Genomic DNA, 72089 nt, shown 5'->3' with positions numbered 1-72089 from the left:
GTTTTCGTTCAGAATAACTTGCTGATTTATATAAATAAAGAGAGTAAAAGAATTGGTTAGAATATTATACCAGTGTCTCCTTTATGACTGTTCTATTCCAAAATTTTTGCACTGATATCCTCCTACCCTCCCCCCTTCTTTTGGATCTGATAAAATATAGCACTCAATAATTTCCTGTAGAATTCTGCCGTTACTTAGAATCAGCGCCCAACAAACATGAGTGGTCGCATTTTTTGGTCAAGAGATGTATGGGGGTGGAATATAGTTTTCAGATTTGACATTGACTAACATTGACATTGCAATATAATGGCAATTAAGTATAATTCTGAAAAATAGAGAGAATAATGATCTACTGAAACAAATTCCTCCTACCCTTGTCAATTAATTCCAGTCTAACAAGTTTCTCCCTTGCTACAAAGTTATATCCACCCACAGTAATCTTCACATAGTCATAGACTTTTCAGTATTTGAAAGTTTAAAAATCCATGTGAACTAGCTTTCTTCAATCATATTGGGATTTACTTATCCTTTCTAGTAAGATGCAGTCATCATAACATTTTTAAAAGTTATCTTTATTCTTTTCTGACTAGGACATGATACTGTTATGAGAATCTGATTGGGTTAAAATTATTATGACATATGTTAATTTTATGACTCTCAACTGAAAATGATGCAGAAATTTAAATCAACAATTTTTTAAAAATACAGACTTGATATGAGATGAAAGAAAACTTGTTAAAATTTACATCAAAATAACTGCAAAAAAGAAACTATGAACACATTTAATATAGGACATTGTAACAATTAGTGTTTACTCCTGCCAACAGGTTATTTTCTCCATTTATGATTTTAGGTTTTACAGTGTAATCATCAGGCCAGTCATAGCTAATCAGGGCATAAAATAAAGTTAAAATGTTTTACCAGCCTTATAAACATTTGTGCTGCTAGATTTTTCACTAGTTGAAAGCAACAAGACAGCCTGTTGGGTAGCTGAATATAGAGTATATTGGAATTGCGCCATATGCTGTTTCAAAGAAACATCTGACTTAGCTAAGAACATGCTTTTGATTTATTAGTTGACTTCTGTGCAGACATATGTGATTTCTTGATTCTTTTATTCGTGTCACACTTTTGATGTAATCAACCATCATGTTCTCTTCTCCTTTTCTTCAATTCCTGGGAGAAAATACAATCAATCACTGAGGAAATGTGGTAGGGTAACAGCCCTTTTTCTAATACAATTTTCCTTTTTTATCCTGCTGTTTTAAAAAATACATCTTTGAGAGAGAAAATAAATGAGGTGATTTAGTGGTAATCTTCCTCTCTGCACATTTTCAAATTTGGCCTGCCTTGATTTGTCAATTTTGATATTGGAAATGGATAGAAAATGATAAAATTCCTCTTACTCTTATACTAATTTGTTCCTAAAAAAAAAAAAGTTATAGTTTTTCATATCTTCCCATAACTAGAATTCTAAAATAAAAATGGGATTTGAAAGACTAGACAGGTAATTGGTATATGCTTCAGATGCCAAGTGGCAAGCCCAATATTAAAGGTAAAGGAAATATATTTTATTATAACTTAGCACTTATCAAAAACATACTACATGCTAAGGATTATGCCCTTTGACATAATGCCCTTTACCTGGATTATCACAGGTATTGTTCCAACAATTCATAATTCAAATATTGGCCTTAGCCCCATTTTGCCCTTAAAGTAACTGAGTCTCAGGACTTGGGTCACTGTCCAAGGTCACACAGCTAGTAAGTTACAAAGCAGTGATTCAAACAGAGGCCACTAGACTTCATGGCTTACAATACTAAGTCGTTCCCTCTCTTATCAACTTTAAAACATGGTAAACCACCTAGACTCTCTTAGCTTCTTTTCTTATTCTATTCTCTAAAGCATGAATAATATCATCTACCCCTACAGACATTTGGGAAGATTAAGTCGATTAAAAAAAAATGTGTGAAGAGTTGAGAGCAGTAAGGCACAAACTTTTATGGATCTAAGGAAACCATAAAGGCTCTCTCTTTTAAGAGATTAAATTTTCGTAAGTAATCTGTCCAGATACTCTTACAACCAAGAACCTTCACTGAATCACACAAATATTTTAGAATCAAGGCTAGAACTAAGCTGCTGCCCAGCCAACTATATTCTTTATCCAACTAGCTTGAAACTAAACCTGATCATTTCTGTACTTTGAATACTCTTCTGAGCAGCCATTTGATAGAACGGGAAAACAAACCCTTCAAATTGAAAGGATAAGACAAACTGTTACCATTACTAAAACTACTTCGGGCTAGCCTTCATGGCAAGTGGTGAGGTGAAATACAGGGATGGTTTCAGGGATTCTACAAACAGACCAGACCAATGGGTGAGATGCGGGCAAAGTACTAAAATATGTATAATTATTCCCATTCTCCCATTTTCTGAGAGGAAAGATTCTCTGGCTACTGGTTTGGTTTATCCCAATTGAAGGGGTTGGCAGAAATGCAGAATTGAAGAAAGTCAGAGGAAGGGAGAGATTTCTTTACATAATGCAGACACAAGACATAGATTTTGTTCCCTCTTGAATCCATTGTCATTAGGGTCCAACCTTATCACTCCACCAAAACTGCTTTAGTCCAGGTCACCAGTGACCTGTGTGGCTCAAGCAAGTGGTCAATTTTCAGTCTATATCTGTCTTGACTTTTCAACAACATTGAGCACAATTGCTAGTTTCCACCTGGCATCCCTTTTCTTGCTTTTTCTCCTCCCTCCTTGGTTTCTCCTTCTCATTCTCCTCAGCAGGATCCTCCTCTTCTCCCTGATACTTAAATGTTGGAGTATCCCAGGGCTGGTCTTTGCTCCTCTTTTCTATGTGTTGTCACAGAAATGAAAACAACAACAAAAGCATGAATGAGTTTCTAGCAAAGAGAGGTAAGGCAAATAGGCAAAAATGAGAAGCTGACTGAGATAACAGGCCTGTTTATAGAAATTTTGAAAATGCATGAGAGCAAAAATAAAGATACGGAACCCAGCAATTGTCTGAATGTCCAATGAACAGGATTGTCTGCAACATGGTATTTCTAACATACACAAAATGATCTAGTAACGATACTGCAAGTTGGAGGTGAAGGCTAAAAGCAGCCTGAGAACTAGAAAATGAAAACTGAGCAAGCAGGATGAGGGTCCACATGGGATTGTGTGAGCAAATGCCCTATAGCAGAATGAATAAAATCTTTCAGTTGGTCAAAATGCCTCAGAGAAAGACATCTAAAGAAGTGCCTCTCCCTAGAAGAATGTACACTTAAGTTACCAGCAACTGAGTCTATAGAAAGAGACATGTCTCAAAAGAATCATGGGTGTGACTATTGGCAAATTGAGCTAACCAGAATTAAAGATGCAAAGTTATGTTTTTGTGAAAGTTGTGCTGTCACCAGCCTGGATTAAAAGATGATTGTGACCATTTGTTACTATATCCGTTGGTCTCCTACCATTCAGAAGCGGGAAGCAGAGGCTGAGAAAATCACTCAAACCCCAGAGAAGGAATGCCTTCTGCAGGTGTAGTCAAGGAGAATTATTCAGATGGAAGATGACAGAACTAACGATCATGGAAAATAGTAGAAAACTGGAAACTAATCAAAGAACATTTCTGCACACCTAGGGTAGAGGGCTATGTAAGTCTAGGTCTTCTGGATGCCAAGACAGGATTAAACATTAAACAATTTTATTAGGGAAAAATCCTATGTAAAAAGAGAAAGAGCCAGCCAGATTCAGCTGAGAGAGCCATCAGACCATGATACAAGTCTGTTCATGACTGAAGGAGAGAAAGGGAGAACGCTGGGAAGCATTCTAGACTGCTATGCAGTTTAAGCAAAGTCTAACAAAGCCATGAGGGAGTTGGCATTACGTGGTCAACCCACCCATAATTCAAGCTTGGCCTTTTTCTTCCTCCTTCCATATATGAATATTGTCATTTTCCCCATATGAACTGTTTCTGATCCCCTTTTATCACTGGAATGAAAAATAATGCATTTTATAAGTCAATGGCCACATCCTTGTACCTAAGGCCTTACTTGAACTATTTTAGCAGCAACACCATATCTGGCAACAGCAGCTTCAGTTGGGGTTACTACTTGGTTAGACCTACAGTAGTTGATAGCCATTTTCCTGGATTCATCTGGTCTCTGCAGGGGCCAGACTGGGCAAATAACTTGACATATAATAGAGACCACCACTACTGCATCATCTAGGTCTTTAATAGTGACACTAATCTCCACCATCCCCACTGGGATAAAATACTGTTTTGATTTTCTATCTTGGCTGGGGTTAGAGGGGATTAGTTTTAGAGGTTTCCATTTGGCCTTCCCCATTATAATATCACTTACTCTACAGACCAGGGACCCAATGTGGCAGTTAATCCCATTCCAAGTATATATCGATTCTGATTATGCATTCAGGACTGGGGAAATGACCACCGGGTGGGTCCATGGAACAAGTGGATGCACTGTGAGCTGGATTTTAGTCAGGACTTTATTTACTACCTGGTCCCCATAGCCCCACTCCAACAGGAGATCAGGAGGACATGTTGGTCTCTGGTTACCAATGTCAACTCAGACCCTGTGTCTAGTAGTCCTCATAACTCTTTTTATTCCCCTTTCCCCAGTGTACTCTTACCCAGATAAATGACTGTTTAAGTCTCTTTGGGGAAGGATAGGAGAAGTGTGATGGTATATACTTTACATGGGGTTGAAGAGCTCTTCCTCTTAGGGACCTAGACACTTCTTTAGTCGGTGGGTTCCAGACCTGAAAATTGACTATCTCTGAGAACTGAGCAAGGGATCTTAGTTTCTTATTGTGCAGGACTATTCACAGCCTCTTGCTCTTCTATAATTTTCTCTTTTCTCTCTCTCTTCCCCTCTCACTTTTCCTTTCTCCCTCTCTTTCTCTCTTTCTTACTTATTGATCCTAGGCAGCACTATTATTTGCCCTTGGGGACACACACTTTATTTACCATCTCTGCAACTCCTGGTGACCTTGCCAGATTCTAAAATAATTGTAGCCTGCTGGCTTCTGATGGTTAAGCACCACCACCTGGCTTCTACTACTGATGGGCCCCATAGGACATCAATTTATGAAATGAGCACAGCTCTGTGACTACCTAGCATCATTACTGACCTATATCTTTCTCACCAGCACATTCCTGATGACTTTGGTGAATGGTCTGTCCTCTCAACCTTCTCAAGGGACATAATCTCATCGTGGATTTTCTGGCCTTGCATAATATATCCACTCCAACATGCCCACTTCTCTAAAGCATTCCTGCCCCTTTCTCTACCATCTGCTGGGCCAACTCAGCCATTCCTAACTTACTGAGAGTCAGCCATTATTTTTCTTGGGTTCTAGGAGCCACCATAGTAGCACATTGTCCCATGCCTAGGGTCTTTGCTATGGTGGTCATCCTTATTTCCTAAGAAAGTGCCCCCAAGTTAACATACTCTTGTTTATTCAAACTTACATTCTGGCTCCTTGACCATGCACCTTTAAAAAATCCTATCCCTACTTACTAGGAGAGGTGATGAGGGTAAATCTGAACAGGGCACAAGAAGAGGTTTCTGAGGCATCTTCCAGCAGAGCTGAAGTGCTAGCCCTTTCTATGGAAGGGAAGGGTGGTCACCTCCACACATCTAGAGGGTCCAGGGGGACTGTAGAGTCAGCATTCTTGGGGACATCCACAGATCTCTGTACCACTTCTCAGTATCCCCAAGTTTTCCCTACTAGGCCTCTAAGCTTCCCCTAACAGATCTGCCTTGGCCGAGTGTTCAACATCTCTGAAACTCTGCAACTCTCACAATTAGTTCTTCTCCCTGCCATTTGACTGTACCTACCTTTAAATATGCGAAAATCACCCAAGCTCCCTAGTTTTCATATTTAGTCATTAACCATTAAGAATTAGCAGGCAAACTTCCATTATCCTTATTCTCCACAGCCTCATTTCGATATGGCAGTAGCCAGTCAACTCCACTGTCTTTTTTAAAGATTTATTTATGTGTGTGTGTACAATGGGGGGAGGGGAAGAGTGAGAGAATCTTCAAGCAGACTCCCCACTGAGCAGGGAGCCTACTGCAGGGCTCAATCTCATGACCCATGAGATCATGATCTGAACTGAAACCAAGAGTCAGACGCTCAACTGACTGAGCACCCAGGTGCCCCTCCACTGTCTCTGTGGGCTTGGCTACCCTGTTTTGGTCACCTGTGGCCATACCTAACCCTTCTGTGCCAGTGACTTGTATCTTTAGTATAATGTTTGGGATGTTTGTGGCTGATTGGAAGAATGATTTCAGTACGGCTTCCATCTCATCTAATGGCCCAAAGCAAAGCCTGCTTCACAGGCATGTGACCTGTGCAGGGCCTTGCACTCAGAAGAGCTCTTCTATTTTCATCATGAAATTCTCAATAATTTCATATTTGAACTTGTTTTGTAAGTAAAGTCCAGTGGGACAATGGAGCATACATGTGGGCAGAGGAGATAAAGCAAAATGCATGTCAGCCTGTTTTGTTTCTTACCCCCAATTTTTATGTGTGCTCATGAGGTCCATGAGCAGGATTCCAGGGTACCCATAATAAGCTGAAGTTTGGAGAGACTCAAATCAAGTGCACAGTAACTGTGTTATGTCTACAGATGAGTAAGCAAGGACACCAGTAGTCCCAAGAGGCTATGCTTTCTGTTCCAACCAGAATTGCTTCAAACAGAGAGAAAACAATGTGTTTTAAGAAATATGAACAATCAAGAAAATTTATCATATTCTTTCTAACTCACATTAGCTCCCTGTATTAGTGAACTACTTTATATTAAAAATGATGACACGGAAGCAAAGGAAAAACAGGGCAACCCACATATCCTTCTTTCAGTCCTTCCTTATTCATCAGTAAGTCAGAGGTAGAAAGTATTAGTAAAATGTATGTCAAGAAGTGACATAAAAACAGTTGAGTTAGTTTTGTGCAGTTTCCACTGTTCTGATAAGGAGAAAAGATATTCAGATATAAGCTAACAAAAAAATAGAATTTTGGTGATTCCACATACAGGTTTTAAATTTGCATTTAAAAGACATTGCACAATACAAAGACGAATGGCAAAATTAATGCTAATAATTTAAACTTTTAATTTCCCTTTACTTAGAACAACATTAAATGGCAAATTAAAAATACCATGACAAGAGAGATTATGAAGGAAAGGAAAAGGCTTTATATTTTAGTACCTTTAATGATACTTTTTCCCCCTACTTTTTGAACAAGAGGCCCCATATTTTCATTTTGAACTGAGCTCTGCAAATTAGGTAGCCAGCCCTGGTCACCAGCTAGTTATTTGGCTTCTTCCCACCTCACTCATTTATTATTGAGCGATTAAGTGAAAAGCAGGTTTTGGCTGCAGGTGCTCAAGTCCCAGAACATAGCTCCCAGCCTCAAAATAAGGGAAGCTGATGTTCAGGTTGATTTGTTGGGAGGAAGCATGTCATAGTAATTAAGAACACACATGCCAGAGTCCGAGAAACTAGTGCAAATTCTGACCTGTTGCCTTCATGATCAGGGGCAATTTACTTATTCTCTGTGCCTCATTTTCTTCATCTGTAAAATGGGATTGTGATTATAACAATGTCTACTACACAAAGTTGTGAATATTAAGTGAGCTAATATATGTAAAACACTTTGAATAGTGTTGGTACTATATAAATATTAGTCATTAATATTATTTCACAAAATAGAGTGAAATAGCCTAACCTTAAGCAGAAATATGAGCCACCTATACTTTATTATAAATTAGTATTATGTTATAGGTTAGCATTATTTTTTTTAATTATACCTTAGAAATATTTTCCTTCACTAATACTACTTAAACACACTCGGATATGGTATAAGATTTTGATAGGTGAGCAGAAATCCATCATGATTACCACAAAATGAGCAGTTTCTGGTCATCTTAAGCTTATGAGTAGTGCTCAGGCACCACTTTGGGCAGCTGGCCTGTAGAGATGCAGACTACATTATTGCTGCATTGTGTTTGAGCTACAATTACTCAGGAAGGAGAGAAATTTACAAAATTTTATTTTCTAAGTTAAATGTGTAGTTGGTAATTCACTAACCACATAGAAAAAAAAAAAAAAACTCACAGCAAAGCTAGCTGAAACAAACTGGCCTTCATGTATCCTAGAGACTCACCAATGCTTGGATGTTCCAGAACACACAGATCATACATTATATGGATGTAACACAACTTGGAAGGTTCAGTACTACAGAGAATAGAGCCTGAACTTGGCTACAACTGGAAGTAATGTTTGTAATTAGAGAGGCCTAAGTTCCCATTTCTCTGAACAGCTACGGAACTCTTCCATGTTCCAAATCCCTTTGGAAGTACGTGAATGTAAGGAGGAAACAAGTACCCAGCCTCAGTAATTAAAAATACCACTGCAACATTTATCTTTAAAGAGAGTTTGCATGTTGGGGAAAGAAAGATTTCAACCTGATTCTAAGTAAAATAATCTTTAACAAAGTCCTCACAAAAATTATTTTATTAAAAAACCAAGGCACGCATTTTCCCTTTTAGGTTAATTCCATTCTCCTACAAAATGTCCTAGGTGTTTTGATTTTTATTGTTGTTTCTTTTCATTTCTTTGTGCTTTTCTCCTCTCCTAGTAGACAAGCACTTGCACGTAAGTGTTTATATCCTTCCAAAGTGATTAATATAGTGTCAGACAAGCAGTAAAAATCTTGTTTCATTGATTGTCATTAGTGAAACTTAGTAGGATTTTCTAACAAAGATAATTTTAAAATGATAGAATTTGAAAGGAATAAATATAGAAATCAGAGATTTTATACTATCTTTCTATAAAAATGGCTAAAAAGAACACTGTGACGTTATTAAATCTCTGTAAGTTGAATACTATGAAACAAAACACTTAGAGATGGTATAGCAATAGCAGGCCTAACTTGCTTGACAATTCTCTGTGCTACTTTTCTCCTCAGAAGTTTCTGGAATCAAAGTGGACTAAAGCTGTGCTTCTACAACTCTGGATAATGTCAAAGCCTAGCTAAGCACGCTACCCTTTGGCATTCACTCACCTTGGTATCTGGGTCTAATCCGAAGTATCTATAGGCAAGCGGCACCTTATCCTTAGAATGGTATAAATTTAGAACTGGAAAGGTTCTCAAAACTTATCCAGCCATACTCTTCACTTTCACATGCAGTATTAGGGCCCTCAGGAGTTCTAACATTTTCCCAAGGGCACTCAGCTCAACAGAGAAGGTGAACACAAGCGATCAAGTCTCCTTAACTCCAGGCCCCTTCTTTTAACCTGACAGCATTGCTTTATCCAACTTTCAGGGGATTCTCCGACCCAGAGATAATCAGAAGCAATATTTAGTTATTAGATCCTTCTAAAATGAGTTACAGGAGAAACAATGCATTAATTCAGAAACTCAAGAGAATCAGGACTTCTGGATGCTTCCCAGACTGTTTAGAAATCATGTGAAATCCCCATGCACCTATATAAATCTTTATTCTACTTCCTACATTTTGGAGGCACACAAGAATATTGACTGCAGACTGGTTCTAAACCTCTGATGTAATGAGTCAATAGCTCTTGTTTGAAACACCTTATGGTTTCCAAGGCTTCTTTTTGAAGAAATTTTCCCTGCCTCTCAGAGTCACTGCAATCCTCCAGGGTTGGGAGTTGGGCTGGGGATGAAGCAATGCATTGGATGCTGAGGTTGCAAAGTTTAATGGTGTCAGGTTGAATAATTGCCATCTTTTTTTTTTTTTTCTTCTCCTCTCTAACTTCCTCTGTTATAGCAGTAAGATATACAGTACAAATACTTAAATACATGCAAAAAAGGGAGAGATTTTATAAGGAAATGACTTCAGGCTTATTCCTCTAGGGCTGGTACAGAATTTGTCTGCCTGAGAGGTGGAGGGAGTATCCTCTCCTAAACTATGAGATCAAAAATAAAAAGAAGAGGAGCCAAATTGGGGCTAGGCTAAGAATTTAGGACTTAGCCTCTCTTATGGATGTAATTATGTTATTGTGGAAAACTTGCAGACATAGAAAAGATAGCTTCAAAAAATACATGGAGACAGCATAGAGGCCCACATGTTTAATTGTAGAATTGGCTTGAAACTGCAGTCTTACAGAATTGTCCTTTAGATTCCTAATCCATTAAAACAAAAAAGAAATCTTAGAGGACATGTCAAACAGATGAGAGATTAAGAAACTGAGGCTCATGACAGTTAAGAGACTATCCAAAGGTCACACAACTGTCAGACACAAATCAAAGTCAAGCCTTTCTATGTATTTCATATTTGCAATCACCTGCTTAATACTGTTGTGAAACAGAAATTCAGCCCCAAAATTTAAGAATTAAAATGTAATCTGCCTGACTCTATGGACTGGAGAGTTGTGAGACATGTCAAGGTCACAGAGAAAGTATGAGAAAAGAGAATGCATATTTTCCTTTTGTCATTATTTAATGAGCAGTCCGTTCCTCCATGGCCACTGCTTTTGGCTAGGTATGAGCTATGGAAACATTTTTCCTGGATTCATCTATTCCCTGGAAAGGAAACTCAATCTGGCTTAAGAGAAAAAGTTTCTCTCCAAGTAATGATAAATTGTCTAAATTGAAAGCTCACACCATAAACAAATTTGAACAGTACAGACATCTCACAAAATTAAATTTCCATCTAGTGAATTTGAATGATGTTTTGAGAAAAAGAGAGGATAATGTTTTCAGCCCTGCTTTATAGGATTTTCTTCCATAGTAGTGTTTTCAAGGCCTACTCCCAGGTAATTGAGAACACAGTCATAATGACTTTTTATTTCTACATGCCCTATTTTTAGTGAAATACTTAATGTGCTTTGAATGTAACCACAAATAGTACTATTTTTACAAGGAAATAAAGTCTTGCAAATTTTGATATTCATGCCATTTTACTTTAACTAAACACAAACTGAATACATCTAAGAAATCTAATCACACAAAATGCTCCATGTACATCCCTATTTTTCTTTTGCATTTCACTGTAACTAAATTTCTTATTTTCATACAATCCATATAATCGGTTTCTCCATATTTCAAACTCACTAGTATATTATCTCTATAATAGTTCTATTGTATAGTTTAAACTAAAATGTAGTTGATTTAAATTACTTGTCAAAAAAATTCCAGGATCAATTTTTTAATAAAAATTACTCATAATCTTTTACATAACTGTAACCAGGCTCCAAATTACCTTTCTAATTTTAATCTCCCACTATTCCTCATCCTGCCCCAGCTCTAGACACAGTGAGATGTTGTTTTCTCATCTGTCTCATGCCTTTCCACCTCTTTTGCTCATCTAATATATTCCTTCCTCTAACAGCCACAAGCCTAAATCCTACCCAGCCGTCAGGAGTCAGATCAGAGGGCTCCCTAGCACTCTAGCATTTCCTAATACTCTGATCAGGATTAACCTCACTGCTGGTAAACTCTTAGAGCCCTTCCCTTTCTTCCTATTACACCCATACCCTTTTGCCTTATAACACAGATCTTGAAGGAACAATTTACAAACAGTCCCTGACTTACAATAGTCCAACTTACAATTTTTTGACTTTATGATGATGCAAAAGCAGTAAACATTCAGTAGAAACCGTACTTCAAATTTTGAATTTGGATCTTTTCCTGGGCTAGCAATATAAAGTACAATCCGCTCTCATGATGTGGGCAGTGGCAGCAAGCCACAGCTCCCAGTCAGCCAGGTAATCACGAGGGTAAACAGTCAACACGTTTGTGACCATTCTATGACCATCCAGCCAGTCTGTTATTCACTTTCAGTATTCAATAAATTATATGAGATATCCACGCTTCATTATAAAACAGGCTTTGTGTTGGATGATTTTGCCCAACTGTGACCTAATAAAAATGTTCTGAGCACATTTAAGGCAGGCTAGGAGAAGCTATGATGTTTGGTAGGTTAAGTGTATTAAATGCATCTTTGACTTAGGATAATTTCAATTTACAATGGTTTTATCAGGACAGAACTCTAAATAAGTAAGCCGAGGAAGATCTATATTATAGCAGTTAAGAGTGAAAACTCTAGAGTGATACAACCTGGGTTCACATCCTACCAATATGTTGACTGACTGGGGATCTTGGGAATGTCCTTTAACCTCTCCATGCTCCAATCTCATTATTTATAAAATGAGATAATTATAGTACCTATTGCATAGAGTTGATGTAATAACCTAAGATGATATACATAAAATTATTTGAAAGGTGCCTAACATCTAGTAAGTACTCAAGAAGTGTAAGCTACTATCAATTCTAATTTTATTGCTATCATCATCATTATTTCACTAACAACTGGGAGACCCGCAAAGTTGCCTTATCATGTCGGTTCTTTTTTCCTCATCTGTACTAAAACAGTATTAATATCCTTAGTTATCTATTGATGCATAAAAAATTACCCCAACACTTAATGGCTTAAAAAATATTTCTTATCTCGGGGCACCTGGGTGGCTCAGTCGTTAAGCAGCTGCCTTCGGCTCAGGTCATGATCCCAGCGTCCTGGGATTGAGCCCCGCATCGGGCTCCCTGCTCGGCGGGAAGCCTGCTTCTCCCTCCTACTCCCCCTGTTTGTGTTCCCTCTCTACCTCTCTCTCTGTCAAATAAATAAAATCTTTAAATATATATATATATATTTCTTATCTCATAAGTTCTATAGGTCAGGAATCTGGGGCGTGGATTAGCAGTGTTCTCTGCCTCTGGATCTCTCACAAAGCTGCAAACAAGGTGTTCACTGGGGCTGCTGTAATCTCAAGGCTCTATTAGAGAAGGTCCACTTCTAATTTCATGCTCTGGTTGTTGGTAGGATTCAGTTACCCACAAGCTATTGGACTGAGGGGCTTGGTTACTTCCTGGCTATTGGCTGGAGCTCACCCTCAGTTTCTCGACATGTTGGCCCCTCTATATGGCAACATACCACATTGTAGCTTGATTCATCAAAACAAGCTAGTAAAAGGGAAACAGAGATAGTATAAGCAAGAGGGGTCATTCTCTTCTGTAACCTAATCCCAGAAATAATATCCTATTGCTATTGTCCTGCTCCATTTTATTGGGATAGTCAACAGGTCCAGTGCACACTCAAAGGGACAAGATTATACAAGGTCATACAATACTAGTGGTGGGATCACTGAGGGTCATCTTTAGGCTGCCTACCACATGTTATAAAGTTATTGTGGAAATTAAATAGGACTGATATATCTGAAATTCATTGTAGAGTGCTTAGCCCCTAACAGATATTCAACTATATGAGTTTATTCTCCACTCCTTAATAAAAGTCCTTAAAAACAGACATTGATCAGTGAGCCCTGCAGTACCTTAACACTATGCTAGGCAGATACCACTCACCAACCACCAGAGGAATACATAATAAATGATACTGATACAATTGTTCACATTTTAGTTAATATTGTTTCCATTTTCAGAAAGCACAACCTATGTACCTTTTAGCGGTAATTCATTTTATAGTGCAAGTGTATGGTAGGCAGAATAATGGTCCCCTAAAAATGCCCTTACCTGAACACCCCCAGGACCCATGAATAAATTACATGGCAAATAGGGCTTTGCAGATGCAATTAAGTCAAGGACTTCGAGATGGGACATTGCCCTAGGTTACCCATGTGGACCTAATTCTTATCACAGGAATCCTTAAAAACAGACAGCCTTCCCAGAGAGCCTTAAAACCCAGAGAGGTATGACTACAGATTGGTCAGAGATACAACATTGCTGGCTTTGAAGGAGAAAAGGGACCACTAGTCAAGGAATGTGGACACCTCCTAGAAGCTGGAAAAGACAAGAAAATGGAGTCTACCCAAGAGTTTGAAGAGAGGAATGCAACTCTGCTGACAACTTGATCTTAGCCTGGTGAGATTAGTGTTGGACTTCTGATCCACAGAACCATAAGATAATAAATGTATGTTATTTTAAGCCATAAGTTTGTAGTAATTTGTTACACTATGGTGGATCACAGAAAAATAATACAAAGAGAAAATATGTAACTTACTCATGAGAGGAATCATACACAGTACTCTCTAAATGCCCAGTGACAATACATGGTCATTGTATAATGTAAAATATTAAAAATCATGGAAAGTTAAAAATCTCTAAACATCACAATCACAAAACTCTGGGCTATTTTTTTAACCACTGTATTATAAAGACATTCGCTATCATCAAAAGCAATGAGAATATAAACTATTGTGTTTTCACTTAGCAAACACTTCTAGAGTATTTACTATGTGGTAGACACTATTATAGACACTTTAGAAACATTAACTCATTTGATCTGTTAACCCTAAGAGATGGTTACTACTGTCATCCCTGTCTTACAGACAAAGAAGATACAGGCTTCATTAGCTCGCCCAAGAGTGCATTTGCAGTAAGTGGCAGAGTCAGAATTCAAAGCTAGGTACTCTGGCTCCAGTTATGCTTCTTCTAAAATCATAACCTTATATATTCCCGGTAAGTTGCTTTATATACTTTTTTAGGCTTAAGCAGAATTTTTTCAATTGTATGTTTTCTGAGTTATTTTTCCTTTTCATCCATTCAACAATTACTAAGCACCTCCTCTGTCTTGGGCATAGAGGTAAAAAGAAATGAATAAAGCAATGAGCCTCCCCTTCAAGAACTCACAGCTTAAGTGACAAGAGACAGACATGTAAATAGATAATGACAAAATAATATAATAAATTCATTCAAGCAAAACCATCTCTTTTTTTAGGAGTATGGGGCGGGGGGCAGAGGGGAGGGAGACAAGCAGACTCTGCACTGAGTGTGGAGCCCCACATGGGGCTCAATTCCAGGACCCTGAGATCATGACCTGAGCTGATACCAAGAGTCATATGCCCAACCTATTGAGACACTCAGGCTCCCCCAAAACCATCTCTTATTCCCTATCAATGAGTTCATGATTTAGAAGGAAAGACTAGTGCTTAAAAAAAAATTGTGATACCTTAAATGCTACAGTAGAAGCACCTAACTAGTGTTAAGAGACATAGAAAAAGGAATGTTTGTAGGAACTGGGGTGTGGGGGAGACACTGAAGGGTTTGAAGAAAGAGAGTAACAGAATAACATGAGTTTAGTACTTTAGAAAGATCACTCTGGTGAGGAGGGAAGAGATTAAACCTGAAGGGAGGAAGGCTGGAGGCCACAGATTTGCCAGGAAATGATTTAAAGTGCAGAGATGATGAGAGCTTGAAATAAGGCAATGGCAGCAGAGATTATTAGAAGAGAGGGTGGGATTTGGAGTGGTATTAGAAGGCAATGTGGCCAGGGACCCAGGATATGCCATGGGCCTCCCTCAAGGAATAAAGCAAAAGAGAACACTGAGAAGTTAGCAATGATGGCTGTGTAAACACTAGGCTGATGGATGGTGAGGGGGCGTATTTGGATTTTGTATCCTGCTACCCTTCTAATTCATCTGGACATTAACCTGGGCAAGTAGAGTCTGGACGAAGTGCTTAAGGTGTACAATCAGATAACACTAGACACTAACAGTGCTAGAAAGATGGAAGTTATACTGGAGTGGGGAGAAATCAGTGTCTGAGAAAGGAGATAGCATTGTGGTATATTAAAAGAAAAATTTTAATTAAAAATTTATTTTTAATTTTAATTATATTTAAAAAAATCTTCCTTTATGAAGAGACCGAAATCACCTAAAGGAAACATTTTCTTTACAATTAACTACTGTTTTTAAATGTTGAATTGTCAATAATTATAGCTAGTAATAGCTTACTTTGTGAAGACACTGTTCTAAGTATTGTACATATAGGGCCTCATTTAATCCTCAAGTGTTATTATTAATTCAGTTTATTGTTAAGTGAGACCCACAGAGGTTTAGTAACTTGCCCAGGGTCATCCAGTAACTGGTAAAGGTAGAATTTGAATCCAGACATTGTGATGCCGAATCCCAAACTCATCACTATATCACTAACCATGTTTAGTAAATCCAGACATTCAGAAATAATTTTTACTGTGTTGTGGCTCAGAGCAGGCAGAGGCTCTGGAACCAGACTGTGTAGGTTCAAATCCTCACCCACCACTTAATAGCAGTGAGAAGTTAGGCAACAGACTTTCCCACTCTGCAATTGTTTTCCTATCTATAAATGGGGATAATAATAGTGCTTTTCTCCTAGGGCATTTCCGAGGATTAAATGAATAAATGCAGAAAAAGAGTTTAGAATAGTGCCTAGAACATATTACACATCCAGTAAAATTTACCTGTTATTATTAACATTATTCTATCCTAAAGTACTGAGAGTACTGGTAAGAAATGCCGTATATACCACATGGCCCCAATTAAGATCTGCAGTAGACAGAATAACGGCCTCTAAAAATGCCCACGCCCTTGGCCCTGGAACCTGTAAATATGCTACCTTACCATGGCACAAGGGACATGGCAGATGTGGTTAAGGTTATGGACTGTGAGATGGAGAGATTATCCAGGATTACCTAGGTAGGCCCAATCTAATTAGATTCTTACAAGACTGCAATTAGAAAACAACTGAAGAAAAGGTAAGAGAAATCATGAAAGGCTCTCAACCCAGCAGTGTTGGCCTTGAAGAAGAAGAGAGAGGGCCACAACCAAGGAATATGGATGGCTTGCAGAAGTTGGGGACATGCCCTCAGCTGATAAGCTGACCTGGAACCAATACTACCACAGCAAGGAATTGAATTCCGTCAACCTGAATAAACAAAAAAACAAATTCTTCTCTACACCCTGTAGAAAGAAACACAGACCTATGGACACCTTGATTTTGGCCCAGTGAGATCAAAGTTGGACTTCTGACTATGGAACCGTGTGACAATACACTGGTGGTGTTTTGAGCTGCTAACTTTGTGGTAATTTGTTACAGCAACAGTAGTAAACTAACATAAGATCTGTTTAACTTTTTCCTAAAAGACTCCAATATATTGATCTAAGAACTATGTAATATGCTAAAATGGATTTAACTTTTTAAAGTCAGCAATTTTAAACTATGTTAGGGGCATAAATCAATGTCTCCTGTACATTTCTATTATTAAATTCCTTAGAACCTAAAAGTTGCTGAAAGGCTAGAAGAAAGTATCATAAATAAGATGCTATTATAATTCTTTTCATCTTTTCTTTATAAAGAAATACTCTATTTTTTTCTTAAGTTCTCATAATTAATGGATGAATTAATTATACTTTGATTTTTTACTAATATATTTTAAGCCCATAGCCAAGTCCTAGTAAGACTCTTAATTAATATGTTGAGCAGGAACTTATAAATTCTAGGTTTAAACAATTAACATGTTGCATTTACAGAGGTAAAACACTCAAAAGGCAAATACAGCATGCTGTGGTTATCTACTTTTTCACTGTCTCTGAATTGGTACTCATTAGCTCCAAGACAGTAAGGACCATGTCTGGGTATCACCTTTGCAACACTGCTTAGCAATACTCCTGGCCCCCAGCAAGCTTCTGGTAAATAAAGGAATAAAAAACAAATGTATTTTTAAATTAAGTATAGAAAATTGGAAGCAAAGCTTCCCTGAAATTTCAGCTTACTAGCTCACTGGAAAAATAAAGAGGTATACTCTATCAAGAGGTTAAATGATAAAAGTTGGAGCTTATTTTAAATATTTTCAACCAAAATCTTAAATGCTCTACATGTTTTACATTCTTAATCAGATTCATTATACATAAGTCAAATATCTTGCTAGCTTGGTCCATTTATTATTATCAACAGCTATTGTGATGTTCATGTGACATACATAAGGTTCCATGAATTAGAGCTTGCCTTCTGAAAATGTCCTCTGTATTACTCTTTTTGGGGTGCTTTTTTCCCACTTCCATAAAAATTAAATGAAGCAAGTATATCTGCTGGCCTACCTGAAAAGTACAACATGGCTGCCTTCCTTCACAATTACTAAATGAAAGCCTTGGTCTTCTTCAAAAAAGATTTTCTTACCCTCCAGAACAACACCATTCAACATAAGTGTAACAGGAGCCACATACGTAATTTTAAATTTTCAAAAACATTCTCATTTCAACATGTCATCAATATAAAATGTACTAGGGCGCCTGGGTGGCTCAGTCGGTTAAGCGACTGCCTTCGGCTCAGGTCATGATCCTGGAGTCCTGGGATCGAGTCCCGCATCGGGCTCCCTGCTCGGCGGGGAGTCTGCTTCTCCCTCTGACCCTCCCCCCTCTCATGTGCTCTCTCTCTCTCTCATTCTCTCTGTCTCAAATAAATAAATAAAATCTTTAAAAAATATATATATGTATAAAATGAACTAGTTTACGTTCTTTTTTTTCCATTCTATATCCGTAGAAATCCAGTGTGCGTTTTACTTAGGCCTGTTTGGCCTACCCACACATCAGGTGGCTAGCAGCTACTGTATCAGCCAACTGCAGCTCTAGAAAAATCTCCCCTCCTGTGCCAAGTGAACTACACACCCTCTTAACTTGTAGCTACTACTCTGTCTCATCTGTACTGTTGGTTCATGTGCTGGGAAGGACTTTTAACTAATTCGGGAAACCATCAACATCATCCTTCTTGAGACTGCTTTTTCCAAGATCTCCTTAACGCATGGGAGACGACAAAACTGCAGGTATGTTAAATTGTACACCTTTGATGTAAAGATGAATTTGAGCAGTATTAAAATTCATTAATAAATGTTCTATTATCCATAATGTTTCATATTCTGTGGAACAGAATATGAATTCTGTTCCAAAGAAAATTATTTTTTAAAAAAGTAAAAGCTGTCTTGTGATACTGCTTCTACAGAATACGCTCTGGAACATGTTAACGGTACAGCTGTTGTAGGACTGTGTGCTCTTGGGGAGAAGAGGGTGTGAGGCAACAAAACGTTCCTAAGACCTACTATGTGCAGGAAGGTTTACCTACCTCTCTTCAAAGCTTAGAGCAAACCCTCTGGCCAAGACACTGGGGTCCATACTACAGAATCAGTAGGCAGTGACAATTCACGCTGCTACACGATTGCTGGTGAACTCTCAAAAAACACCTTCCCTCAGGCCCCAGTCCTAGAAATTCAGACTCAGTTACCCAGGGCTGGACGACCAGGCTGTCCGGGTTCTAACTGTTCCTGGGTGATTCAGACCGACCCTGCTGCGCTCGGGTGCTCACTCCCCCACGGTGCGAGCGCGTCGAGGCGACCCGCAGGGCCTCCCGGGCCGAAGCCGTGCAAGGCTGACGGCTAACTGGACGGGGCTACCCGCCTTCTAAGCCTGCAGAAGTCAACAAGCTACCCACCCTCGGCACGCACGTGCAGCAAAACCGCCCCTGCCCCGAAGCTGCCCACCCCTCCCCCAAGGGCTTCCCTCCCCAAGAGGCCATTCCGCTGTGAGCCCTCCACCCAGGGCGAGCCAGGAGCCCGGGAGCTGCGGAGGCACCCCGCTGCCACTCGGCGGCGCTGGTCTGGCCGCACGCCGCGTTGTCCAAGGGCAGGGAAAATCCTGCCCTCAGAGAGCCCCAGCTTCCCCGCGGCCTCTTGACACGGAGGCCTCTTCACGCACGGTCCCGACCCGGGGCTGACGGGTTCGCGACTATCCTGCCAATCAGATACGTTTTCCTCAGAGTGGCCAGCCGACCAATCACCGCGCGCGGGTGTCTTCTTCGGCTCTTCGGCCCTTCGGCCCTTCGGCCCTTCGGTTCTTCGGCGCTCGCTTCTGCTGGGCTGTCCGGGGCCTTCCGCCACGCTCGGAAGCTTAGTTCTCCTTGGTTTAATTTCCCCTTTTTTTCTCAGACACTTCCGGGTCCTGCGTCGCTCCGGAAGCCCGCGAGTTCCGGAAGCCTGGGTAATCCAGGTTTTGCTGGGAGAAACCAAGCTTCCCAGAGAATGTCTCAGAGAAAGTTACGTGGAACGGGGGCGTTTCGCACACTCCTAAGGTCAGTGTTTGCCCGAGAGAGCCGGAGTGCAAACCTGAGGTCTTGCTTACAGCCGGGAGGGCATGGAGTTTCACGACGTTGTCGCTGCCGCCCTTAGCTTGAGTTTCCCTGTTTATTGGCTTCCTGTTTTCCTGGAAGAAGCAAATCAGAGTCTGATTTGGGAAAGGCGATGAAGTAGGCCTGAGCTCCTAAAAATAGTCTTAGAATCGCACCGTTAAAAGAAAAAAGACAAACACAGCTAGACTTGAGTTCCTTTGCCTTCCACGAGAGGTGACTTTCTAAAACACTTCAAAATCTTTTCCGCGCACTTTTCGGTGGTGAGATTTACTTTTTAAGAATGCCTTAAAAATTACGCAGTGTCCAAACTACTTACTATCGCATGGCTCGTGTAAAGTGTTATATTTGGTACAAAAATAGAGGATGCTTAAGTTTCTAACATTTTTGAAAGCCTGTGAACTTAGACGCAGTTTTAATTTTCTTCGGGAGGAAGAGCTGTTGAGAACGTTCGTACGTTATTGCTTGCGATGAGTTTGTTATATTTAACATTGATTTCTGATAACTGAGAGTGTGAGAATAATTGACATTTTTCTTCTGGTGCTTTAAATTAAAAGTCATTGTTTCTTATTTCTTTAGGTTCCATTTTCCAAAAATACCACATTTAGTGAAAGGGCTTTTCCGGAGACCAAGTTGTTGAACGTCCACATCTAACGTGTTCTGGTATTCTGTGATGCCCCTTGCGAATTTTTTACCTTAACAATTACAGGCAATTGCAGGGAGTTTGAGATTTTATCCACACCACAATTTGCAGTCTAAACATCTTCCCCTAATGTGTTATCTTTAGTTAAACCTGAACAAAATAAACTTGGGATGGCTGACTTTTTTTTTTACTTTATCTTCCCTCTGATCTGCCCGTATTATCAATTACTTCCATCCAGAAACATTAGAGTTGAATGATTTGAGTCAGAAGGGGACTGGGAAAAAGAGAGATAGTGGAATTATTTAAAAAGTAAAAAAAAAAAAAAAAAAAAAGGACATATATGTATTTGTTATTATTTATTATACAGTTATTTTTTTTCCTTTAAAAAAAAAAAAGGAAGAAAATGGAAGTAACAGGACATAGTAAGGAGAATACTAGTCTAAGTCAAGAGAATTGAGTGTTAGTCCTGACTCTGGTTTCCTTTGACCAGCCCTACCTCGTGGCCTTATTCTCTTCATTTTTAGAAATTAGGGGTAGCATTCAATCTGTGGTTTTAAATATGTTCTGAAGAAGAATTCCTATAGAAATTTCCTGGAGCCACATAGGGGAGAGACAAAGCAAGCAGACACTCAACCTATTTTACAAGAGCAGCTATTGTATGTGTTCTGTTTGAAAAAAAGTGTTTCTGTTAAGAAATTTAAATTCATGTCTTAGACTAGATCTGTGTTTTATCTAGCATTATGATTCTGTTTCAGGTTACTCATTTGTATCCAGTGTGCATTCATTTGATTAGTAGTTTTTTTAATAGTAAAAGATACATTTGTAATTAATTCATTACTAAAAGCTACAAACAGGTCTATATTGTCTCATTTGTTTAATAAATACAAACTTCAAATTTAATTCTTTGTGATCAGAATCATAATTCTTTTTTTTTTCTCTCTTCCTTCTACCCTGGTATTTTAACCATAAAATTTTTGCTTATTTTTGAAGCTCATAATAATCTTTGCAATAGGAAGAGCAGGTATTTTCCATTTTACATATTCTGTAACTGGATCTTAAAGACATTAACAGTCTTTCCCAACATCACATTACTAGTAAATTTGCATTTTAAGTCTTAGCCCCATGTTTTCCTCACAGCATCAGGTAATTTTAAATTTTCCTTCTCTCTTGCACTTCACTGTGCTCAGGTTCCTATAGCACAAGGGAATTGTATGCCACATGCACAATCTTTCTTTCTGGACAAAAGTTCTGCTCTGAATCACTTGCTCCTTTTTTTCCTCCCTTGATTATTTTGGGCAACCTCGAAGCAAATTGGATGTCCCCTTTACCTCCTTCCTGTGAAATGACAGCAGTTTCTAAACATTCCGTGTTCCTCTTCAGTTCCTTTGGAATGTGGAAGAAACCTCTGGAGAAAAGCTCTGTACTGCTCCATTTGCCCCATGTAATCCTGGCACTGCAAATGCCAGCACTGTGATTTCTCTCCATGGAAGTGGAAACAGGGAAGAGGATGTCTAGCACCCTCTGTCCTTCCTATTGTGCAGTGTTAATCCACTTCTTTTCAATCTTTTACCATCTATACAATCAAAATGCCCTTTTCTATATTGCTTGTTACTCTATTTAATATGTTTTCTTTTTTTTTTTTTTTTCAGGCCTCTCCCTCCTTAACTGCCTGTCAATAAGGTGAGATAAAATTTCATCCCAGTTGTCTTCTTACTATTAAGACAAAAAAAAAAAAAAGCTGTAGAATAATTCTGTTTTGATTCTGCATAACTGTTCCCTTCTAATGTTAGATGAATTAGCATTGCTTCTGTCTTGCATATAGTATGTGTTCATAACAGTTAAATGAATATTCATGCCTCATCTTTTCACCCACATATTCCCTTTGTTCAAATTGGACATTCAGTCTCTTTGAATGGTTTTCTGACCACATGTATATAGTCAGGGAGAGAGAATGTACACAAGATGCATCCCAGGCAACATGGGCAACTTTACCACATTCCTTTACTTTCTTTCCCCATTTACAGTCTTGGGAGCTTGACTGGCAGTCTGGTCTTGTGAATGATCTTGAGGGAAAAAATTTTGTTTTGAGCTCTGCGGGATTGAATTTGTTCCAGGTTTACCACATATCCATACTAATTATTAACTTCCTTTGTGTGTTCAACAATTTCTCTACTGTTTACCAGAAATTTACTGATTGTTGTCTGACCTTAAACAGGTTGTTAATCTTCTCAAGCCTAACTTTTGTCTTCTAAAATGGACATGATAGTTTTTACTATGTTATGAGGATTAAGTGAGATAAAGAGTGTGAAGAAAACATAATGCCTCACAGATAATAATAATGTGTCACATGGTATTTCTTTCCCATTGGTAATACCTCTGTTCCTTTGTGGATATTTCCATGTTGTTTCTTTTTTTTTTTTTTTTTTTTAAGATTTATTTATTTGTCAGAGAGAGAGAGAGCGCGCGCACTCAAGCAGGGGGAGCAGCAGAGGCAGAGGGAGAAGCAGGCTCCCCACTGAGCAAGGAACCCGATGCGGGACTCGGGTCTCAGGGTCCTGGGATCATGACCTGAGCTGAAGGCAGAGGCTTAACCAACTGAGCTACCTAGGTGTCCTTCCATGTTGTCTTGAATGCCATAAAATATGCAATTAAACATGTGTGCCAATAATTTGCAAGTCATTTAAAATTCTCTTCTTAGGTTCTAGAGCCCTTTTCTAAATTTATAGAGCACTTAAAAGATCTAGTTGCTTCATGTGTTTCATGTGGCTCTTGTTTGTTCATCCTTGGATTGTAATTTTTGCTGTAAGTTCATGCCTATACTCTTAATCTCTTAGTGTTTAGCCTTTTAAAATAGCCCCATTTGCATGTCCTGTGGTATCCTCCTAAAGTGTTTATGTTCATCTTTTAGGCCCATCACCACCTTGTCAGTCCAGGACACTAGTTTGGAGCATGGCTCTGCCACTCGGCAGCACATAAACTAAAATAGTTGTGTGATTTTACACAAGTCAGCTAATCTCTCCGTGCTTCAGTTTCCTTGTTTTAAAACAAATGATAAAAGAACCTCTTTCATAATATTGGTAAGGATTAAATGATTTAATATTTAATTTTGCAAAGGATACTTAGCTGTGATAGTCCCTTGTTAGCACTTGATAACTGGTAAGTGGTATATATTTACTACAGTTGTAAACTCATAAGCTGGTGGGTATTGTCTTCCGGATGCTTTGCTATTTTTTTTTCTATGATTGTGTCTCCATCTCACATATTCTCTTCTGATTTCTCCACTTTTCTCTAGCCTTTTTGGCACTCAACATTATCATTTCTGCATTTGGAAATGGCAGTTCTTTTATTTTTTTTCCTCCTCTTCCAAGGATTCCTAAAATAGTTCTTATAAGGATTCTAAATAGGTAGACTTTTTACAGTTGATTTTTTGAAATTTATTTTTATATATTTTAACTGCTAGAGAGTATAGTGTGATAAAATGACTTGTCCAGAGTCACACAGCCTGTTGGTGAACCTAGTCTAAGATACAGAACTAATCAGTACCAGTTTAACTCTCTTTCCCTATATTCACTCAAACATCTGCTCTTTATTTTCACAACATGCTTTCTCTCTTAAAGACTCAGAAGTATCAACTTTCTGAAAGAAAAGATTGTGAGTAGCATGCTTCCCTCTTAAAAATGTATTTGTAAAGCTAGACCAAGGTATTGGAGATTCTGTTTTAAGGTTTAAAAAACCAGAGGGAAATGTTGGTTGGTGTTAGTTTTAGATACTTGAATAAGTATCTTAAATAAGTAAATGAAATAGGAAATACTCCATTTTATAAGACTAATTATAATCTTGATGATTGTAGTATTTGATTTCAGTTCCCTTTTCTCTCCAAATTAAAAAAATGTTATCTATATATCTGCTAGGGCAAGTTACTTATTGTTGCTCATCTTTTTGAGCAATTTATGCGATTTTAAAGTTTATCCTAGAAACATTTTGTTGTGTACTCACTGCCAGTCCCAAAAAGAAAAATCCTGTTTGGATTTTGATGAGGATTACATTTAAGTTAAGAGTAATTTAGAAGTCTAGCATCCACAACAGAAGTTTAAAATTACACATGTCTTGTCTGTATCCAAAAGAGTACAATTAGGATTTATAACATTAGATATCTATAAACTATTGAAACTTGGTTTATATTTGATGAAAGAGTAGAACAAAAGAGTAGTGACAAGTCATTTAGCAAGCCTGTGGCAGAAGTGGGATTTGAACTTCTAGTTGTTGATTTCTAGGCCTATTCACAGTGCCAGAGGTCACAGTGTCTTAATGAGTCTCAGTCATAGCTTTTTCTCTTTTGCTCATGTTTGAAATGTGTTCTGGGAATCGGTGTCCTGTTAAATCCCTCTTTGATGCATGTCCCATTTATTAGTATTGATTTCAATACAATGGACAGTAAATCTATCTGACTACACAAAGGAAATAAAATAGTAGGGTATAGGTTCAAAGCTTAAGATCTCCAGTTATAGAACTTGATTCACATAACCTGATAATATGAAACATTAGTTTAAATGTTTTTCAAACCTAAAAGGAAAAAATTAATATATTGTCTCATCCATTTGATTACTTGAACCCTCAGGATAGTGTGGCAGCAACATTGTCATACTAAAAATTAGTTGATTATTGTGGATCTAAGAAAGGATAGCCTGCCAGTGGGTGCATACATGGGTTTGATACCTTAGAGAATACTTGGGAATCACACGTTTCTGCTGACAAAGTTTACAGGACTGTAAATTTAAATGTAGAGTTTTTGTAGGCAGCATGCATTGACAAATATGCCTAATGGTAATACATCTAGTACTGAGAGTCTCGGAACAGGTCAATAATAATGTGTATATTGATAGCAGCAATGTAGGAGATGTTACTTGGTATTATAGCTAAAAATCCATGTTATCCCCTTAATCATAATTACATTAATATTGACAGGCCCTTGACAATACTCACATTATTATTGATAGATTTCTGTCAATAACATGTTTTAAATAAAATATATTCATTCATAATTTGTACTATACTCAGTAAAAGCCCTGAAATACATTCTGAAAATTCTTCCTTCTTTAGTGAGATACAGTCGTTTGTTTTGGTTTTGGAATGTGATATAGATGACAAAGTTTTATTTGGGGGAATGGAAAGCATAAAAAGAAAGGATGAGTTATTTTTTTTTTTTTTAAGATTTTATTTATTTATTTGACAGAGAGAGAGACAGCAAGAGGGAACACAAGCAGGGAGAGTGGGAGAGGGAGAAGCAGGCTTCCCGCTGAGCAGGGAGCCCGATGCGGGGCTCGATCCCAGGACCCTGGGATCATGACCTGAGCCGAAGGCAGATGCTTAACAACTGAGCCACCCAGGTGCCCCGAAAGGATGAGTTATTTAAGGATAGGTTTATATATCGCTGCTCTTAGTAAACGAATTTCAGTTGTCTTTTTTTTTTTTTTCTGTGAAAGAAAAGCAGTATGAGTTGTCTAGTGATAAAATGTCAGCAGGAGACCTTTTTAATAGTTTTTAGTTCTCGATCATTTTGTCTTAAACATATTTATGTGACAGGTTAATCACACTAACCCTATAGATGTGATAATTTGCCTTGAGCATCTTTTTCCCATATCCTTAACGTAGTAGTATCCTTCACTAAACACATATTGTGTAGTGCCAGTTACACTTTTAATTAATTATTTTTATGAGTCTCTTTGCATGGGACCATAAATGTTTCCCCCTGCATTGGCCCTTTAGAATCTTAAATTAGTACAGTTTGGGAAATGGGGATCGGGAAGGGAAAGGGTTATAGAATTGTGTATTAAAAGAATGAGATTTCATGGCAGAATAGGAAAAGGTATTGCCTGTTTTTGACATTCTGGAAAAATCAATTTGAATTAAATCTGATGGTGTTCGTTTCAATTCTGAACAATCCCAGCTTTAAAGAAAAAGATTAGTTTGTATTTTTTTTTTAACTATTCAAGTTGGAGCCTACTTTTGTGAAACTAGATACTAATCTACAAGAACCAATAATATGGGGATCGCTAAACCTTACTTAAACTAAATTCCTGAAGGTAAGTAGAAATAGACTGGCTAATAGTTGGGTGTGGATGGCAATCACTGTAACAGCATCAGGAAAGGAGGGTTTACAAAAAAAGCATTGGGGATTGTCGATTAAAAAATGTCAAGATGCCATAATCTTTTTTATTTTGATTAGTTCTTAATGAGGCAGGTCATTACTTTAACTTTTTCAGAAAGTTATTAGCACCTTCATTAAGGGCCTTGCATTGTTGCAGGAATCCTCTAACTGGTCTCTGGGAGCTGCAGCCTTCGTTTTCTTATTGAGCTTATGGAACTCTGCTATCAGATCCATCTTTTAAAAATATATCTCATTATGTCTCTTCTCTTCAGTGATTATTCATGCCTATGAAATCATTCTGGTTTCCCTACAGTGGGCTTTTGGCAGTGGGTTAACTCTTCAGCAGCCTCTCCTGCCGGCCTGTTTTGGTCAGTCATGGCAGATGACTTGGATCTTTGCTTCCAGGTAACAGGCACAGCCACAGTGAATGAGAATTAAATCACCAAGGAGGCAGCTTCTTTTGGAACCCATCCCAGTATCTCCCAGATAAACCATGGCCAGGTTTCATGGCTTCCACGTATATGGGGTTTGCACAACCTGTTCTTGTGTCTTGAATGCCATTTTTTTCTTTTCTGCCTGGGAAGTTTTGTGATCCTTCATGGTGTCTTCATATTTCAAGATTCATTCTTTGCCTCAGAGATCAATGGCTAGTCCTGATTACAGTAACATCCTATTTCTTTAAAAATGCTTGAATAAAAGGAAGTGAACTGAGAGTTAAATTTTTGGCTTGAATCCCTGGTACCTAGGAGATTGCCTGGCATTTGATAAGCGCTCAAAAAATATTAAATTGAGCCATTTGTCAGAGAATTAGGATTCACTAAAACACACTCCTTACATTATATTGAAAATAACTTTGTGACTTAAAGGCATTTATGATATTTTTCTGTGCTTTAGACCTATTATGGGCAAGTATTGTTGTACAGCAGTGGAGGGAAAAGGATTCCATGATCACGTTGATTGAACTTCTAGTTATTTCTATTTTATCAGTTTCTTCTACTCCTGGGCCCTCCCATCTCTAAAGCCAATATTCTAGAATAAATGTATCTGCCTGAAAGAGGAGAAAGGAAAGGAAGAGGAATGGAGTGTCCCATGTTAGTGATGAATCAAAATTGGATGCCTGTCTGGACTGCTTGTACCATGCCCCGTTCAGCAAAGCACCCTAGAGTCAGATATTATCAGTGTGCATTCCTGAAGTTTCTTTGCTTCCAGATAATAGGCATTACCATATCGATGAGGGTTAAATAACCAAGAGAGCAGGTCATGCTGGAACCCATCCCCATGCTCTCAGAATTCCCCCTCCATAATCTCATTTTAGATAAGATACAGGAGTGTGATGTGTTCCACTGAACCGTGTCTCTGCCCCTTCCACCTAGTCCCCCTACATGCTCACACATAAATGTTGTTCACTATTTAACTGCCACAATTATATTTTAATTTTGTAGTTAGTATTTCCTGGGAAAAAAGTTCTTTCACAGCAGATTGATTGAGGCATTAATATAAGTAATAATGAAAATTTCAGTCTTTTGAAATAAATTTGCCAAAACCAACTTGGAGTCTTTTTCTTCTTACGCCCATCCCTAGCCAAAGCAGCAATAATATAGTAATAATAATACTTTCCAGCTTCCAGACCACTTTCATAACATTATCTGGTTTAATCTCAACAACTTTGTTTGTGTGGTAGCTGTTCTTTCCAACTTTTTGAAGAATCTGAGGGAAGGGGTGCCTGCGTGGCGCAGTTGGTTAAGTATCAGACTCTTGGTTTCGGCTCAGGTCATGATCTCAAGGTCGTGAGATCAAGCCCCACCATCAGGACCCATGTTGGGCTCCACACTCAGCATGGAGTCTGCTTGAGATTCTCTCTCCCTCTGCCCCTCGTGTTCTCTCTCTCTCCCCCCCACCCCCCTCCCTAAAATTAAAAAGCAAAAAAGAATGAGGGTAATGACTTTTTCTAAGATCACATAGCAAGTAAGTGACAAAGCTGGAACTTGAGCTCAGGTCTGATTGATTTTAAATATGCTTTTTTTCTACTCTGTCACAGTTGCCTAAATAGGAATGTAAAGCAAAGGAGGAATATTCCACTTTAACTGTGGTGTGTAATGGACAGTGTCTGTTCTATGTTTACAACTAAAAGAAGTTACAAAAATGACTAAAATGTTGGAAAATAAAACCTGAAACAAAAAATAGAGAAATCATTCATCTGGAAAGGCAAAGGCTAAAGAACAGTTTAATGATGGTCTTTTGGTCCATTAAAGAGTCTTACCGTGGCGGGGGGTGGGGGGAAGATCAAGCCCAGCTGTTCTTAATCTACACTGAGGCCAGGCCTGGGGAGAAAAAGAGGAAAGAAAAAAATGTTAAACTGTAACAGAAGGGATAAAGAATTTTTCGATAATAAGGATTGTTAAATATTGGATTGGTTAGAGTGTGTTAAGTCTCCTTTTCTGGCAGCCATTAAAAATTCCTATCTTTGCTAAATGTTAAGTATGATTCCTCCAGAAATGAAGTATTTGAAATGGCTGATTCTTCTGAGAAAACACTCCCTCAGACCAGTTTTTCACTAAATACAAGTAAGGAACCTGAGGAGGAGAAGGCTTCACTCACCATCCAGTTCATCTAGATGCTCTCATATAGTATTCAGTCAGTATACCAATTAACTACCAAACTACCCATTCTATTGCACATAGATTCAACAAACATTTACTGAGCAACTACTATGAGCCCATCTTTGTAGTATAGTCTATAATTAATAACATGTCCATCAGCCACAATGCAGAACTGATTATGACTCTAGTATTTAAAGATACATGAATTGGTGGGGCACCTGGGTGGCTCAGTTGTTAAGTGTCTGCCTTCGACTCAGGTCATGATCCCGGGGTCCTGGGATCGAGCCCCGCATCGGGCTCCCTGCTCAGCGGGAAGCCTGCGTCTCCCTCTCCCACTCCCCCTGCTTGTGTTCCCTCTCTCGCTGTGTCTCTCTCTGTCAAATAAATAAATAAAATCTTTAAAAAAATAAAGATACATGAATTGGCGTAACTGGTCCTCTAACACAAGCCATGTATTTTATCTGATACTCAATTGAAAAGAAACAGCTATCCAGTCCAATTTTGGGGATGTGAGAGAGGTAAGAGGAGGGAACTGGTAGTGTTAGACTTCTATCCGTGTCCAATATGGTCAGAGCCTTTCAAGGGTAATTTGACAATAAGAGATCTTCCCTTATCTTGCTGACCACAGAATATGAAATCTGGGGAAGATAGAGAGTTGTAGACACTATGGTAGTAGAGGGGTCACATGTTAATATTTCCACATACCATGAATGATTGTAGAATTTTGCATGAGGAAAACTGAGCTAGAAATCAGTCTCTTTTTAGGTGGCAGGTGCTTTGAGAAATAAGTATAAGATAAGGCACTTTCCCTTAACTAGTTTACAGATAAACTATGGAAAGAAGATGTACTGACATGACTGAAATCACAGGACAGTTGGGTGAGGGATCAAGTGAGTGACACAGTGAGTGGCACAGACAGTTGCTGTCAGAGTTAAAGGTAGTGATAATAGGAGTTGGAGATAGTTATGAAGGTTTCACAGAGAATGTTGAAATAGAGTTGGAATGTGAAGGGCAGAGAGTTGTGGCAGTGGGAAGAGTTGGCAGGAAAGGTGAGTATTTTAGGTACGTGAGAAGAGGCACAGAGTCAGGACTGAGGCATGGAATTAAGGACTCCACTAGAGAGTAGTGGCTTGTTTGCTTGCAGAGATAGAGACAGAATTGGGCTAGGTTGCATCTGAGAAGTTTGTACTTTATCCCAGAGGTAATAATGAGGTAAGAAAGAGATGATTTGGTAAATGTAGGCAAATAATTTTGTGGATTTTAATTTGCTTCTGGGGTTTAAAAAAAAAATGTTCTGTTTGTTTCCTTCAATTACATAATGCATATAAGTTAGAGAAAATGTGTAAACTGCAGAAAAAGTGAGAAAAATGGATTTTGGGATTCTTTTTCTCTTGAGATAGTTTCAAAATGTTACATACTGCCTTTGAGAACCTGCGATACCGTATACCTCTGTTACTACCCTAGTTGTCCATTTACTTCCCTGCTTCCCTTACTAGACCTTGGTTAGGGTCCTTAAGTGAGAACCAGAATGTTTTGTTTATCTCTGCATCCCAAGCACCCAGCGGGGCTAGGATGTATTGATGTCCATAGAGTTTATGGAATTCATGAGTAGTCTCTAATCTCACAAGGTCCACTTAACCGAAGAAAGGGAGAGCCAGAGTCAGTGCAAGATTTGTAACAGCCACTGTGGGTACAGGGATGAGAACTAAATAGAAATGAGTGGGAGGGCTGGCAGACAGCATGGAGCTATATGGATGGTAGATATGCCAGAAGAATTACGAAGTTCGCTTTGAAGTGGACTAGCCCATTCATTCTCAGCATCACTGGGAAGCTTGTTAGAAATGCAAATTCTTGGCTCCCATTCCAGGCTTACTGATTCAGAAACTCTGGAACTGAAATACTGCAATGTAAGAAATCCAGGTGATCATGATAAATGCTCAAGTTTGAAAACCACTAGCTGAGAAGAACAGTGAGACAGCAGGACTGATGGTGAAGATTGCAGCATAGAAAGATTGAAAGCCCAAAGATGTACGTGATGCCAGTGAACAAAACCAATGAACAACCATGCTAGCTGGAACAGGAAAACTATGAGAATAAGATTATATTATTACAAAGAAAGCTGAGCATGGTTTTTTTTTTTTAAAGATTTATTTATTTATTTATATTTATTTGAGAGAGCGAGAATGAGAGAGAGAGAGCACATGAGAGGGGGGAGGGTCAGAGGGAGAAGCAGGCTCCCCGCTGAGCAGGGAGCCCGATGCGGGACTCGATCCCAGGACTCCAGGATCATGACCTGAGCCAAAGGCGGTCGCCCAACCAACTGAGCCACCCAGGCGCCCCGAAAGCTGAGCATGTTTTAAGTGGGCAGGATCTACTGCTCTTGCTTAATTAGTTCACTGCCTTCCTGATCTTAGTGTTTAAGTAAATCAAGTAGATTTAAAGTAGATTAGTCCTACGAGAGGGACCCCTCACTCAAAATCTCCACCCAGATTTTTTCTCCTATCTCCATACAACTGCCTACTGAGCTCTAGCTGTCTCATAGGAGCCTCAGATCTCTAACACTACTGTAATTATTACCTCTCCTTCAAACCTGTATCACTGCATGTGTTTCCTATTTCAGAGAATTGGACTACCATCCACTCAATTACTCAAGTCAGTTATTCTTGGCTTATTTCTCATTAAATCGTGTCACTTCTAACTTCTCATAGCTTTAGAGATACCTATTTTTCTCCATCCCTACTGATACCCTTATAGTTTAGACCATCGGGACTTTCTCATTGATCACTTTAATAATCATGTAACAGTCATCTTAACTTGTCTCTCTGCCTCGAGTCTTTTCAGCTTCAAATCCATTCTGAATGTGGCCAGAACAAGCTGTCTAAAATGCAGATTTGATTAGTTCTTTTCTTAAACTATCCAGTGGCTCCCCATTAACATCTTGATAAAATACAGCCTCCTCAATTTGGCCTTTACTATTGGTCTCCTGCCTTCCTTTCCAGCCCTTTGTCCTTGCACCTTCAGTCCTTGTCGCCTGCTCTCCCTCTGCTTGGAATAGCTTTCCTTTACCTTCCTTTACCAGGCTGACACTACTAATCTTTCAGGTAGCTGCCTAGATATTAGCTCTCTGTGAAGCCTTCTCTGAACTTCTGAGGTCTAGTGTCAGAAATAATGCCCTGGGGGCGCCTGGGTGGCTCAGTCGTTAAGCGTCTGCCTACGGCTCAGGTCATGATCACAGGGTCCTGGGATCGAGCCCCACATCGGGCTCCCTGCTCGGCAGGAAGCCTGCTTCTCCCTCTCCCACTCCCCCTGCTTGTGTCTCTCTCTCTGTGTCTCTCGCTGTCAAATAAATAAATAAAATCTTTAAAAAAAAAAAAAAAAAAGAAATAATGCCCTGGATTTCCCCTTGCATATCACTCCTAACACCTTATTGTAATTGCCTGTTTATTATTTTATACAGCACATTCTTACCCACCCCTCACCTCACTACATTGTAGTCTCCACAAGGGGTTGAGACTGTGTCAGTTTACTATTGTATCAGTAACTGGTAAACAGCCAGTGTACAACAAATGTGTTGAAATAGGTAGTAATCAATGGTCCAGATATGATAATATGAAATAGTTTTAAAGGCTACTGGGTAGGAATTTGTATTTTCTATCCTTCAGCTACCCCTGACTTTATCCTATTCATCTAGTCTGTGTAGTATACATTACATGTACTGGGTGCTATGCTGGTTGCTAAGATTCAACTGTAACAAGACTCAGTCTTTGCAACAGGGTTTATCCTCTAGTGGAGGAAATAGATGATTTAAAAAGTAGCCTGTGTACAGTACATAAGGGCCAAGAAGTTGGAAGAATGGAGTGCTAAGGGAACAACTAGAAGAGGCAGCCAACCCAAGTTTGGAGAGTCAGGAGGAAGTGATACCTAAACCACTATTAAAAATTTAGGACTTAAAAACTGAAAACTGAGTTTTTCAAGTAAAGAACAGGAACATACTGTTCCAGATGGAGGGAACAGACCATAAATGTTCACTAGGGAACAAGAGAAGGGGGCACCTTATGACTTAGAGGTCAACTGATAAGGAAAGAAAGCAAGCTGGGGTAGTTTGGGAGGCTTGTGTGTTTGAACAACTGCAGTGTGGGAAATGCACTGAAAAAGGCAAAAGGTGGGATAGACCAATTAGATGTAATCCAGCAGAGAGATGAGAGCTGCTGAATTTAGGAAGAGGCCTGCAGGGGATAGAGTAGTGAATGGATTAGAAAAATATTTGGGGCAAAGAGCAGAACCTTGGGGATTGATGAGATTTGTAGAGAGAAGAAAGGGAACTTGGTTCTAACCCCCTTCCTCTTTTCCTGTAGCTCCTGGCTAGTATGAGGCAAGGATTTCACAGAACTTGCAGCAAATATCTCCCCTGCTATAGCTCTAAGCTGTGAAATTTTGAGGGAGCTGTAGGAAGGGGAAAAAAGTGAGATCATCCCAGAAGGCAGATAACGTTTATGGGAGAGAAACATTCCTGTCAAATATCTAGATTGAGAGGAAAGCAGTAGTATACACCTATTATTCAGTAGGCACTTTTGTTTCCTATACTTGAACTTGTTAAGCATGTAGTCTTCTGCCACTGAGTCATCTAGGATCCATGTGTAATTTAAAAACATCCCTCTGCAAAACCTCTTTAACTGTCAGAAAACAAAAACCTCTTTAATTGTCAAGGACATTCCCAGTTTCAAGAGGTACAACTTTATTTTAGGGTATACCTTTCAGTCCTTTAACTTCTAACAAATTACATATAATATCTTTTTAGTAAAAATCATAAATAGAATTTGAAAGGACCCTAGAGGTCATTTTATCTTTGGCCTTCAGTTTTGTAAGTGAAAAAAATAAAGCAGAACTAGGTGAAGTGACTTGTCCAAGATCACAACTGCCACGCTGTCAGTGACAGTGAACTTCAGTGGGACACCTGCCTCCCTCTGTAACTTAGTGTTCTATTAGTGCACTAGGCCTTTTGAAGGTCTGGAAATCATGCATGATCAAGATCAAGCTCTATGTGTTCAGGGCCCATTTTAGAAACTCAATTTAAACAGATTTCTTGTCATAGTTTGGATTTACCAGTTTTTTAATAATAAGTAAAATATCTAAACTGGTTTGTACACTCCTTGATGATAGCAGCCAGAGTGTTTTAATCACTGTGGCTTGTACATAATAGGCATTTAATAAGTGTGTTTTGAATGAGTCAGATATAACTAGCTAACAACTAATCAGCTTTTTCTATTTCATTTAAAAGATTTTTGTCTCCTTAGCACCTCTGTGATTCCTTATTTTTTTTTATGAAATGGTCTTAGTATATATTTTTACATTATAGTTTTCTTAGAAAACTGTATGATGTGTATCTTCTTAATGTCTGAATAACAGCATTTCTGCATTCATGTTGTTTTGTGCTAGTATTTATCTTCTGCCATAGTGTGATAGCATAATAAACACTGTTCATTTAATTTTTTCTCCTAACTTTATGGATATAAAACATATTTCAGAAAGATTAAATGACTTGTTAAAAAATATATACCTTTGGAGTCAGTAGAAGTGCTGGCAATTAACCTGAGGTCTTGACTTATATCCGTTGGAATGTTCCATAGAGTTCACTGTATTTACTAAGTTCATGTATTTCTCCATTAGTCATGTTGTTATTTAGCTTCATCACTGTTAGTATCAGGATTTTATGATCTCCCTGCTAATTGACCGAGGAGGATTACTTGGATGTAATTTGTGGAAAAAGGATGCAACTTGCTACAACCTGTTATTCTTTTGATGAGGAGGGTCCAAAAAAAAAAAAAGAAAAAAAAAAAAAAAGAAAAAGAATAGCAAAGAAAAGAAGGGAGGGAGGAGGGAAGGGAGAAAGAGAAGGTTCCATGTAAGAGGTGATTGACTGTTCACTGCTGTTTGACACCTACCGCCAGCTCCATTTTCAGTGGGCCCTGGTCATTTGTGCATCACAATTTTAGATGTGTAAGTTAAGGAGATGGTACAAGCTTACAAATGTTTGATGTTCCCTAATTGTACTTTACCCCTAGAGACCTTCAAAGAAGACATGGCTTCCAGAGAAGAGAACACGAAAAGGACAAACAGAGTGCTAAGAATAAGTCAGTTGGATGCACTTGAACTGAACAAGGCCCTGGAGCAGCTGGTTTGGTCCCAGTTTTCTCAGTGCTTTCATGGATTTAAGCCAGGGCTATTAGCCCACTTTGAACCAGAGGTGAAAGCGTTCTTGTGGCTTTTCTTGTGGCGATTCACCGTCTACTCTAAAAATGCCACCGTGGGACAATCCGTTTTGAATATTCAGTACAAAAATGATTTTTCCCCAAAGCTGAGGTACCAGCCACCGAGTAAGAATCAGAAGCTGTGGTATGCTGTGTGTACGATTGGCGGCACGTGGCTGGAAGAGCGCTGCTATGACCTGTTTCGAAACCGTCATTTGGCATCATTTGGGAAAGCCAGGCAGTGTGTGAATGTCATAGTTGGACTTTTGAAATTAGGTGGGCTGATTAATTTCCTGATTTTCCTTCAGAGGGGCAAGTTTGCAACTTTGACAGAACGTCTCCTGGGCATTCGTTCTGTGTTTTGCAAGCCCCAAAACATACGTGAAGTTGGCTTTGAGTATATGAATAGGGAACTTCTCTGGCATGGTTTTGCTGAGTTCCTGATTTTTCTCTTACCACTTATTGATATCCAGAAGTTGAAAGCTAAGTTGTCTTCATGGTGTATTCCTCTTACTGGTGCTCCTAATAGTGACAGTACATTAGCCACCAGCGGCAAACAGTGTTCTCTGTGTGGAGAGTGGCCCACCATGCCTCACACCATAGGATGTGAGCATATCTTCTGTTACTACTGTGTGAAGAGTAGTTTCTTATTTGACACGTACTTTACCTGTCCTAAGTGTGGCGCAGAGGTACACGGTGTGCAGCCACTGAAATCAGGAATCGAGGTGTCAGAAGTCAGTGCTCTTTAAAAACTAAGATTGTTTCCTTTGAGGAAGACTGTTACTTGTTCAAATCCTTAGTATTAGTCATCCTGAGCATAGTGTTTAGGTGTCTTTTATGAGGGGATGTGCTTCTCCAGCCACTGTCTTCTGTTCCTTTCCAAGCATGATGAAATTCTAATCACTAGAAACCACATGATTCTGAACATATTAGGTAAACAATAATGTGTTACTTTAAATCATTGCATTCAATTTTTAATGTTGAGAATAATGGACAGTTTTTGTCAGACTACTAAAAATGCTCTTTCGTTTTGCTACTTCCTAAAAAGAGGTTACATTCTAAAATGATTTCAGAGACTCTGGGATAAGTGTGTATTTATTTTCAGAGATGGCGTTATAACATCATAATCTGACAATGATAAGACCCTATTGTTTTGAGCCTTAAGATCTAGTGCCCCAGGGGCGCCTGGGTGGCTCAGATGGTTAAGCGTCTGCCTTCGGCTCAGGTCATGATCCCAGGGTCCTGGGATCAAGTCCCGCATCGGGCTCTCTGCTCCTTGGGAGCCTGCTTCTCCCTCTGCCTCTCTCTCTGTCTCTCATGAATAAGTAAATAAATAAAATCTTTAAAAAAAAAAAAAAAAAAAAAAGATCTAGTGCCCCAGTTGTAATTTTAAGCTTTTCTCTAAAACCTGTTTTTGAGGGGTTCTGTTGGCTTCATTCTCGGGCAGAATGATGGCCACCAGGAGCTCCAGACTGATGTTCTGCCAGCTTTCTGATCCCCTGGGAATGAGAGCTTCTTGCGTAATAGTTCCGGCTAAGTCCAAGACCTCATTGTCTTTGGTCTGCCTGGGATTACACATTTGTGAACCAGGACAGAAAAGTACTACTCTTGATTACTAGATGTGTACCTCGTGGACCCATAGGAGGAGAGTAGGCAGTTCACCACAGGAAACTCAGGTGCCATTATAAGAATAGTGGATGGTGGGCAGCTAAAAAAAACAGATCCCTGCTAGAGTCCACATTTGCCTTAATATCAAAAGTCTGTATGCATTCTTTAATTTTACCATTGATCTGAGTTGATGACATAAGTAACTGAATGGTTGACTTAGATTGCAGATTTAAAAGGATTAAATAAATAAATATTTTGTTATACAAATGATTTTGTTGTAGTGTTATTTTGATAAAGTGCATTCTGAGTAAATACCCATTTTGTTACCATTTTAACATGAAAATAGTACTTTACCTATATGTTAACTAATAGAGTTGTCAATATTATAGGGGTTTTATGTTTTTCCAGACACTAATGGCACTTAGTACAATATGTTTTTTAATTTTTAATTTTTATTTAGCATCTACCCCCTCACTAAGTGATTACCCACAGGAGGTCAGGGAGTATGAGTGTTCTGCTCGTCACTGGATAGCCAGTGTACCAATAGAGACATTTTGTTAGCTGGACAACTAAACCTACTATCTGAGATTGGGTTCTGCAGAAGTACATGTTGCAAGGGACTTGAGGTACTTGGGCCTGGATTGGGTCAAAGTGGTCAGGCCTTTTTACCTACACCTCTCAGTCACTGGCTATGTGCCCTGGGAAGGGTGTGACCTGGAGCGTGCCGGCTCTCTGCAGCTGCGGCAGACCCTAAAGGAGCTGACTACCGCAGGCAGCCTACTGACCCCACTCCCCCAGCTGGGCAACACATCCATCCCTGGAGGAGCTGGGTGACCAGCCTAGTGTTAACCACATCTAATACTGTCTCTCCATTGTTTTTCTTTATGGTTTTCCATTTCTGTTGTTCTTGCTTGTAAGCATACAGACAACACATTAGTGGCAGGAAGTGTTCCACTTAAAATCATTCGGTTTATGACTGAGTTGTGTACTCAACTGCTGCCTCAGGGAACTCCAACTCACTGCAGAGACCTAGGCCTGCTGGCTAAGTTGCTCTGACACCTGGTCCCTGTCTCCCAGTGCACTGTCAGAAGACTTGCTCTGACACTGGTGCTTCTGTTCCTACTCCCCAGTGGTCTCAGGGCTCAAGGTTCAGTATAACTGGGTCATGTTTAGCTACATGATACATTTCTGCTTTAGCCTCAAGAACCTAACCATCACCTATGAGTATCTCCCCTTGGGAAAATAAAAACTTTTACACATTGTTTTTTCTCTCCCATGTAATTTGTTCTCCAATCAGATTTGCTACTTGTGTACATAATGTATCCAGTTGCTTCAGTGAATCATATCTAAAATACATACCAGTCAAAGCTAACTCAAGGCATATCATGCTCCCTTGCTCCCAACACCCCCTGCCTCAGAACTCAGTGGGTTTTGGGTAAGTTTATTTAACTCCTCTAAGATTCAATTTGACCAACCTATGAAATGGACATTCAGTAATATCTACCTCTTAGGACTGTAATGGGAATTAAATAACATCATTCTATCAAAAATTACTTAAGCCCCTACAGGCATTCTTCTGCAGGCAGAGATGTACTCAAAAACCCCTACTTGCATAGAGTTTATATTTGTGGTGGAATAATAGACAATAAACACATGTAAAAAATAATTTCAGTTGTTGGAAGTACTCTGAAGAAAAAAAAACAGCCTGAGGGAAGGGAGAGTGACAAGGGGCGCTGTTGAAGTTTGAAAAGAGATCTGAATGAAGGGGGAAAAGCCAAGCAGAGAGGTGCCAGGATAAGGAAATGGCAGGTACCCAAGACTCTTGAGACGAGATTCCATTCCTGGTTGAGGAACAGTAAGAAATAGGGTGACGAGAGAGGTGACGTGAGTGAGGTGAGGGGGCCCAGGGTCAGGCCAGGTAGGCCATGGTGAAAAAAATATCTGGATTTATTCCAAGTATGAGGAAGCAGAGAAGTTACAAGTTCCTATTTTTAAAGGATCCCTGTGATTAATGTATGAAGAAGTATAAATAAAAGCCAGAAAACCTAGTCAAAGGCAATTTGGTATGCCCGATGATTGTTAATCGTATCTATTAGGTTTGTGGTATATTAACAGTGTCACTATCTGAAATGGTCAGGAACCTGGAATTAAGCAAAGCTATAGGAAACCAAAATATATTTTCAAAGATTCCATACACCAAAGATCTACTCGAGGTATTTCCTTGAGTCCCCATTTAGAAGCTGGTTTATTTTGAATAGAATTCTAATGAACTTTCAACAACAGAATGAAAATACAGGTAAGAGGAGGGAGAAAACTGATGAAAGCAAGCATGTTTAAGTTATAAATAATAATTTAAAAAAAGAACCTGGTATCAATGAAAAAAAAAAAAACCCTATAAACTAGTGACAGAGCAGGGACATACAGGCTCTAAGGACCAAATGAATAAGTATAATGGTTTTAAAAATGACCTGGGATCATCAATAAAGGGTACCTTATATTCTGTATAATTGGGTTAAGAAGGCAGGAACATTAGTATTGTTATATTTGAGGAAGGCTTCAAAATATGTTGGCACTTACAGGCAAACACTTGATTCACTTAGAACATTTGCTTTTAACAAAGAGCTAGTTTTCCTAATAGTACTTAATAGGTGAAGTGTTAACTGAATTAAGAAACAGTTTTTTTCAGCAACAGAACAATTCCAAAGACACTTTTTAGCCAAAACAGTCAGCCATATTATCTATAGAACTGATGCTCCATGGTTCTTTCCAGCTAAAGCTACTATGTAGAATACGTTTATATTCATCACAAGTAAGTTGACGAGTATTTCGCTTGTATGTCTGGGGTTTTTTATTCCTTCAAAGAGTATGTAAATCATGAAACAAGACAGACTGTGCCTTTCTGTTCCCAAGTCGTCACTTACTATCTCTTGATATTTTCAAGACAAAGCTTATGGTTTTAAAATGTCATTTTTCTTAAAAGTAAACATCATTATCATGGTGTCCAAAGGGCTTCATTGAACACTACCTTGAGTTGTTTTCTGCCAATAAGAACAATTCAAACAAGACTAATCCAAGTCATTCCTGCGGCCAGAAAATCCAAAAGTATGGTATTCAATAGGTAGTTCACTTTCCTTCTGTTTAGCAGTGGAGTAACTTGTTCTCACAGATTCATCCTGTGCTGAAATCCAAGAGCCAATAAAGCTAAGTTAAGTGAAGCTGATTTTAAAATCAGATGGATGTGGGCATGTTTATATCCAATAACCTTGAGAATTTATCTCAAGGAAACTATAAGAATTTGAAAATAGATTTATTGAAATGATTTTCACTATAGCACTATTCATAAGATGTGAAATGACACAAATGCTCAATAATGGGGAAATAAAATAACTAATTGACTCAATGCCATATAAATACCATGAAAAAAATTGTGCAAAAATATATATAAATAATTTCAATTACATGGGAAAGTGCTCACAATATAATATGAAAGAAGTTGGATATTAAATACAATATGATCACAGAAGATGCATATGTATCTTGAAATGAGACAAACAGACACTTATCATGAGATGAGCAGGCACATACATATATTACAATAACTGTCTCTGGGTTATTCAGCTATTCAACTTTAATCTTCTTTACATTTTTTTATATTTCCCAAACTTTCTACATTGAGCATGTAAACTTTTTTATTACACCAAAACCAGTTATATATGTCTTTAAAATCTCATAGCCAATTTTGTTTCTGTTCATTTCTTTTTTTTTTTTTTTAAGATTTTATTTATTTATTTGATAGAGACACAGCGAGAGAGGGAACACAAGCAGGGGGAGTGGGAGAGGGAGAAGCAGGCTTCCCGCAGAGCAGGACCCTGGGATCATGACCTGAGCCAAAGGCAGACGCTTAAGGCTGAGCCACCCAGGTGCCCCTGTTTCAGTTCATTTCAAAGGTAAAATATCTGCATAGCTAGTAAACAAGTTAAAAATGTAAATTTAAGAGAAATAAGTTCCTAAAATATCCTAGAGTATCCATTTTTTGCATGACAATAAAATCCTGCCTTTCTGGCCAACCACAACTGTTAAAAGAGTCTGAATTATTTCAGACATTTTAAATTAAATATTAAATTTGATTCATATAATATATACATTTTTAACCACTTAGAAGTATGTAGACAACAAAAAGGTAAACAGTGCCGACTCCCTTTTCCAAAAGTATTTGATGTTTATAAATAAGTGTATGGTATTTTTAAGTAAGTGTAGTTTACTTATTTTAAAATATCTAGAACTCATATACCAGATCAAAACAATTGACATGAATATTTTATATTATCAGTTCACCTAAGCCTGTAAGATGCCTATATTTCCTCAACTAAGAATCAAGACCCAGGATCTGACCCAGGATTCTGTATTCCTTCCAGATGTAGACACAAAAATGCCGATATTTCTGAGGTATTTTTATGGTTTGGTTTACTAGTGAGACATATTGCAAACTTGAACTTCAGCTGAGACTTTATCTACATAGTCAAAATTCTGAATAAGTGAACCAGAGACTTTACTGTTCTGAGAGGTGTCCAGGATGGTTCCCTAGTAATCACATCTCACTAAGCATTCAGGAAATAGTATCCTCTCCTAGTAGCCTCTGTTCTTTTAAATCCACATCAGTTTATAAAAGTGCCTTTTTAGTCAAAAATTATAAAATACTACAATATGGTCAATTGCTTTAAAAATGCTTTGCTGCCGATCAAATAAAAAAGAGCAAATATATTCTTTGAAAGCAAGTCCCCCCCCATCCAATATTGCATGTGATATTTCTTAGAGCCCCTTCTCAAACCTACTAGGATAATCCTCAGTTTCAACTAGATAATCTCTTTCTCAAATAGCAAAAAGGTAGACTGTGGGCTCAAAGAGGACAGAGATTATATCTCTCTCTCTCTGTCTCTCTGTCTCTGTCTCTCATGGCACTGAACCCAAAAAGTGTGACCAGCACAATACAGTTGCTTAGGAAGTGTTTGAAGAAGGCAAGAGAGTTTGGGGTTTGAGCATGAAGCCCCTCACAAATATTGAGCAGAGCAACTGATGGTATTATTGTGGGAAAATTTCTACAAGCACTTCTTTAACAGTGTAGAGAGGACAGCACCCCCAGTTTGTCTTTTGTAGTGTATCTTAGGAGTGCCATTTTTAATTTAAAATGTTCTGTGGCATTCTTGCTTTGAGGGAAAACACAGTTGGAATTCAGGAGCACAATAAGAGAATTAATAACTTTTCATTGAAAATACATGCAATTTTGGAGCTGTCAATTTCAGCTATGTCTCTTTAAATACCTTTTCTTCTAGAATCCAACTGGGTAGATGAGATTTTTTTTAATTCCATTATAGAAGTAATAGCCCTGTTTTGGTGTTTTGTAAGCAGATAATATTCTGCTAGTGACTGTCTTTGCAGTAATGCATTGCTCTGAATTCTGAATTCCATTATTTTACATCTACAGCAGCTTAAAGTGTATTTTTTATAAACAGCAAACTTCACCTCATAAAAATTCATTACATAAGGGCATAAACAAGTGCTTTTCCTTCTAGTCATTGGCAGTAAGTGATTCATCAGTTTTCCACAGAAAACCAATTTCATTGCAGATGTTCTGTAATTTCCAATCTCCCTGAATTGTGGAACCATATCACACAATCCCAATGCAAGGAATGTAAAGATTTTTTTAAAGGTCTGTGCTTAGTCTCTTTAATAGGATTGAATATCATTTGCTGTCTCATCAGTTTTATTTTTAAAAATTAAGTAGTCAGTCCCCTATTCTTTCCTTTCTTGCCTATGTGATTCCACACATGGATGGATAACTGGTAGAAGACTCAAAACCCCAAAATGACTTGATGTCTGAAAACAGTAACATTCATTTCTTTTCCTGGAGTCAAACCAGAAATATTAAGAGGAACAAAAATTTTCCCAAGTCTAAATTCTTTTTTCTCAATGTTTACTTTTATTCTTTCAAGCCCACAGTGAATGGGAAACGTAAGGGCTATGGAAAACTGAGGATATGTCCACCTTTCTATTAACAGTGCAACCCCTGAGAGATATTCTTGGGAAAATTACCTCCACCAAGACTTGCTTGAGTTTAGTTTGGTCGAGTGTTTCAAAGTTGACAAATGGGGAATGGGCATTCAAGTATAAAAAGGGGAGTTAAGAGGGAAGAAATGCCTATAGATTCAGTGATGGTCTAAGGCCATATATGACAAAAAATTCTCAGAAATACTGATAAGGAAAAGTTTAAATATCTTCTAAAAACCTTCGAAAATTAAAGTCCAGTCTTTAAAAACAAAAACAAAAACAAAAAAAACCCTCAATCTTTAAATTGAGAGGTTGAATCAAAAGCATGATCATTAAATTTACTAACAACACAAAGTTATAAGTTCTTGCAAGGGCAAAGTGACAGATTTTCAAGATCAGCAATTAGATTCTGAAGCTGATCCTTATTTACCTCTCTGCCTTTCCACTGCAGCTCTGGTTACCTACATACTTCCTTAATGAGTTACGTAAGGAAGGCCCATGGACTTGTCTTAGCAGGGCCATTTTTCTGCAGAGGCCTCTGAGTGTGAAGCATAAATATCTGCCCATGAGTCTGCCATGATCCCAGGAATTCCATCATCAATGGAGAGCCTTGTGTTATAAGGGAAGAGCATTACCTCTTAAAATAGTAAATTACATGGAATGTGCTGCCACCTCCCATGGGTTTCCTTCTGGCACCAGGCAGAGACTAGAGGCAGCCAGAGAAAGGGGAAAGTTGGCCCCTATACATGTAACCATAAGCTATGGAGCCACCAATTAAAACCTATTCTATCTCCTCATCCCCTGAACTCCCCAATTATTGCACATTTCATCTTTTTAGTTACTATTCTTCAAGGACATTTTAAACTGACTTTTCCTTTATACAAACTGAAATTTAAAGTGATAGGAATGATTAAACATAGCTTCTCCCTCCATTCAATCCAGAAAAATAATTATTGAACACTTACTTCAGTATGCTGAGCACTAGGAATCCAAAGATAAATAAGAGATCAGAGTCTACTAAAGGAGAGGATGATGAGAGTAAGTAAAGAAAATGCCTGGAGAGCCTTGAGATGTGATTAATTTATTCCACAGGGACCTGTACAAGGCCTCCCAGGAAAGGTGACATTTGGGTTCAGTCTTGATAGTAATACAGGACATCTTCAGGTGAAACAAAAGAAGGGCATTGAAATGAAAAACACAACACTCTTGAGATTGAACACATAAATCCTTAAATCTAAGTTCAGATGAATAGTTCATATTCAATAGATAATTATTAAGGACCTATGGAGTGCCAGACACTGCTAGGTAAACACTGTGGATGGGAAAGACAAACAAAATAGAAGACATGTTTTCTGCCCATAAAGAGCTCACAGTTTTCCTGATAATTAGTTATCACTATGGAAAACAAGTTCTGGTCAGAGCAAGGGTTTGTACATGAGTAGGGTGAAGAGGTTTGTAATATAAGGCGTCGTTTCAAAAAGAAAGCACACAATGGCCATCTCCAATGGAGAACCACGTTTTCCAGGGCCAGCAGGAATATTAAGGATGCCTGGGAAGACACAGATATTAAAACAAAAGAGAAGATTGGTGAAAGGAGACAGACTGAGTGGCAAATGAGGTCTGACTGAAACAAACCCAAAATCCTTAGCTCTGCTCAGTGGCCGGTACTCTTCTGGAATTTCTTATTCAGTGAGAAAGTGTTATATAAGTCACACTTCACAAAAGAAGCAACTAAGTAATTTGTCCAAGGTTACTGTGCAAGTGTGAGAACTAAGATCTTTCTGACTCAAAATCCACCTTTCTACAATATCAAACTGCCTTTCAATTTTATGTCACAATTGCTCATTGTACAACTGGCTTGTCCATACCTTCTGTGTTACATCGATCTCAACAAAAGTTAGGAATGCATCAGAAAGAAAGAAAAAATATTACTCAGATGGAACCACCCATTAGAGTGTTGGCCATAATAGAGCAGACACTGGTTAGAATGCCCTATTGGAGTAACTATACTGTAGTTGAGAGATAGAGAAGATGCAATGTATTCTCAAGATACTTGGATACTTGAGAGGAGAAGTCTATGTCATGAATTTCTTTTTACCCAAGAAATGGAAATGATGATTCAGGAAGGGGAGGGGATGTTACTGATTTCTCAGAACTCAACACTGTGCCTGGTCTGTGGTGGTGTTCCATAGTTATTTGAGTAAATACAAGAATGCATATCAAAGAAAAGGTAAAACATCAGAGATGCTCATTCTCACGAACATATTTTCAAAGTTATTTTCTGGTGGTGCTGTTTTTAATAATCATACCAAGTGCTACTGGGAGTATAGAGAATGAGCATATTCTTATATTTCTGGAGGATTATGAAGTTTTTGGAGAACACATTGGTTATATGTATCAGAAGCCTTAAAATATGCATCGTTTTTCATAAGAAATTATAATTCTATAATCTCTTACCACTGATATATAGGAAGATTTATTTCCCAGGATGTTTTTTCCTATTTACTACAGTAAAAACTGGTTAACAACCAAAACTCTCCAACAGGAAATAGGTCAAATAAGTCATGCTGTAAAAACAAACAAAAAAAATTAATTACATGATAAGATTTTCATTATATATCCTGGAGTAAAAATTGAAAATGTTATAAGCAGACTATGCAATATTTTTATATTTTCCTAAAAAAATATGTGTATATGTTTACTTCTATATATCCACAACAAAAGATTAGAGGAATTCACAGCAAAATGTTGGTAATAGCCATCTCTGGGAAATTTGGGTAATTTCTATTTCGTTTATGTGATTTTCTGTATTTTCCAAAATTTCTACAACAAATACATATTTCTTTAATAAAAAAACTCATAAAAATGTAAAAGCAAGCAACAAAATGAGAAAAATATTTTCAAATTATATGAAAGATATAGGGTTAATGTCTTTAACCCTCTTTATTTCCCCCCAAAACAAAAGAGTAAAAAAATATAAAAAGACAGTTCTTAGAAAAAGAAATAATAAGGGCAAATAAACTTTTAAACTATGTTCCTCTTGGCCAGCATTCAAAGAAATGCTAATTAGAATAACAACATACTATATGAGTGTGAATATTCATTATTGATGAAGGCCCAGTAATGATATATGTTTGAGGAAAGCTATTTGCCAGTATGAATGAAGATACTTAAATAACTCATAGCTTTTGACCCAAGAATTCCACTTCTCTGTATCTATCATGGGAAACCAGTCCAAAATGGGGACAATGATTTATATACAAATATGTACATCAAAGATTATGTGTATTCCTAGGATTCATATATGTATATGTTAGAGGAATTTATGGAATCAGCTTTAGGGGAATGCATGTTGAATCACTTGAGGTGTTTTGACTGAGGCAGAAAGGAGGGAGAGGATTTATGCCCTGGGCCAAGACAGGGATGATGGAGAGAATGGCAGAGTGTCCTGCCCTACGTCCTGTCCACATTAGTCAGGGTTCTCCAGAAAAATAGAACCAATAGTGTGTGTGTGTGTGTGTGTGTGTGTGCATGCACACACGTGCGCATGCAGAGAGAGAGAAATATATTATAAAGAATTGGCTTACATGATTATAGAGGCTAAAAAATTCCAAATCTACAAAGTAGGTCTCGTGGGCTGGAGACCCAAGAGAGCCAAAGCTGCAGTTCCAGTCTGGAGGTCAGCAGCAGCCTGATGAATTCTCTCTTGCTTGGGGGAGGCTGATCTTTTTGTTCTACTCAGGACTTCAACTGATCAGATGAGACCCACCCATGTAATGGAGGACAGTCTGCTTTACTCAAAGTCTGCCAATTTAAATGTTAATCTCATCCAAACACCCTCACAGAAATACCAGGATAATCTTCGACCAAATATCTGGGTACCCCAGCTCAGTTGACACATGGATTTAACAAACACATCCTTGTGATGGAGCGGCTGTCGGCAGAAGGTCAAGGAAATGTTCTCAGGAAGATCCTCATTAGACATAAGCATAAGCAAGGTAGTTCTGAGGCCTGAGGGACAAAATCTGGCCAGAGTGGAGAGAGAGGCTTTTTTCTAGTTATTAAGGAAACAGCAATGGTCTGACGCAATGAGTACTTAAAGAGTCAGCACAATTTTGATACCTCAAGCATTTGCAGCTCTGGGAACTGGCAGACAAGACCCAATCTTCAAGTGGTAATGTGTTATGCAGACATAGATAACTAAGACAATCATACTTTATAATACTGAACCTGATTCTAGACTATACTCATGCCAAATGGCAATAAACTATGAAAGGTTGCCACATAAGGCAGAATAAGTATTATTTTGATTTTTCTTCTGCATGCTGACATAAGGTACTTTTAATTAAGTAGCAATGATAGTATCCCAAATTCAATAATACCTGGTACACCGTAAAGATGCATGTTTCTAATCACTTAAAGCCACTTGAATTGAAATATTATTTTAGGCAGTTAGCTTCGAGCTAACATCAAGCTAACAACAATGACTGTTTTTTAAAAAAGGTGTTTGGTGGTTGCTCTTGGAGACTCTTCATCTGGAGTGCCTGTCACGTGGTAGGCATCCTATAACTGATAATTGATGAATGGGTTTCCCATAAATTAAATGAGAATTCATCTTTTTAAATGATTCAGTATTTGAGTTTCCATGAGTTCATGGGTTTACTGTAGCACTGAACTTTTGAATATTTATTTTTATTTCCTACAATTCTGATCACACAGCTATCATTAAAAATAGGTATAGGCATCCCCCGGATTTTCTAAAGTTCACATTATGCCAGTTGCAGTTGCTTTTGGGAAAGACCTACATTAGTACCTGTTTTGCTAAGCTAAGTAAATCCAAAGATAATTTTTGCTATTAGATGAAAAAGGTGAAAAGCAAAAATAGCATTCAGCATTTGTTTTGAAGCAAACCCTCCTAGAGGCTTTGGCACCCCAAGCAAGAATTAGCACTGCCAGGCTCCTTCCCTGGGAACTACATGCTGCGTCTCAGCTACAGCCAGCATAGCTCTGAAGTGTGTCTGTGAGCATCTGTGCCTTATCTTGATTTATTTTGTGCATTTGTTAGCAAGATATGTCAGAGGGTATCAGAAAAGCCTACGAGAGGTTAGTTTTGGGGTCTGGGAATACTCAAATTTTTTTCCATATAAATAAATGGTAGCTACATCTTCATTTTATGCCATTTTGGCTTATGAACGATTTCATGGGAATGCTTTACTTTTCAGAGAGCGGGACAACCTGTATCGCTTTATGTAATTGCTAGACACAATATTTTACTTTGCTAAAATAAAAACATTAACTCCCAGACACTCTGATCTGTTAGAACTTGTTTCTAGTCTCCAATGAGGGCTAATTAGTTGGAAGATAGAATATGTTCCAAGATGAGCAGCAACCTCCTGAACCGGGAAGCCAGATTTTTATCTTCTTGACCTTCTATTTATCCTTTGAAAAGGCAGAAGTCACATTAGCTGTGTAACTAACCTGCTGGCTCAGGTTTGTCTTCATCTTTCTTAGTGAGCTCTTTTCCTTTCTCCATTTTCTTTCCACTTTCTCCGTTGAAAAGAAACTTGATTTTTATCTACTCACATTCTTTTTCAAAGAAAGTTCATTTTTCTAAAATTAGTTGGATTAATTAATCTTGCATTAAATAAAAACAAGATCTTTGATATTTATTGTCCTTACTTTCTTGCTTCAGTTAAATATAAAGTTTATACCTGTACACTTATTTACAGTCAGTCCATGTAGACAGGGAACAGGAGAGCAAGAGCATCTGGCTCCAGGGTCCCAAACAGACCAAGCTGGGCCACTTGCCACTGACAAAATCCAAAGACAGAGTAACGAGTGGTGGTGAAACAAGAAAGGAGTTTATTTCAGTGAGGCCAACACCGGGAAGTTAGTGGCCTAGCATCTCAAAGACTGTCTCCAAAGTGCTGAAAATATTTCCAGATTTGCCCAAGGGAAATGTGGGGCAAAGGTGGGTAAAGATATTGAAGGTCAAATCCATCACTGTCTTGGAGTAAATCACATGTGGGGTCTCGCTGGCTCAGGGCAGTCCATATTGCTTGAGGGGGAGTTTCTGTTCCAATCCAGGGATGCTTTGCCCCCAGGGTCTTCCAGAACCAAGAGACAGAGCGAAAGAGCCCAACTAAGAAAGTTTGAGGTCAAAATGGAGGCAGCTAAAGTCCTCATTCAGCATAACGAACACCTCCATTTTGAGATAAAATTGATGTCCAAGATAATAAAGGATATCCAATCAAAGCAATGGAATTCAGAAACATAAAACAAACACTAGGCTATCCAATTATTTACATTAGAAAATCTGAGGAATACAGACAAATAATGTAGCCAAAGTTAAATCAGGATTGCATCAACCACAACTTCTGCTGGAATAATCAGTCCATTCGGGTAGAACTTTGAGGTCAAAGCAGATCTGGTACTTTTAATAGCTGAGTTATAGTCAACTGTAGCAAATATTATTCAGCTATGCAAATATTAAGAATTAAGTGTTCAGTGGGGACCTGTTATATTTTTTTCCCAAATCTTTTTATTTGAGGAAATGTTCCTCTTACAAGAACCACACCAAGTTCTGCCCTTCCCCATTCCAGTCACAGTTTTACTGGCTATAATGCTCATTTGGCAAGTAATCGTCAAATCACAGGCTTAAAAGAATTTTTGAAGAATTCCTCTATAAAAGGTTTATCAAGCAGATATCCAGACTCCATTTTGTTACTACCAATGATTGAGTTCACTGTCTCCCGAGAAAGTCAGTCATGCTTTTGGGTAGTTTTATTTACTTAAAAAGTTTACCTGCTATTTTGAAATAGTTCCTTGCTGGTCAGAATTCTGTTCTGTAAAGTCATTAGAAAAAGCCTAATCTTCCTTCCCCCAAAGAGTCCTTTATCTACTTAAAGTAAAAACAAAACATGACTCTCTTCCTTTTCTCTTATCTAGTCAAATGCCTCCAGGCTTATCTACCCTCCCCCTGGCACCAACACCCACATACATACCCACATTGCAAAGGGAAGCTGGGTCAGAGGGCTAAATGGGAGCCAAAGTTCAGGCCACAGTCCCAGTGCTAAGTGATGACTCCTGACATGGGGCTGTAGCCTCCCATAGAAGGGGGTGACTTTTATAATTTTTACAAAGGCATCCCCTATCAGGTCCACCTGCCAAGCTTTCCACCTGCAGAATTTAATTATCCGGAGATGTCAACTTCTTAGTCAGATACAGATGTTATACAGTTGGGGGTTCTGTGTTCCTTACATGACATGACATCGAATCTCCCTTCTGTGGGAGATTTTTCTATTGCTAAATTTTTCTATTGCTATCACTGCGCCTATATCACTAGCTTCTCCAAGGTGGATTTTTCTTAATCTGTTTTTTCTTCTTAAACATGATATATGGATACACAGTAAGTTGTACTTTAACATCATCTTTACTATTCCATAATTTAGCTCTTCGGTAGCTCATGTCTAATTATTGCATCAAAGTTGAACTCTTTGACCTGCTTTTCAAAAACCATCATAAATTGGGTCTAACTTGAAAATTAACTCAACAGGTTCAAAACTGAACTGATTATTATCCCCAAACCTACTTCTTTACTATGTTCTTTTCATTGTGTCACCATCTATGCAGTCACCATGAAAGGAAACTTGGGATCTTTCTTAATTTCTGCTCCTCCTCCATTCTCACATTCAGTTGGTTCCCTAGCCTGGGGGATTCTACTTTTGCCTTCTTAACAAATCCTTTACCGGCTAGCTCCATTTCTACATCCAGCCTGAGTTTAGATTATTATCTCTGACTTCCTTATCTCCAGTCATCCAACCCATCTTTTCCAATGAGGATTGTGTCCAAACTTCAAATTCATCAGGCCTCTACCCTCCGTTCAAGCCTCTGATGGTTTTTCTTTTATGTAAAAGGAAAAATAATTAATTTGGCACTACATTCAAGAGTCCTTGATTCTGTCCTTCATTTGCTGTCCACAATGGAAAGGCCATCGATGTCCATGGTTGCACACTTCAGATGATCCCCGCTCCTTTATAACTAGTGCTTCCTCCTTCTTCCCAAACACCAGCAGCCATCATTATCTTTGTTTCTAGTGCATGCCAGTAACCAGCGGCCTTACACAATAATCACACTTAATAATCAAATTAGGAACTAGTCATAGGGATTAATTTATTGTGATGAGAATAAGTCCCCTCAGAATGACACTTCAGATTTTACCATGGTTTCTGCTATTATTCTGCCCTTAAGTGCTTTAAATGTATCACTTCTACTCTTAGTAGACTCTGCCTTGTTATAAATGGCAATGCCATACTTGAAGATCAGTTACTTGTACCTTTGCTTGTTATCCTGCATTTTGTGGCTTTTATATACTTTAATATACTTTCATGCATTTTTCTTTCATTTCTTTTGCTGTTCTGTAAGTCCACGGAATATGAAATCTTCTCATGCTTTTAACCATGTTGGTGAAAGACCACATGCTTTTAACTATGTTGGTGAAAATATTTACTAATCATTTTTCCCCCAAACTAAGGAACATCAGAGGACTTCAACCTGTGAAGAAGTTAGGTCAGAATCTGTTTTAAATTTGCTCCTAATATGTTATGTTGAAATATTGAGATAGCTTAATGAAAAAATTTTTTAAATAAAAGTTCTTATCAGCAGAAAGCTTACTTGGCTCCTTGTCATCAAACCTTCCTGACAGTTCAGAGACAGGCTAGACAAAAAAATCTCCTTAGGGCTCAAAATAATTTGAAACCCACTGACAGGAGGTGGGCTGAGTCAGATCTAAACCTAGGATACACCAAGATATCAAGACTTCCAACATTTTTCAGAAGGGATGGAGATCCACTGTCTCTAAGCCCAATACCCTCTTGTTTGACCAACGTATTAGTTAAAAAAAAAAAAAAAAAAGATGGGTGCCTGGGTGGTTCAGTCGTTAAGCGTCTGCCTTTGGCTCAGGTCATGATCCCAGGGTCCTGGGATGGAGCCCCGCGTCGGGCTCCTGGCTCAGCGGGAAGCCTGCTTCTCCCTCTCCCACTCCCCCTGCTTGTGTTCCCGTTCCTGCTGTCTCTCTCTGTCAAATAAATAAATAAAATCTTTAAAAAAAAAAAAAAGAATCAAAACAACCGAAAGGAGGTGAAGGTGCTATCTTGACAACATTCTTCTCTTTGAGAGCAGTTTCAAAAGTTTCAGGAAACAGTTCCTTGGTTGAGGGTACCATGAACACAGGGAGAAAAGATTTTGCTACACAGTGACAGACGTCTAGAGAGTGAACAACCTTTCTTAGAGAGAACTTTAGTATTTGAGTTAATTAAAAGGTCAGCACCCAACTGGCTGTGTGTTTATCCTGAAGGAGTCAAGCCTCAAGGAAGAAAAGCAGCTGGACAGGTAACAATTCCTGGGGATGGGCCACAGCCAGGCTGCTCCAGGAAGCTAGAAATAAGAAGTGAAAGGCTGGGAATCCTAGATTGAAGAGGACCATGCATGAAAATGTAATAGTCTGAGCCATCACAGATCAAGAAGAAAAACAACAACAACAACAACAAAAACCCAATCATTTCAAAATTGGTATCTCGTTTTCTTTGTTCTTTCTATGGACTATCTCATTAATATTTATGATGTTTTAATAGTATTTGCCTCATTTTGAAAAAGACAGTTCTTTGTTACCAATCGATGAGAAGGCTGGAGTAGGCTTTTAGCTACCTAGAAAGACAATGGAACCACCCAATTGTGATGCATCTGAACCATAGCTCCAGAGTCTAAATCTTTAAGCCTGTGATTCAATCATTTTAATGCAAGCATCCCATTACCTTGTCTGAACTCTAACAGTCTTTAAATGGGTGTTTTTCAAACTACGGATCAGGACCCATTAGGGGGTCATTAAATCAGTTTAATAGCTTGGGACCCATATTTTTTAAAACAAAAATCAAATAGAATTAAGCAGAACAGAAAACAACTTTCCTCACACATGGAAAGGGCAATGTATTAGTCAGCATAAGATAACCCATACTGATATCTAAGTGGCTTTAACACAGTGGACTTCCTATCCCTTACACAAAACCAGTTCAGGTTAAATGAGCCTCCTCTGTCTTATAGCTTCTGAATAAGCAGCAAGTCGTCTCCAAGTCAGGGTGTCACCTCTAGCAGCAAAGAAGCATTTGAAGCCCATACAAGGTATATTTAAGAGCCAAGCCTGCCAAGTGGCTTGTATCACATCTGCCCACATTTTATGGGCCAGCCCTCGGTCATGTGTCCAGTCTAACTTAAGGAAGGCTGCACAGCGCAGTCCTCTTCAGCACAGAAGAGAAGGTGGAAATGAAATTATATCCTAGCACTCGGTTTGCACCAACTCTTCGCTGAGTTCAACATTTGTGAGCTTCTGTGGGATATGTATGTAACTTAGATATTTTAACAAATACCTCACATTTTCTGGAATATTAAGCAGCAATTTAATTTTCTTTTTCTGAAAAGAAGATACTTTCTGTCATCATTGGACCAAAAACACAAGTTTGTTTTAATGTATCTGGGTTTTCCTGTCAAGTTAATTAAACTGACATTGAGCATCTGCCAGTGAATCAGGCCCCACAGAAGAATCAAAGATGCATGAGACAGTAGTTCTTCTCATTTCTCTATCATCTATTTCTATTTTTTTTAAAGATTTTATTTATTTATTTGAGAGAGAGAGAGAGCACATGAGAGGGGGGAGGGTCAGAGGGAGAAGCAGACCCCCCGCTGAGCAGGGAGCCCGATGCGGGACTCGATCCCGGGACTCCAGGATCATGACCTGGGCCGAAGGCAGTCGCCCAACCAACTGAGCCACCCAGGCGCCCCTATCATCTATTTCTATATCAGCATCATTTCTTCTGCCATGCGCTCCCAGTGAGCTATACCACAAGGCTTTAGACAACCACACTTAGAGACTGTCTTTTGCCCTAAAAAAAAAAAAGAAAATATGTAACAGTTCCTAGTTTGAGAAAAATTGTCACCTTACTGTGAAGAATTTTTCTTCTGGTGAATTCCTGGTGGGCTGGAGTACTCATCTGAGCTTTGTATTCTTTTTGCTCAACCTCTGTGGACTCTGTATCCATTGTCCCTTATTCTTCACAGTCTTGGTACCCACCTCTAACCAGGTGCTGCTATGGACTGAACTGGCTCTCCCCCATCCTTCAGTTCATCCGCTGAAGCCCTAACCCCCCAATGTGTATTGTATTTAAAGATAGGGATTTTAGGAAGCAGTTAAGGTTAAATGAGGTCCTAAGGGTGGGGTCCTAACTGGGTAAGACTGGAGGCCTTACACAAAATGGAAGAGATGCCAGGGAGCTCTCTCAGCGCACATGCCAGCCCACACAAATGGAAAGACCACGTGACCTCACAGGGGGAAGGCAGCAGTCTTCGAGCCAGGAAGAGAGCTCTCACCAGATCCTAACCGTGCTGGCACCCTGGTCTAGGACTTCCAGCCTCCAGAACTGCAAGAAAACTCATTTGTGTTGCTTAAGCCGCCTACTCTATGGCGCCCACTCAAACACTAAGACAGGTGCCACCTTGGAGAATCAATGATGGTACATAAGTGGTAAGTGTCTCCTTCTCTGTGCAGTTTCCCCCCACTTACCCAAGCTGAGTTCATTCCTCCCATCTTTCTGTTGCCTGAGGACCTTGCATACCCACTGCCGACATAACACTCTGTTGTTACTAATTGTGTACACATTCTCGTCTACTAAAATGTAAGTTCCTGGAGAAGAGAGATCAGTCCAAAGATAATGCCTAATGGTGGGTAAACATGAAATAACCATAAGAGGCAAACATTACTAATCCCATTTTGCAAACAAGAGAACAAGCTCTGGCATTACCCTGAGGTCTTGCTATAAGCAGTCAGTGGAACTAAGATTTGAACCAATGTATGTCAATCTCCAAGGCACATTTTCTTTTAATACTAAGTTACGGCCCTCCTCTCGTCCCTTTCCCTCTATTTTGCCGAACTTTTGGACTTGGTTCCAGAACACCAGCTCTGCTTTCACCACTGAATCATGTCTTCATTACTTACTTCCTTGCTTTCCCACCATTTCTGCCCCTTAAATCCTGTCAGCTTTCTACGTCCTGGGTCCTTAACCCATTGTCATCTATCTACATTATCAGTAGATAGATGATTGATTAAAACAATGCAATAGGATAATATTGAGTGACTCTATATTTAATTATTTAACAATGCTTTCCTAGTGGGCTAGTTATAATGGCATAGCTAATGAATCAATTAGATATAAACAAATTTGCTCTGTTTTCCTTTTAAAATTAATCTGATTCTCTTTTCATCATATTTATTACTACAAAATAACAAATGAAATGTTTTGTTAAATCACTTAAATCTGTTGGGTTTATGTTATCAGGCATAAAAATGTTTGCTATCACGAGTCTTTAATTACTTTTCCTACTCATACTAGGTTCTCCCAAGTAATATATAATATGAATTTATTAAACTATTGCAAAACAAAGAAGAGCAAAACATCAGACTTCTTAAAAGCCTGATCGTCATCATATTTTGATGATTCAGAGAGAGCAGCAATATAAATAGATTAATAAAATTAAGAGTGATTCATATTTTTCCCTGGTGCAATTAGCTTCACTAAAGAAAGCATGATGCCATTCTAAGGCTAAAAGAAGACCTTTTGTAGCTGAAGTTTTAAATATGCCACTTTAAAACATGTGCTTTATTTAAATTTGATTGACTGTCCTCAAAGCATAAGGCCTTAAAATATTTATGAGTCATTTTTGGTTGAATGCAATCCACAGCAAGCCATATTGGCTATAAAAAGTACATTAAAAGTATTAGTAATAATCCATAATATTACTTTCAAGATAAATCTTTTCCTGATCAGTGATAATGTTGTCTCATTCTTTGAGTTACCATCTTTATTTATTAAAAGATCTCCAAGTTTCAGCTCAAAGATGCTCTCACACTAGGGTTCCAAATAAGTTAATAGCGTGTTTTAAGAACTGTCAGAACTAGAGAGTAAAAATTGAAGCCACATTTCAATTAAGTTTGCTCAAGTCTAGCATTTAGGTTTTTCCAGATTCTGGGATCAGAGGTTTCACAGAGAAAAAAAAAAAAAATCAAGATCCCAAATTTCCAAACTGCCCTATCAAATATATTCACTGTATTTCAATATACCGAAAGAAGATTCCATGGTATAAGATAAGCTCTTAAGGCAATATAATATAAAATGGATAATAGTCTAGATCCATTGATTCTAGAGTTAAAAAAAAAAGAATGAGTATAAAGAGACTGGCATTGTTATTGACTTCTATTTATTTTTATAAGGGTTGTTAGTCCCAGGCCAGTTGCCCCTTTAATTGCTCAGCAAGGTCTTGGGTGGCTTTCTGCTCAACTTGCGTGTTCCCATGGAATGCAATCTAATTGCAAATATTGGCTATCCATGAATCATGTAAATCTCATTCTATGAAAAGGCACAGGTAAGCTTCTCCTACTAGGAATACACTCGTTCCAATGATCTGTTATTCTAGATTATTCACAGTCATTCAATGTGTATCTTTTGCTTTTCTACCAGACGGCTGTTTTATTTAGCCTGGGAAAAACAAAGTGAGAAGAAACGGTTCTCACTCTCAACAAGCATACAGGATGGCAAACAGTTGTTCAATGTGTCAGGACTTACTGTGCTTTAATCCTTACAACACCTGCCTTGTAGGGTAGATATCATCATCCTCATTTATAGATGGTGACAACAGCAAAAAATAAAGGGTAAATATTAAGTCCAAGGTTACAAAGTAAATCTGTTACAGAACTTGTGTTCACACCTAAGGTAGTTTTATTTAGTCCCCAAACCTATGGGCCTTTAATTATTGCTTTCTGCTTTCCTTTATCAGTTTAAATGTACAGTTTAAATTTAAAAATGAATTGATTTTGCTTGTAAGTCTTCCTGAAACCATCCTTATCCATTATTCTTAAAAACTGACGCTTTACTATCTAGTAGGCTATAACTTTAATACATTTGATCTCTTTTAGAAAAATAATACTATTTTAAAATATTTTAGGCACTCAAATGCCATACAGGGTCTTGGGCCATAAATATGTTTTTACCTCCCCCACAGGCGAAGAGAATAAGTCCACAGGGAGCAGCCCCAAATGAGCCCCATTCTTCAGGCCAGTCATGGGGGGTAAAACAGCTAAGATTAGAATGAGTGTGGTCATGAAGAAGCACATCCTGAAGAGCCAAAAAGGACTTGCAGTCATTCTAGAATCTGAGGAGTGATTTTTAACACGCCAGGAAGAAGTGAGTCAATAAGGAAGAATGTAAATCAAAAGGGTACAAGTGAAAGGAAAAACACAGTCACTTTTATGTAAATCGAAAGATCTGCTTTCGCCAAAAGGAAATTCTGGGAAAGATCTCTCCTGCACATCAGCAAAACACAGGCAAGTTCTCATTTGTTTTCATCCCTCTGTCAGGAACAATTTTCCCAGACCAGTGGGGCATGTAGGACTAGAATGGAAATGGATGGATTCAAATTTATCTTTGCTTTGAAATCATGAAAGGTACAAAGAGACATTTTTTGTTTTCTCCTTCCTTTTTCTTGAGAAATTTTCAAGACTGCCATATGAGCTGGACTAAACTCTGAGCCAAGACTAAGTCTTTTCTAGACCATTTCAAGATTTAAATAGCAGACTGGAAGCCAAGAAATCAATCATTTTTTATTTTGTTAATCTTCCATAACAATGGAAACTAACCCCATTTTATTTTTACAAAAAAAAAAAAAGGTTTTCTTTATAAAAAATAATGATTTGTTGTGGGGCTTGATAGTATTAATAATAAGTAAAATAATAAACTAAACTTTGATCGTATTAGTAGATTATAAACCTTTTTTAGAACTAATTGTCAAACTGACATTTCACATTTGACATATTACTTACTTTTTATTTTAACGCGTATAATTTGAGATCTTTTACCCCCCAAGTAACTTTATCAAAGAGTGTATGGCACTTAAAAAGTAAATTATCCACACATTTTTGGAAATCTGAGAAGTCTTTTATCAATATCCTCCTAAATATTTTCAGTGTTTTTTCTAAAATGCCCATTCTGGGGCGCCTGGGTGGCTCAGTCGTTAAGCGTCTGCCTTCGGCTCAGGTCATGATCCCAGGGTCCTGGGATCGAGCTCCGCATCGGGCTCCCTGCTCAGTGGGAAGCCTGCTTCTCCCTCTCCCACTCCCCCTGCTTGTGTTCCCTCTCTCGCTGTCTCTCTCAGTCAAATAAATAAATAAAATCTTAAAATGCCCATTCTTCTGTCAGCAAATTACTTAAAGTCTCAGTTTATTCCTATAATGGCCCCTGTGTTTGTTTTTTATTGCTGTTGTAACAAATGACCACAAACTTAGTGGCTTAGATGATGTACGTTCATTATCTCACAGTTCCGTAGGTCAGAAGTCCAGCATGGGTCTCACAGGGACAACATGAAGTGCTGGCAGGCTGTGTTCTTATATTGAGACTCTAGGGAGAATCTGTGTCTTGCTCATGTGGATCTGGACAGAGTTCAGTGTTGTACAGTTTGCAAGACTGAGATCTTTGCTTTCTTGCTGGTTGTAGCTGAGCGGTACATTAGCTCCTACAGAAGGTCTTTGTCTGCAGTCTTTGCACATGGCCCCTTACTTCCCAGAACCAGCAACGGGATGTCAGGTCCTCTCATGCCGTCATCTTGGACCAAGACTAGAAAATGTTTCACATTCAAGGCCTCATATGATTACATCAGGTCCATGGAGATAATCCAAGATAATTTCCCTGTTTTATGATCCTTAAACTCAATCACATCTGCAAAGTCCTTTTTTTGCCTTGTAAGGTCAAATATGCACAGGTCTGGTGATTGGGATGTGAGCATCTTTGGGAGGCCACTAGTCTGCCTGCCATAGCTCCCCCACTGTAAAGGACAACTGGATTCCTTCAGATGATCCAGCTTTTCCAGTAACTCTCAAATTAAGACGGTTCATTGCCCCAAATTTATAATATTTCAGAACCAGAAGATAGAGTAAAAATCCACCTTTTCTTGTTGCCAGTTAGTCTTTGCTTGCCCGGAATCATTTAGTTTTTCTTCCCTATTTTTTGTATGTTTCTATTCCTATTCTTACCATGATGATTTTACTTAACTTCAGGATGTTCCCCTTCATGCATGGAATTCCTGAAACCAGTAGACCACTGGTCTAATACTCAGATATCACAGTTCCTGGACTAAATCCAACACATTTTACCCCTATTCAGTTTTAACTCAGCCACACCTTAGTACCTGCAATTTTTAGAATCTTTTAGTCTTAAATATTAAATTCTAAATTCTTTGACCCTTACTGTTGAGCTTCCCATGGCCAATCCTGCACTACTACCAAGTCTTCCCTGTAATTCTATCCAGTCTTCCTGGTCAAACTTCTCTCTACTCTCATCATCATTTATATCAGACTTGTTAATTTTCATCAGACCAACCTCATTCATTAACTTATTGATCAAGTGTTTATTTAAAACCTGTTCTCAGGGCACCTGGGTGGATCAGCTCAGGTCTTGATCTCAGGGCTGTGAGTTCAAGCCCCACATTGGGCTCTATGCTGGGTGTGAAACTTACTTCAAAATTAAAAAATAATAATAATAAAATAAAATCTATTCTCTGCTAGACATTGTGTTGATCAATGCAGATTTTGCAGAGACATTCCAGTTGTTCCTGATCTGTTTACAATCTGGTTTTACTCTCCTTCCTACTCATCCCGATCCTCATGAGAAGTTTCAACTGTTTATTCACGAGTATTCAGAATTTTCTTGACTACTTTACTTTGTACTAATGCCACTGTATAATTAGTTTCCCAAGTAGAATTTCCATGCTTTCCTAAGTCATTAATTAGGCAAAACAATAAATATTAGGTGGTTAAATAAATAAACATGAACAAACCTAAAATCTACTTTCTCTTTTTAATTCCCTGACTTTCTGAATGAGGTTGTCAAAAAGTAACATCACTACACTTGATTTATTTGATGACCAGGACATATGTCAGCCTTTCCTGGACCAATGCTGCTCACTAATTCATTTAATTGGCTAACTTGCTACTCTTTTTACATTGATGATTTCATATTTTTTCTGCTTTTCTTAAGTCATCCATATATCCCTTTTTACAACCCATACTGTACATCATAGAAAAAATGAAGATCCTCAGGTACAAATTCTCTTAATTTCTATCACTTACTTCTCTCCAAACTTACTTATAATGGCAGTCCCTACTGTCTAGGCTAACTCTGACACTCACTTTAACCCACTTTATGAACATTGCCACTTCCCAAGTGTCCTGATACTTGCTCCATCAATTATCTACCTTTTCCTGCATCTTCCATGTCGTCTACCCCATTGGCAACAAGTCTGATTGTCTCCTATTCTAATAAAAATTTTCCCATTTGTTTCTCTTATTCCCTTCACTACTAAATATTTCATAGAAATATTCATTACTTCACTTTAATTCACTTTAATTCATTTAATTCACATTAATTCACTTCCCTCTATCTCATTTCTTTCTTAATCCCTTAAGATCTTATGACCGCCTATAAAATATCATTGCAACAATTATTTAAAAGGTCATTTAGAATCTATTGGTCACTTCTCAGTTCTCATCCAGCTTGATCTCTCTATAAAAAGATGCGATGGGGCGCCTGGGTGGCTCAGTTGGTTAAAAAGATGCTATTAATAATTCTGCTATATTCGCAACTCTCCCTTGGCTTTCATGACGGTGTTGTACCTTTCTGATTGCGCATATGAGCAGCATCCTACATTTATGACTGCTCCTGCTAAGTCCTTCACTGACTCCTTTCTTTCTGTCTGTCCCACATCCACTCCTCCATAATCACCTCTCCGTCTGTGCTTGGTCCAGAGGAGACTTCTTCCATATATATGGTGTCAGTGAATACCTCTGTGCTGATTACTCTTGAGTCTCTATCTCCAGTCCTAATATCTTAACAGATGCCCTGTATTGAATCTTTAAGCAAGCTTTCTCTCAATCTTTGCAGGGCTTGGTTCAAGAGAACTAATGGAAGCTGACATATTATCTTTCTAAATATGTTAAAATTATAAATCTATCTAACAAACTGCTAAAAAATATGTATAGTTGATTCTTCTATTCTGACAAGTATTCCTCCATAAAAACTTGGAAGGCCAGGTTCAAATTTAAACTTATATTTCTGGGAATTCCTCTCCAGAATAACAGAAGGGGGCAACCATTCCAGATTTTTCCCCTCTCCTTTTCTTTATAAGGATAAAAGGAAAAAGTGACATGAACTAAGAAAAAAGCTCTGTAAGAGAGGAGAGTGTTTTGTGAGAATGCATAACTAGTTTTTCCTGGAAAGTTGGGATGAACCTCCCTGAGGAATTGACAGGCAAAATGAGATCTGAAAGACTACTAGGAGTTAACTGGATGAAGAGGGAAGAAACATCACAGGTAGGGGGGCTGAGAATGCAAAAAGCTTCATGGTGGAATGACGATGGCTTATTTAAGGAACAGAAAAAAAAGAGAGGTTGAAGTGCAGAAAGCAAGGGCTGAATGATGTAAGAGAATCTGTTGTGATAGGGAGTGTCCATCCAGATTTTGTCCTAATTCTAAGGGAAATGGAAAACTTCTGATGAGTTTTATGCAGGGAGGTGACACAGTTTTGTAAAGAACTTTCCGGTGGTAATATGGAAAATTATTTGAGGATGACAGAACTGGATGCAGACTAACCATTCATAAAACTATTGCAGCTCAGGTGAGAACTGGTGGCTATGGTTGTGGTAGTGATAAAGAGAAGTGTACATATTTGAGAAATACTGAGATCATGAAATCATCTAGACTTAGAGATGGTTTAATATGGAGGGTGAGAGAGAGGAAGATGTCAATGTTTTGGGATTATGCCTAATGAACGGTGGTACCATCCACGAAGACAGAACACTGGAAGATCAGGTCTAGGGGAGAAGATCCTTTCAGTTTGGGGAAACTTCTATTTAAGGTACACTTAAGACCAGGGGAGAAGTCTGTGTTTGACATAAATTTGAGATTCATTGGCCTAAAAATGTAATTTCTTAGAAAATATATAGTATTAGAGGGGATAAGAGCCAAGGACCCATCCTTGAGGAACATCACCACATAAAAATCTATAAGGTGTGAGTTTTTGTGTGCAAGGGAGGGGGTTGGCATGGAGGGGAATGCACCTGCAAAGAAGTCTGGGAAATTATCTGTTTTGATTTATACTTACACATGCTCTGTCTTCCCCACTGAAAGTTCCTTGAAGATAGGATATCTTACTTATACTTATAGTGCCCCTGCCCCCATGTCTGGGAATACCGTTAATGATATGATGCTTGAGTTGAATGTTGGTGACATTTTGACAGTGATTATTTTCTTCTTATGGAAAAACACTGTCTTCTAAATCTGGAATCATTTGTATTCATTTAATGTTTCAAAATGTAATTCAAAACTTTTTAGGCTATGGTTTAGGATAATTACTTTCAAAGAAAAGTTGCACTTTCATCCTACTCATAAGAGAATGAAGAGAAAGTCATTGCATTATCTTTCTCTTTGTTTCACTCATGAGTAAAAAACAGTCTTCTGTACTGATTTTTAATGTGACTGTCACCAGAACTTGAAACTGTCATAAACTAAAAACATAAAATCTAATAATTTTAATTTTCTGGAAGTCATAAACTTCATTCTAGGTCAATTCCATTGCAAAATAACTCTGAAAGGTGATCTTTTTTTTAACACTTTCAACAACAAAATGTTTTCGAGCTTAAATAGGTTGGTTTATACACTTTCTATTACATCATCTTTTCAGATAAATAAAAATTTTCTAACTCTGGGGTCACACCTGCATGGCAAGCCAAATCTAGGGAAATACACTTTGAGATTAATTTTACCTGCTTAAAATATTCTCTTGTCACCTTGATCTCCTTTCATAATTTTCATACACCAATCTCGATGTTCAGTTTTCTTCTCTTTTCTAATTATTTCTTATCTGACTCCTTCCACCAAAAGCAAAATTATATGCAAAAGAAGATGCTATTTGAGATCTCTAAAGCAGAGTGACATGAGTAATATTTTGCAAGATATTCTGTTGACGCCAAAGATTGAGAGTGACATTATATATGGTCTTTTTGTGTGTGTTGAGCTGAAACTTTTCCTCTCCTTTATATTTCTTGATCAGATTTATGTAAGAATGTAAATAGTGTGTATTCACTTTCAAGGTTAACAGTTCCCTGTCTCCAAAGCAGATCACTGACAAATGAAGGCAGCATTTATGACTTTGTCCCTGGAAGAAATTGATAATCACCTATGTCTAGTGAGTAAGTGCCTATTTGCCAAAACAATAAGCTTGTAAAAATTTAGTCTCCAAGAATCTGTTCTATCTGTTCTTTATCCCATTTACGTACTCTTACTATATTTTCAGTTCACTAAATGCAGGTTAGGGACCTCATGGCACCTCCATTTTAATGTTCTAGAGGGACTCAGTGTATGAGTGTGAGAATACCATTGAATTACAAGAAATCTTAAAAAAAAGAAGGTGGGGGAATCAAGAAGCTACACTAGTTGCATTACCTGTGGCACATATGCTGAAGAAAAAAGAACACAGATTTTTAGTGGTTAGTGAATATTGACCTTAAATTACTGGCTCACAAATTCGACAATAATTAGAGACTTCCCCTTATATTTTGCTTATATTTCACTTTATAAGACTTTAATGGCTCATTGGTTTTTCCTACATGAAATAGTAAACATCTTGACAACCATGTTATTATTCCAAGCTGTTCTGGTCTAGAAAGGACTAGTCCTTCTCTTCCAGATAATCTCTGACTATATCTATTAGTACAAGCTTTCAGGAGATGAAGCTCATTACAAAGATTAAAGGAAAATTTGAGCAAAACAAAAGATAAAAAAGTATTGAGCAAGATATCACATACATATGATAATTATAAATATTTATATAAATATAAACAAAACAGTACTTCCCATAATACATGTGTGTAAGTCTTGGGCTTTCTGAGGCAGCAAAGCAATTGCTGGATTCAAATGTTTTCCACCTTTTACCAGATGCTTTATCTTAGGCAAATCATTTCACCCTTATTAGCCTCAGTTCCCCCATCTGCAAAATGATCATAAGAGTATTTCTGACAATTTATGTCAAAATCCATGATTGTTTCAAGGATTAAAGCAAAAAAAAATGTATAAGTGGCTGGCATAATGCATATACTAAGTATTCAATAAAAGCAACTCTCAGTGAACAGGGGATTGAAAAAAAAAAAACAGTTACACTTTATAATAAGCAATTTATAAGTTGTACCTAAAACCAAATGACAGAAAAGGACCAAAAATATTAAAGCATAGCCAAAGATATTACTAACGAAGATATTGAACCAAAAAGAGCCAATACAAATAATCAACAACAAAAATTCGAGACAAATAGTAGGAAGTAGGACAAAAGGGAACTATAATCTGATTTTCCTTTAAAAAAGTAAATGAGGCTATTATGTTGAGAATAGATCTTGGTGAGAACAGGGTAATAGCAACAAGTACATTTCTCTCTCATTTGAAAAAAATTCAGAGGTAAGCATTCCAAGGCCAGTATGAAGGTCTCATAAGACATTAAAGACCCACTTTCCTTCTGCTATCCTTCTTTACAATCTTTTGAACATTGATTCCAGTCTCAAAGTCACAAGGTGGCTACTGGATGTCTGGCCATCAAATTCACAATTCCGGCAGGAGGAAGTAGGGAAGGCAAAGTCAATAGTTAACTTCCTTAAAAAGCCTACCTGAAATCCCACCCACAACTTTCATTTACGTTTCTTGTTAGCCAGGTTTAGGGACATGGTCACATTTAACTACAAAGGAGGGTGAAGAAGGTGGTTTTCAGACAAAATGTATTGCTGCCCAAATTAATATCAGGATTCCATTATTTAGTTAAAAAGGTGAGCTAAAGCTTCTGCTCCAAATCTTCGGCCACATAGAAATATATTTGGAGGGAAATATACTCTTACCGATACAAGTAGAAATAAAACAGAAAACAAAAAAAAGTAAAATTAATAAATTTAAAAGCTTTTTTTTTAATCAAAGAAAAAAACATCTGATGAGGTTCTTCAGTGACACAGAGAGAGAGAGAATGAATGAGATTGAGAGGGAACAGATAAAAATCATGAAAAAAGAGATATGATATAAACAAAGTTATTGGGCAGATTTTTTAAGCATATGGAAATGTCATAAATAAAATTAAATAATAATTTTGAAAATCTTGAGAAATTTATGATATTCATGGAGAATATAGATCCCAAAATTGAGTCAAGAAAAAAAAGTTCAAAAAAAGAAGTCTAAATAGATCAATAAACATGATATTTAAAATCCTGTAAAAGAATTTTCTTCAAAAGGCATGTGATTAACTTTTTTATAATCAAATTATTCAAAACTTCCAAGAAAAAAGTAAATCCCATTTTTTTTAAATGTTCCTTAGAGTAATAGGGGAAATTTTTAACTCAGTATAAATAAGAAATGTAATAGTAAAATTACCTTATTAACAAAACCTAAGAAAAGATAGTAACAAAAAATAGAACTATCTCCCTTTTGAAAATAGATGCAGATCCTAAATGAAATGATAGCAAATAAACCAAGCAGTATAGGAAAAAGAGAGTTCAACTATAATTTAGTATTAGGATTCAATATAATTAATTCTCCTAATAGGTCAAAGGAGCAAAATCAAAGATCATTTTGATAGATGATCTAAAGGCAATTGAGAAATTTAATATATATTTATATTACAAAAAAAAATCTTAGCAAAAAGGAATTGAAGAATAGTTTCCTAACCCGATATAAACATCTATGTCATTTTAATAACTGTCATCATGCTTATGTTGGAATAGAAAGTAATTCCATTTAGAGTTAAGAATAAGGCAAAGGTACTCAATTCACCATTGGTATTTAACGTCTTTCTGGAAATGCTAAGTAATGCAATCAGAAAATGAAATGAGGTCTTACAATTCTGGAAAGAGAGGAGCAATTTTTTTAATCTTAAAATGATTTGATTTATCCACATGGAAAAAAAATCAAGAGAATTACCTGAAAAACCGTTAGAAGTAGCAAGAGATTTCATTGAATTTGTCACATAATGAACTCAATAGGTTTCTTATATACTAACTACAATCTAAGTTCCTTGGCAAAAAAAAAAATGTCTTCTTTCACCACTAAACTTCAGTTCCTAATAAATTAAAAGATGACAGAAAATAAAGTCTATATCAAATAATAAGCGAAATATAAGCTATCCAGGAATAAACCTCTGTCTATGGAGAAAACAATAAAATATTTACATCTATCTATCTATCTTTCTATATCTTATATCTGTGTAATGTATTTCTAAATTTCAACTCTTCAATTTATAGCAAAATGCAAAGATAATTCTTTCACAATTTATTGACCTATAAATAAAATGTAATCTACATAAAACAAAATTCACCTGTTTCAGTCATCATTTTGATGACTTTCGGTGAAAAAGCAGAGTAATGCAGCCACCACCACAATCCCACTTTGGAACTTTCAAAAGTTCCTCCATGCCCTCATCCAGTCAACCCCTCCTCTCCACAGCTTCTTTCATTTGCTACAGTTTTCTCTTTCCTAGAATTTCACGTAAATAGAATGGTGTAAAATGTAGTCTTTTGTGTCTAACTCCTTTTGCTTAGTATAATGATTCTGAAATGTATCCACATTATTGCATTTATCAGTAGTTCATACCTTTTTATTCCTAAATAATATTCCATTGTATAAATAGACAACAGTTTGTTTATTCATCTCCTAGCTAACAGGCATTTGGGTTATTTTAATTTGGGACTATCATGAATAATGCTGCTGTGAATATTAGTAGGTAAGTCCTTGTACGGACTGTCTGTTAATTTTTTTTTTTAAGATTTTATTTACCTATTTGTTTGAGAGAGAGCATGAGTGGGGAGAGGGGCAAAGGAAGAGGGTGAAGCAGACTGCCCACTGAGCAGGGAGCCTGATGCAAAGCTGGATGCTGGCCAGATTCCAGGACCCTGGGATCATGACCTGAGCTGAAGGCAGATACTTAACCAACTGAGCCACCCAGGCACCCCTCTGTTTAACTTTTATAAGAGACTATCAAACTATTTTCCAGAGTGACTCTGATTTTGAAGTTCCACTAGTATTATATGAGATTTCCATTTATCCCCCTCTTTATTGTTTTTTTTTTTTAAAGATTTTATTTATTTATTCATGAGAGACAGAGAGAGAGAGAGGCAGAGGGAGAAGCAGGCTCCCAAGGAGCAGAGAGCCCGATGTGGGACTCGATCCCAGGACCCCGGGATCATGACCTGAGCCGAAGGCAGACGCTTAACCATCTGAGCCACCCAGGCGCCCCCCCTCTTTATTGTTTTTAATTTTAGCCTTTCTAAAGATGTGCTATGTAATTGTATATTTAATTTGTATTTCCCTAATGACCAAAGATGTTGAACACCTTGTCACGGGGCGCCTGGGTGGCTCAGTCCTTAAGCGTCTGCCTTCGGCTCAGGTCCTGATCCCAGGGTCCTGGGATCGAGTCCCACATTGGGCTCCCTGCTCCGCAGGAAGCCTGCTTCTCCCTCTCCCACTCCCCCTGCTTGTGTTCCCTCTCTCGCGCTCTTTCTCTCTCTGTCAAATAAATAAATAAAATCTTAAAAAAAAAAAAAATCTTGTCATGTATTTACTGATTATTTATATATCTTTTTTTAAATGCTCATTTTTTGGTTATTCATTTGTCTTTTTAATGTTCTTTAGGAATTCTGGATACGATTTTTTGGCCAGATAATGTGTTTTGCAAATATTTCTGTCTGTGGCTTGTCTTTTCATTCATTTACTTAATTGCATCTTTTGATAAGCAAAAGTCAAATTTTGATGTCTAATTTATCATGTTTTTCTTCTATGATTCATGATGTGGGTATCGTGTCTAAAGACTTTCTCTTATATTCTCTTCTAGCATATGTCTTCTAGCTTTTATGTTTTTAGCTTTTATGTGTAGTTCTATCATTCATTTTGAATTAATATTTGTGTAAAGTGTAAAATAAGAATCGAGGGACACCTGGGTGGCTCAGTTGGTTAAGCGACTGCCTTCGGCTCAGGTCATGATCCTGGAGTCCTGGGATCGAGTCCCACATCGGGCTCCCTGCTCAGCGGGGAGTCTGCTTCACCCTCTGACTGTCTCCCCTCTCATGCTCTCTAAATAAATAAATAAAATCTTTAAAAAAAAATAAGAATCGAGTTTTAATTTCTTCCAAAAATACTGAAACAATTTATATTTAAACTTCACTAAGTTATTCTAAAGGTCGTCCAGAACAAGAAACATGTGAGAATAGACAGTAGCATTCTGAAGAAGAGCAATAAGGGGGATATGCTCTTTCTGGGATGAAAGGCAGTATACAGCTACTGTCAATTAAGTCACAGTCAGACAGGTTAGTACAACAGCATAAAGCCCAGAACAGAACCAAATATATGTAACAACGTGAAATATGATAAAGGTGGCAATCCAAATGGAATAGCCACAGTTATATTCAACAAGTGATATTGAAACAGCTGGTTTACTGTTGAGGGAAAAAAAAAAACAAACATTATGTGATAAATTTCAAATAAAAATAAAATTCCAGGTACAGAATTATATAATCTTGAGGACAAGGAATACCTGTCTAATCTAAGCATTTATTCAGTCAACAAATATTTGTTGACTGTTCATGTTCTTTCATGTTCCCAGGCAGGGCTTTACACACCTTTGCAGACTGGGGGCTCTGCATGGGTGATCAAGACAATGTTCCTGTTGTCTCTTTGGAGCTTTAACATTCTGTGGTGGGGAAACTAAAAATAAACATAATATGCAAACACATAAAGAAACAGTCAAATGATATAATACCAAAGAAAATCACTGACAGTTTATATGGTTTGCATTCACAAAACCAAGACAGAGCTAGGATTCCAAAAAGTTTTGTCTGACTCCAGATATTATGATTTTAAGTATAAATATTTGTGCTGAATCATATGCCCTGAATATAAATAGCAATTATCTCTGGGAATATAAATATTTCTTCTTTGCATATTTATACTTTCATTCCTCCCCCCGTGGTGCATATATTGCTTGGGTTAAAAAAATGAATAAATAAACACCTATATGATACTTACATTGTATTTTGCCAGACTCTTATTAAATACTTTGCACATGATAATTCATTTAATACTTATATGAGAATCCTCATTTCACAGATCAGAAACTGAGGCACAAACTGAAGTGGCTTGTTCAAGGTCATGCAAGAGCTTTTGAAAGACTGACAGCTTCTAGAGAATGCATGTTGAATGTCTAGGTCAAGAGGATAAGCCATTTAATTGCTCCTTCCACTTGTGTTGATTCTACCTGTTGAATTACTGAAAACTTCAACTCATTATCTCTTACTAGTTCTAGGTCAATGAGTCTCACATTGAAATCATACCATACTGGAATCACCGGGAGAACTTGAAAACCAACTAGGGCCTGTCTTTAGAGATTCTGATTTAATTAGTGTGGTCTGGGCATCAAACTTTTAGAATCTCCTAGATAATTCTCATGAGTAGCCGGGGTTAAAAACTAGTGTCCTCAGTGAACAAAAGGGAAGCATTCTACCCCCTAAAAGTTCTTTTGATTTGATTAAATCTCTTTACTATTTATCACTTAATTTGATTGAATACTTTAATCAACTTCCAATTTTTATAAATAGGTATATGGATGTGCAAATGGAAAACTTTATTCGACAAATGTTTGTATACGGTCAAAATCAAATATTTGTATATAATCAAACATTTGTTGAATAAAACTTTCCATTTGCACATCCATATATACATACAAATACCTACTTTGTATCCAGACAATTATTTAACATCTTAGTTTCATTTTCTATACCTGGGACATTCCATAGAGTCATATAATGCTAACAATGTTTTAACCAAATAAATTCATAATCTTTTCCCAATATTGAGATCTCATAAATCTGAAGTCTACATTTTTTTCAGATGTTATGTATTTACTTTAAAATGTATTTTATTGTTCTGAAATTTTTTTTTCAAATAATATTTATAATGATTTTTTTCAAAGACATTTATTTTAGAGAGAGAGAGAGAAAAAGCCTGGGTGGAGGGGGGGTACAGAGGGAGAGGGAGAGAGAGAATCTCAAGCAGACTCCCTGCTGAGGTTGGAGCCCAGCGCAGAGCCTGGCATGGGCTCAATCTCACCACCCATGAGTCATGATCTGAGCCAAAATCAAGACTTAGATGCTTAACCAACTGAGCCACCCAAGCACCCATATTTACAAATGATTTTTTAAATTATCTAAGTTCTTTAAAATACATCCCAATCTTAGGGTAAATATTATGAATGCATATTGCTAGAAATTTCCATCTTGAATTGGAGCCCTGTATGGCTAAGAAATAGGGGATAGAAAGAAAAAATATTCAGCAAGTGAAGAGACTTATTAACCAAACTGTCTCCCCTTTAAAGGAGATTCTAAATTTTAAGCACTTTGAGTTGGGTTCTAGAACTATTCTATTTTTATTCATAGACAGAAAACAGGCCTGAACCAGGGATTAGGAAAGCTTACAGGTTATTAGGAAAATCCTTTTTAGGAAAATCATAGCTATTAGTCTGCTGCTGAGAAAGTTGGGTTTCATTCAAAGAATCTCTTAATTATCTCTCCTATTGCTGAAGCTGCAGTTAACATATAGAAAAGAGTTCTTCCCTTTAATGAATTCCCAAATGCTGTGGCATTTACTAAGGAAATATTTAAGTAGAGCCATTGTTCAGAGGATATTTTATTCTTTCCTTACTACCACTGCCCCTGCCTCAGCTTATTAGTTTCCTAGTGGGAGGTTATAAGAAATCTGTGAGAATTTATTGTATTCTCTGTCTGGCCTTATTCTTTACTTAACTTTGTACTTAACTGGTACAAAAATAAAAATAGTTTCAGACCCTAGAGGGTGCTGATTAAGAAAACTCTTAAGCAAGATACAAGTTATTCAGCTTCAGTAAGATTCTGTTTGCTTAGTCCTTTCACTTAATCATTAATATAAGGAAAATTAAAGTTCATGACTATTCATTTCTTTTCAGTGAGTATAGAGTGTTCAATATGAGCAAGGCTTGGTATTCCATTCTGGAATATAAAGATGGGTAATAGAGTCTTGGGTCCTGGCCACATACACTTACAGTCTACTTAGAGGGTAAAATAAATATATGTTTATTCATTGTAATAAGCACCAAATTAGAAAGAACACAACTGATGAGCACTCATCCAGGCCTGGGAGACCAGCAGGCTTCTGGGAGGCAGTGTGAGAATCTGCCTTTGGCGGGGAGACTGGGTGAACATAATTGAAGAACAGTAAACATTTTGATATAGCTGGACCTTAAGAATCTGTGGAAGGGTGAAAGAAAGTGAGAGATAAATAACATCTCTTTGGGGATACTCTTAGAGTAAAAGAAGACATTAAGTTATCCAGGTCTGAATTACATTTGTAAAAGAAATATTGAGCAAGGAAGTTAAAAATACTGGTAAGAAAGTGGTGGACATGGAGTCCAACCTGGATTCCTGAACCACAGGTAAAACCCTTGGTCTTAAGACACAAACCTCCTTCCAGTCTGAAATAAATCTGATTACTATGATAGCCCCAAGAGATCCTACTTACTTGTTTTTCTCAGCCTTGTGATGCCCACCCGGTTTAATGTCATGTGAGATGACTCAAGAGCCTACATCTTACTATATTG

At 37.9% G+C, this 72089-nt stretch overlaps 1 protein-coding gene across 1 annotated transcript; it reads left to right on the top strand.

Annotated features, from left to right (window-relative positions):
* Nucleotides 1–19749: 19749 nt before the first annotated feature.
* Nucleotides 19750–36891, top strand: PEX2 (peroxisomal biogenesis factor 2). Its single transcript, XM_021688222.1, has 3 exons — nt 19750–19950; nt 22297–22327; nt 35458–36891. Exon 3 carries the CDS (start codon nt 35475–35477, stop codon nt 36390–36392), a length of 918 nt encoding a protein of 305 aa, XP_021543897.1. The 5' UTR covers nt 19750–19950; nt 22297–22327; nt 35458–35474; the 3' UTR covers nt 36393–36891.
* Nucleotides 36892–72089: the final 35198 nt, after the last annotated feature.

The sequence above is a fragment of the Neomonachus schauinslandi genome, chromosome 4 (genome assembly GCF_002201575.2).
Source record: "Neomonachus schauinslandi chromosome 4, ASM220157v2, whole genome shotgun sequence".
Classification (NCBI taxonomy): domain Eukaryota; kingdom Metazoa; phylum Chordata; class Mammalia; order Carnivora; family Phocidae; genus Neomonachus; species Neomonachus schauinslandi.
Note: the sequence above shows the minus strand (reverse complement) of the source record. Positions and strands in the feature narration are given on the sequence as shown.

Coding starts and splice junctions, on each gene's coding strand:
- PEX2 (XM_021688222.1), top strand. CDS start 35,475: ATGGCTTCCAGAGAAGAGAACACGAAAAGGACAAACAGAGTGCTAAGA.